Genomic DNA, 72,089 nt, shown 5'->3' on the forward strand with positions numbered 1-72,089 from the left:
CAAAGTAAAATTACATATAACAAAACAGGTATCAAGCGAAAATTATAGTTACAATATTTCTAACCAACACCATCAGGAGCTGCTTCAGTGCCCATCATCCTCTTGAAATAATTGGTGTTCCTAGGAGCAGATGTTTCTCACTGTCATGAAAAGTCCTAAGTTCTTAAAACATTCTGAAAGCCATATTCTACAGTCTTTGAAAGGTTTGAAGAATATCTACCCATCTGAAATACAACTCTGTACATCTAGAAAATCGAACTAACATGAATACATGCTTGACTATTAGAGATGACTATATATTAAACTATGTTTCCCAATTATACATTAAATTTTTAAATGAGCTCCACAAACAAAATACCTTAATAAAGAGCAGAAGTGTACATATAACAAAGTTAACCTTAAATTTGTATCTATAAAGCAAGATTCATACCAATACAAATCTCTATAGCGTATCTTTAAATGTGAACAAACATTTATAAACAATATTTGGGAATTTGGGTGTAATTCTTTCCAAACAACTCCCTGCTGTTTATTGGGTGAAGTAATACTTTGAGGGGTATTCAAGGTGATCTTTCTGGGAATCTCGGTCCATCAAACCATATTAGTCTGGAAGCAATCCACAGGCTCTTATTCTCTATGGAAACAAAAGAAGAACCTCTTTTTCAAAGCAACATATTTATAGACTCAAACTTTGAAGTCAAGAAACCTTTAAAATATATATGTTGGTTTAGTTTAGCAGTCCCCACCCAGAATTGAATGTCTCTCTGCAGTCAAAGAATTCAAAGAAAACATAATAGTATATACATAATCCAGACTCTCTGTGTATATTCCATCTTTATGTGGCTTATTATTTTTTACTCTATTACTTTTAATATTTATTTTATTATCTTTACTCCTTTAATCTATGACTGTCTATACTCTGTCTCTTTAAAGACTTTTTTATTTTTTTTAAATCATACACTTTTTTCTTTTTCTCCTAAGCCTACATACATTTATCCAACATTATGACCCATTTAGAGGTCTTTTCCATATGAATTTGTCTTTATTATGCATTTATAATTATTTTCTGACCAGGCATGCTTCTTAAAATGCTAACTACTTCTTTTTTTATTATTATTAAATTATAAAAGTTTCCATTTCAGCCCCTCCTCCCACCACCCTCCCACTCCCCCCACTCCCTCTCCCCCTCCCTCTCCATCCCCCAGAGCAGTCAGGGTTTCCTGCCCTGTGGGAAGCCCGAGTTCCTCCCCCCTCCCTCCAGGTCCAGGGAAGGTGAGAGTCCAAACAGACTGGAACGCCAAAATCCAGTACATGCAGAGGAAGCAAGTCCCAGTGTCATTGTCAACGGCTTTTCAAAAAGGCTCCGGGCCAGCCACATTCAGAGAATCTGGCTGGATCATGTCCTCGTTCAGTCCCAGTCCAACAGGCCTTGGTGAACTCCCATTATATCAGTCCCCTTGTATCAGTGGGTGCTCGCATCCCTCGCAGTCCTGAATCCTTTTTTTATTTTCTTCATCATTCTGTTCCTCATTTGGACTGTGGAATGCTCAGTTCGGTGTTCCAATATGGGTCTCCATCTGTATCGCCATCCAACGTCGGATGAAGGTTTCCTGTGCCCTTGCCTTCATTGCTCACGATCTCTTTCCTTCTGCCTCTCATATGGACCTAGGGAGCTAGGTCCAGTGTTCCAACGTGGTTCTCCGCCTCCATCTCCATCCATCGCCAGATGAGGGTTCTATGGTGACATGCAAAATATTCATCAGTATGGTTGTGGGCCAAGGCCGGTTCAGGCACCCTCTACTCTGTCCAGAGAACAATCTGGGGATCTCTCCTTGGACCTGGGATCCCATATATAATCAAGTTTCCTATAAACCCTAAGATGACTCCCTTAGTTGAAATATATTCTTCCCTGATCCCTTATTCATCCTTCCTCCCTTCCCCCCATCTCGGTCAACCGAGCTTTCTCCATTCCTCCCCTACTCCCTTCTCTCTAACCCTCTCCCCTTCCAACAACCCTCCCACCCACCCCCATGCACCCAAGGTTACCTGGGACTCTTGACTATTTCCTACCTCCTGGCGGATAGCTAAATAATCTTCATCAGGATCGTCTTCTTATTTAGCTTCTCTAGGATCACGAAAAATAGGCTCAAATACCTTTAAATTATGGTTAGAATCCACTTATGAGTGAATACATACCGTGTTCCTCTTTTTGGGTCTGGCTTACCTCACTCAGTAAAGCATTTTCTATGTCCATCCATTTGCATGCAAAATTCAAGATGTCATTATTTTTTACCGCTGAGTAAAACTCTAACGTGTATATGTTCCACACCATTTTTAACCATTCTTCTATTGAGGGGCACCTCGGCTGTTTCCAGGTTCTGGCTATTACAAATAGTGCTGCTATGAACATAGTTGAACAAATGCTTTTGTTGTATGCTAGGGAATCTCTAGGGTAAATTCCCAAGAGTGGAATTGCTGGGTCCTGAGGGAGGTTGACTCCCAGTTTCCTGAGAAACCGCCACACTGATTTCCACAGTGGCTGCACAAGTTTGCATTCCCACCAACAATGGATGAGTGTTCCCCTCACCCCACATCCTCTCCAGCATAGGCTATCATTGGTGTTTTTGACTTTAGCTATTCTGACAGGTGAAAGATGGTATCTCAAAGTGGTTTTGATTTGCATTTCCCTGATCACTAAGGAGGTTGAGCATGACCTTAAGTGTCTTCTGGCCATTCGAAGTTCATCTGTTGTGAATTCTCTGTTCAGTTCAGTACCCCATTTTTTAATTGGGTTATTTAGAGATTTAGTGCCTAGTTTCTTGAGTTCTTTGTATATTTTGGAGATCAGACCTTTGTCTGATGAGGGGTTGGTGAAGATCTTCTCCCAGTCAGAAGGCAGCCTTTTTGTCTTACTGACAGTGTCCTTTGCTTTACAGAAGCTTCTCAGTTTCAGTAGATCCCATTTATTCATTGTTTCTCTTATTGTCTGTGCTACTGGGGTCCTACTTAGGAAGAGGCCTCCTGTGCCTATATCTTGTAGACTACTTCCCACTTTCTCTTCTATCAGGTTCAAAGTGGACGAATTAATGTTGATGTCTTTAATCCATTTGGACCTGAGTTTTGTGCATGGTGATAGGTATGGATCTACTTTCATCCTTCTACAGGTTGACATCCAGTTATGCCAGCACCATTTGTTAAAGATGCTTTCCTTCTTCCATTGTATACCTTTAGCTCCCTTGTCAAAAATTAGGTGCTCATAGGTTTGTGGGTTAATATCCGGGTCTTCTATTCAATTCCATAGGTCGACTTCTCTGTTCTTATGCCAATACCAAGCTGTTTTCAATACTGTAGCTCTGTAATAGAGTTTGAAGTCAGGGATGGTAATGCCTCCTGAAGTTCCTTTATTGTATAAGATTGTTTTGGCTATCCTGGGTTTTTTGTTTTTCCAAATAAACTTGATTATTGTTTTCTCAAGGTCTGTGAAGAAGTTTGATGGGATTTTGATGGGGATTGCATTGAATCTATAGATTGCTTTTGGTAGAATTGCCATTTTTACTATGTTGATCCTCCCAATCCAAGAACAAGGGAGATCTTTCCATTTTCTGGTATCCTCCTCAATTTCTTTCTTCAAAGACTTAAAGTTCTTGTCAAATAGGTCTTTCACTTCCTTGGTTAGAGTAACCTCAAGATATTTTATGCTATTTGTGGCTATCGTGAAAGGTGATGTTTCTCTGATTTCCCTCTCAGCTTCTTTATCCTTCGTGTATAGGAGGGCCACTGATTTTTTGGAGTTGATCTTGTATCCTGCCACGTTACTAAAGGTGTTTATCAGCTGTAGGAGTTCTTTGGTAGAGTTTTTGGGGTCACTTATGTACACTATCATATCGTCAGCAAATAACGAAAGTTTAACTTCATCCTTTCCAATTCGAATCCCCTTGATCTCCTTATGTTGTCTTATTGCTATTGCTAGAACTTCAAGCACTATATTGAAGAGGTATGGAGAGAGTGGACAGCCTTGTCGTGTTCCTGATTTTAGTGGAAAGGCTTTGAGTTTCTCTCCATTCAATTTGATGTTAGCTGTCGGCTTGCTGTATATTGCTTTTATTATATTTAGGTATGATCCTTGTATCCCCAGTCTCTCCAACACCTTTATCATAAATGGGTGTTGAATTTTGTCAAATGCTTTTTCAGCATCCAATGAAATGATCATATGATTTTTTTCTTTCAGTTTATGCTAACTACTTCTTAAAACTTAAGCTGTGGCATTGCTATGTCAAATTCAGCACTGCCTGCTTGCCCCACCTGGTCCAGCATGGCAGAGCTGTTGGCTGCCTCTGAGAGCTGTGCTCACAGCCCCATTTTTAGGCACACAGTCAGTCTTTGCTGTCATTAAGCATGTTGTAGCATTTTGTTTACAAACTCCATTTAAGTGTTCCATAGCTGTACCTCCAGAAAGAATCAGAGTTTACACTGCCAGCACAGTCCAGAAAGCTGGCATTTCAAAACTGCAACTTTTTTTTCTGCTACTGCTGAATTAGGAAAACCTCTCTTAAAGGAGTCACAGCATGTTGCCAGCAAGCAAAGTCCATTTGGGAAAATAAATGTGACTAAACATTGTTTTTTAGTGTCTAAAATTCCTTTCCAAGCCCTCTCAGGTTTTATGTGGATTTAGATAGCACACGTTGGAGGGCCAATTTGTTGTAGTAAGGCCACTAGTTAGCTCTTAATTCTGATGCTGTTAGAATAAATTGAACCATAAGTTGAAATTAAATGAACAAATCTCTATAGGTTTTGCTCCTATGCCACAGTTGTCCTAGAAGTCAACTTTGAGATACCAGTCTTAAGAATCAGAAAGAGCAAATAAAGCCTAAGGAAAAACTGAAATTCATAACTAGGTTACATTTTCTAGGAACTTTTGATGGGTACTCAGATCTAGAAACATCTAGAAATTTTAAATTAAAAATTTGTAGAAGTGATGATGCCAAAGATATCTAGAGTAAGAAATGTTTCATCAAAACAGCTCAGTAAAATCATTCTAATGGAGAAGATATCTCTGAAAGATAGATCATTTTCAAGAGATATTGGGGGCATTAAATTCGTGCTTAAAATTTTAGAAATATATTTAAATACCTAATTAAAAGAAGTACATACAAGTATACTAGATATTTAATGCTAATGGTGACTACAACTGAATTTCCTGAATATTCCCTTTAAGTCAGGCACAGAGCTAAGTGGTTTCATCCTTTGTTTATTTAAAATGTCAAAGAAAATAGCATGTGCTGTAGAGAAGACATCTATCATTTGGATGGATGATAGAATTTCTCTTGACATCACACATCTTATCATAGCAGAAGTCTATGGGGTCCATTTCTACTCAAACCACCACATATACACTTTTTAAAAGGTTGGGCCTAGTAGTATTTTTGTTATCCCAGGGATGAAAAGTTAGAGACAGCATGATTCCTGGGAGCTCATAAGCTAGAGAGCCTTGTTCACTGGGTAAATTATGTCACTGATCCAGTCCATAACTTCAACAAATAGAAGCCCTAAGATTAAAAGTATCTCAACTACTTTCCCTTCTCTCTTCCCTAATAATATTTAGGATAACAAACATAAACACAATATTTAGAAATTAATTTTGTCTTAATTTATCATGGGTTTTTGTTTTCTTTAAATGAACAAAGAGATAGGGTGCTACCTGGTGAAAGGACTTTTGTGGACAACTCTTTAAAAACACCCTCATAAGGATGGGTAATATTTCAAACCACTGCCACAAAATCTTCATGAATTAGCTTACAAATGGTTTCATGAAGGCCAACACCTTGTCTGCTGCTTTCTGTCTACCCTATGTATCCATAGTAGAATTATATAAATGTAAAAAGTCAGCAAGAACAACAGGACAAAAATGTTTCATTAACCCTTGATACTCAGTAACAAAACATTTGTCCATCAAATATTATATTTGCTATTGGGGAAAATATATAAGGTGTATTTTAAGCTGTTCAGAGTAATTTATGAATTCTTTACCTTGGCTAGGCTATGATTGTATCTATTATATTTCATATTTTTGAATAAATGTCATTGTCTTTTTATTTTTTCTCATTTAAAGTGAAATTTATTGTATTCAGAGATATGAAGTTCTGAAACATTTGTAGGGATTAATACACAGTTAAAGCCCTATGTAGATGTCTCAATTAGTAAAGTATCTTTTATACAAGAGCGAGAACTTGAGTTTAGAAGTTTGGATCCTCACTACTGCACAAAAGCTAGCCAGTATCAGTGCACATCTATAATCTTATGATTGAGAACAGGATGGAATTAGGCAGATATCTACAGCATCTTGGCTAGCCAGCACAGCCAAATCAATGAGTTGTGGATTAAACAAGAGACATACAACATTAAAAATGGCATATACACACACATTCATGCACACACACATGTGCACACACACACACACTCACACACAAGGCTGAGCAAGTACCCTAGTGGTAGCATGGAGTGTCCATTAGGTAATTCCCAAAAGTAGTATATAGCTGGGTCTTGAGGTAAATCGAGTCTAAATTTTTTTTGAGTATTTATTTCCATGTGGCTGTACAAGTTTGTACTCCCACCAGCAATGAAGGAATGCTCTTTGCAAACTGACAACACAGTCCTATTGCTAATGACAACATTCACATAATTCATTGAATATGGAGAAGTTGAGCTGGTGTGTACGTGGAACCTCCATCCCTATGTTCTAGTCTCTTGTATGAAAAGGTACACTACAGGCTACCAAAAGACAAATGTGAACATCAACCTAGTCACAAAACTTTTGATCTTCAATATGTCTTGCTTGCAAAATAAGCTAGAGCAATGGTGGTACAGAACTTGTGGGAGCAGCCAACCCATATCTGATTTAACTTAAGGCCTACTACATAAGAAGAAACACAAATCTGACACTGCTTTTTTAATCAAGAACCAGAGACTAAATAGTCCAAAGACAAAGGTAAAAGTAAACATGACTATGATGTGGGACACTCCTCTGTGTGCTGTGATTACCATTAATGAATAAAGAAACTGCCTTGGCCTATTGATAGGGCAGAACTTAGGTAGGCAGGGAGGACTGGACTGAATGCTGAGAGAAAAAAGGGCAGAGTCAGAGAGATGCCCTGGAGCTGCCTGAGTCAGGCATGCTGAAACTTTGCTGGTAAGCCACTACCATGTGGCAATACACAGATTAATGGAGATGGGTTAAATTAATATGTGAGAGTTAGCCAATAAGAAGCTAGGGCTAATGGGCTAAGCAGTGATTTAAATAATACAGTTTCTGTGTGATTATTTTGGGTCTAAGCTAGCCAGGTGACTGGGAACCAAACAAAAGGCCTTCTTCCAACATGATTAGTCTGAAAAAAAATCAATAAAAAATTATTTCTAATGATATTCTGCTATACTCATAGATCAGTGCCTTATTCAGTCATTAGAGAGACTTCCTTTGGCAGCAAATGGAAATACATGTAGAAACCTACACCCAGGCTTTATGTTATGCAGAAAGAAAATCTAGCTTGTTAATGGTCTCCATCAAATCCCTCCTGTCAGAGCTCAGGAAATTCCCTGGAAGAGGAGAGGGAAAGACTGTAAGAGTCAGAGTGAATGGAGGACACCAAGAAAACCAGGTACTCTGAATCAACTATGAAAGATACATATGAGCTCACAAATAATGAAGTGCAAGCACAGGGCTTACACTGGTCTACACCAGGTCCTCTGCATGTATATTATAACTATTAACTTAGTATTTTTACTGACTGTGAAAACAAGTAAGTATCTGACTCTTTTGCTGCTCCTGGGACTCTTTTCCTCCTGTTGAGTTGTTGTGTACAGTTTTGATATGGAAATTTTTGCTTCATGTTATTATATTTTATTTTGTACATGTTTGTTTTTTATTTCTTAAAAGTCTGTTCATTTCTAATGAGAGACAGAAAAGGAGTGAATCCAGATAGGAGAAGAGGTAGGGAAGAACTGGGAGGAAAAGAAGGAGAAAAAATCATAATCAGAACAGATTGTGTGAGAAAATAATATATTTTCAATAAAATAAAAAACAGAAATATTACTACTATCTGTATATTGATCTTATAACCTATAGATTTTATTTTAACAAATTTTATGTTCTGGTGATTTTTACTGTGTACTTTAGTATTTTATGCAATTAAAATTATTTGAATATAGAGATTATTTAAATACTTTGCTAAATCTTATATTTCTTTATTAAATATTACATATTTCTTGATATATTGTTATTGTTAGAGATTTAAGTTGAATATCTCCTAGTGACAGGATTCAGATCCATAGGCTTCATTTTGTTTGCATTCAATATATATTTCTACAATGTGGCAGTATTTACTTTGATGTTGATGTTATCTGTTAAACCTTTGATAAACAAGCTATAACCCATATAACCACAGAGGTTATGTATAGAGTAAGAGTATAGGGGGAGGGATGGATATTCATAGGAAGGGGAAGTGGAATATATAATTATGGATAAAGTGGTTGGGTAATTGGAACAGGAGGATCGCACAGAAAGGAAGAAGGGGGAGGAAACAGGGAGCAAGCAAAAGAATGCAGGGTAGGAATCTAAAACTCAGGGCCATTTGAGGGATTGTACGGAAAACTAGAACAGTAGAAGTCTCCTAAAATATAAATATGAATGAAAACAATCTGAATGAAATTTCAAAATAAGAAGGGAGATGGAGAACTAACTGGAACTCTCTTGCCACAAAATGAAGCTTCCAAAGCTGAAAATGGGTTATATCTAACTGAGACATTGGCCGAAGGGGAACCATCAGAACCCCAAACAACCCAGGTTATTTCTAACCTGGTCATTCTTCACAAAATCAAGGTAATGTCTTATTACTGAAGATAACACCTTCACAACTTATTGAACATAGATGGACTAGTGTTCATGGTACTTGAAGGCATACTACCAAAGGAGAAAGGTAAGCACCAACCAGGCTACAGAGTCTTCTGTTTAAAATGATGACCTGCCTGCCAGATATGCTACTGAAATAGTGGCACAAAGCTTGTGGTAGTAACCAACCAATATCTTATTGGAGTTAGGGTCAAGTCCATGATATGTAACCTTTCTTTGATACTACTCAGGTATCCAAGAACCAGTGACTAAAAGGCTAGAGACCTAGTGGAAAACCCACATAATATAGTTCTGTTAAAAAAAAACATAGCCATAAAATGACTTCTAAAGACATTCTTTTACAGCCATATGTCATCAGAGAAGTTTCCTCTTGCAGTAGATAAGAACAAATACAAAGACCTAAAACTGGACAATGTGCAGAGTAAGAGACCTTGAAACAGTCGTAAAATTGGTTGTCTCCAGCAAATCCTTCACATCAGGTGTCAGGGCCCCCAGTGGTATAGGAGTAGGCAAGAAAATACAGCAGATGGAAACACATAGGAACTCACAGAGACTATGGCAGCATGCATAAGGTATGCCTGTGTAGTCCTGCATGACCCCACCAGACAGGACCCCAGTGCTGTAGACACAAGCCCCATCCTTAACCCAGAAGTATGTCTGGTTGATAATTACTAATAAATAAAAAATCATTTTTCTCTAATAGAGTCTCAGTAAGAATACAAACCACTCTTAAGGCCAGGTTCCGGCCCAGCAGTAGATGGTCAATACAAAATAAACTCAGTGGCATCTTTGAAGGTTTTGGTTTCATTAGGTTTTGACATACATATTGTTCATACCTTATAGGTCCTTGGCCTATATATCATGACTTCCAGTTTTATGTTTTCTGAAATCCCTGTGGTTATGAACATGTATATAACTTTGTCTACATGTATATCTCATTCTCTTTCTTCTGTTTGTTTTGTCCTATTCTTTATTTACTTTTATCTTATCTTGTTTTATTATTATTTTAAGGTCTATATTTGTATTTGAATGAAAGAGAAAAGATGTAGATTTCAATGGAAGGGGGGTCAGTGAGATTACTTTTGGAGGAGCTGGGGGAGGGGAAAATATGATCACAACATATTGCATGAAAAATTTATTTTCAATAAAAGAAAGAGTGTGCATATGTGTGTATGTTCGTGTGTGTGTGTGTGTGTGTGTGTGTGTGTGTGTGTGTCTTTATTTGAGTCAGGGCCTCAGATGGTACTGCTAAATTTAACTATATAAATTTGAAGAAATTTTAGTTTTTATAAAATTACAAATATGAGAAATGATATAGATAAACAGAAAAGTAGAGTTTAAACTCTAGCAAAAGAAACAACAGAGACCTTCCCAACCTCTAGGTCTGGAGACAGAGGGAAAAGGCACCAGAACTCAGCCAACATCAGAACTCTGACCTTACTCTTTAATTTTTTGAGAAGATCTTCTCACCACACACATGGAAGTCAGTAAAACAATTAAGAATGTACTTTTTTCCTGTGGGAACTAACATCTCTCTTGTCCACTTGAATCACCTCTGTAACTATGAACTCATTTCCACAGAATACTGGCACCCAGGTACTCACAAACTGCAGACTAGCTGCTGTTCGTGAGCATCTTCACACAGAATGGCTTTTTTTATTCAAGACATTTGAGAAAGAACAAGTGACAGAAACACAGTTCTGAGTGCTGAACCCATTAGGTATAAAAAGAGTAAACATTTCAGTCATTCTCAGGACTGACAGGAAACAAAGTGCCTACTGATCATTCAGTTCTTAGTATATCTGATTACAGCATCAGAACAGCAGGTTCTAAGTCAGGGAAACGTCTTCTGGGAGTCTCTAGGGTCATATAGCTAGCTCATTTTAACCAGTAGAAAAAACTTCAGGCTTGTGCTACAGACTCAAGTTAAAAATTCCAGGAAAACACTTAGATTGGTTCAACTTAGATCAATTGGTTATCCCTGGGCTGATTAAAAGTGGTTATCTGTGAAAATTATGACAACATTCATTCAAATGACATAGACAAAAATGGAGATTCCAGGAAAGAAAATGCTGTCTTGGACAGGTAAAAGAATTGATTTCTAACATGGCTTTGAAATAAACATAAGAGTAAACTCACACAGAAACATCAGCGTTTGATCAGAAGGTGAAAAGAATAAATATGAGATAAAAATTTAATTTGGGCAATTTGATGCTTACAGCATCATTGTAACAGACAGGAAAACTGATACCTGGAGAGCTGACACTGACCTGTTGACTTTTGGGGTAAATGGGATAGTGCCTTTAGTATCATTAGGCAATCTAGGCTAATATTTGGGTTATAATTATTTAATAGATAATTAGTCATTTCTTTCGGTAATACATAGATAAAATATTATGAGAAACTAGATTTTTTAAAGTATAAAGAAGAAGTTGATAGAGTTTGAAAGTTATTCAGACAAACCTTATATTAAGTAAAATCTGGAATGTTACCAATGTCCCCTTGAACTGCATAATTCAGATTCATGTTCTTCTAAGACCAGCAATTTCCAGTTTCTTTTTCCTTTAAGACTTGCTTGTGTATGGGTGTGTGCACATATATTCACATGTGTGTGCACCTGTACATGTAGATGTATGACTGTATGTGTGCATACATGCTTGCCCCAATGTATGTATATACATACATGTATGTGTCTGTGTTTGTGTACTTGCATGTGTTTGTCCATACATGTGTCTGAACTATCTGTAAGTTACCTTTTCCCCTTTATATTAAAAGTCAAGTTATTGCAAAATGCTTATAAAAATCCAAAGCAATAAAATTATTAATAGAATCCAGCCACATTCAATCAGATCAATGAAACAACTCTTAAAACTTAAGTTTTCAGGCAGCCATGGAAAAATAAAAGAATGGCAAAATAAATTGGAGACATTTTATTAAAACAAATAATGAATCATGATGGAAATAAAACATAATCAGTACTGACAATGGGGTGTCTCAGAGAGACCTGAAAATACAAAATTATTTCAACTAATAGGAATAGAAGACTAGATTATTCTTGTGAATGTTCAAGTTGAAGATATCATCTATTTTAATAAATAGAACAACAACTTATAAAGAACTGGCAGGCCAAAAATCTTATAAAAAGTGAAGAGAACTTAGCTTTGCAGATAGCACCTCATCTCTGTCATCAAAGAGTAACAGCTATGAGGCTGACTTAAACTTGAATAGTATCATGGGACTATAGGACAGTAGTCAGAGTTCTCAACCAGCCAAAGAGGATCCAAAAGGACTAGTCCAAGGAAATGCAAAATAAAAGGACAGTGTAACTGAACCAAGCTTCACATCAAGTGTGTGGACAGAAAAATTCATGTCTTGAATTAAAATAATGGAATCCTTGTTTATGGTGTCTAAAAAAAGATTCTATCTAGACAAAGACATATTATGTTTCCTTTTGCCTTTGGAATTGTTGTACACTTTTTTATTTATTATGTGTGCATGTATTTGTGAGCATCCATGTGCCTTGGTATAATATGGAAATCAAATGACACTTGTAGAAAGCTGCTCCCCTTTCTATCACGTAGGTTTTACGTATTAAGCTCAAGCAATCAAGCTTGGCAGCAAGTGCATTTGCCCTCTAAGCAAGCAGTCTTTCCAGTCTTTGAAAATATTTTACCAATAATTTCTTCACTTGTGTTTTCAGATAGGGACCTTGTATGACAAAAATATTGAAATAACTGCAATAGTAGAGTGGTGGCAGGTGAGACGAGAAAAGCATGGACTATTTTTAAAATATTCTTTCAACTTTTCAGAGTCTGTCATATTGAATACCAAATGCTTGTTTACTTCTCACTTTAAAAATATTGTTTTTTAAAAAATTATGCAATAATTTTAGTATAATTTCAACCACTTCAATTGCTGCAAGATTATCCACTACTACCCAGTCAACTTCATGCTCTTATTCTGTCTTTAAAAGAAAAAAGAGGTGCACACACAAACCGAAGTTCTCCCCCCCCCAAAAAAACAGTATTTTCGAGACATAATAGATGGACACACATGCACTGTGACACCATGGAAAAAAGCCTACACAAGTTCAAGACAAAAAAATTCCAAGTACAGAAGTGGACACAAAGTTCCACCTATAACCAAAAAGCTACCTGCAATTGCTACCTACTGAAGGAGGGAAAATCAGTTTTTTTTTTCAGTTAAGTGACACTGGATATAGTAAACAAATTCTAGGGTAGGTCTCATACTGAAGAATAATTGGCAACACAAAACAGACCCATTCTCACTTCTTTTTTTAACACTAAAAGTATTTTCATACACTATATTTTATCATACTATTTATTCCTCACCTTCCTTCCCATTCTTTCTTTTTCCTTATCTTTCTAAAAAAAAGTGGAAGAAAAGAAAATCAAGACAGACAAACTAAAAAGAAAAAAAATCAGTATGACAACTAGATAAATAAATGACAAAAAGGTAACAGAAGATGATGAGAAATGGGGAAGGCAAAAATTCAGACATGACTGGAAAGTTTAAAGGAGGCTACTGAGTGTGGGAGGGCTCAAAGAAAGAAAAGAGAGGATGTAGAAGTAGTGAAGAAACAATAAAAACAAACTTTGTTTCTAAAAATGTCATAATGAAACGTAATATTTGTAATCTGATAAAAAAGTAAATAATCAAATTGACAAGCAATAAAGACAGAGTACATTTTCCCTAACAGCTTAGTAGATTTATTTAACCAGCTTCCTTCACATAGAAATATGAGTGAATCACTAAGGTCATCTCTACTTCTCACTTCTCAGACCTTGCTCAAGTTGTACAAGTTGTAGAAACCCAACACAGTCTTTCCTGGTGAGCTCCTCAGAATCTCCCCTGCACACTCCTAGGTTGAATTTTAGGCACAAATTCCAGGCACCAGTTTTGCCTGATAATCTTAGCCCATGTTGTTCATGAGACTACTACAGAAATCCACAACTAATCAAAGAACAGAGAACAACTGATCTTGGGATGCTTATACCCCAATTGAATACATGCAACACTTACACCTAAGACTCAGAAAAAAATTATGAAAGTGGGGACAGAAAAAAATTTTAAATGCCAGAGGACAAGAAAGTCTGCTCAGAAAAGACAAAAATGGTTTTTATATGTGACAGTGAAATTACATTCATGAAATCTCAATATGATTGCTGTTTTAAACTTCCTCTGTAGACCAGGCTGGCCTCAGTCTCAGGGATCTGCCAGCCTCTGCCTCTGGAGAACTGGGATTAAAGGTGTGCCCAACCACATCTGGTTCTAAACTTTTCTTTTAGTTCCTTTTTCCAAATTGGAAACTTAGCTGGGTGGGACTTTTCCTTGAGGTTACAACTCCCGATATTCCATTTCTTTATTTATTTATCTCCTTGAACACATTACTTAATCCCATTCCACTTCCTGGTACTTTTTTCCCCTCAAAATTTACATTTTATAATTTACCTGACTCAACTTGCTCTTTTTCATTATAGATTTTTATAAACATGAACCACACAATATAGTAGTCTATATTAGGCTCTTTTGAGACTTTAGTCTTTTTATTTTATATTTGTTTTGGTTATTCTGGGCTTTTTGTTTTTCCATATGAAGCTGATGGCAATCCTACCAAAAGCAATCTGCAGGTTCAATGCAGTCCCCCCCAAAAAATCCCAGCACAATTCTACACAGTAAATTCTTTTGGTTGGAAAAAGTGACAAATGAAAATGTGACTGCCTGTGTGGTTCTCTTGTGAGTGTCTGACAAACAATTTCAAATCCTGTGTGGGGCACATAATAACAAAACTGATTGGCATGAAAGAGAAGATATTAATGTATTAAAATTAATGATAATAATTTTTTGGATTAAGACCTACTAGCATGAAAATAAAAGATTGTCAATGATGATTTTATAATCCCTATGCACATTTATATTTCTTTTTACTATTTTCTTTGAGAATTTCACCTAAAATTAGCATATTATATCATTTCTTCTCTATCTCTACCTACAAACACCTTACATAATGATTTGCATACTATATTTTAAATTTATGACCTCTTCTTTAATTATTATTAGTATATAGATATATAAGAATCAATACATAGGTATTTATAAATACAACCTGCTGAGTCCACTTAGTGTTCCTATATGTATACATGTTTAGGGCTAATCACTTGGGTTTGGATAACCTATTGGGGACATATCCATAGAGAAGACTGATTTTTCTCTTTCTCAACAGCCATTAATTATCTATAGCTTTTCATCTAGGAGTGGGGCCTTATAAGATTTTCCTGATCCATATTGAGATGTCAATTGTTGTCATTGTTCAGGGTTAACTTAGGCAATTATAGTAGTTGAAAGAAAATGGCCTCCAGAGGGAGTGGCACTAATAGAAGGTATGGTTTTGTTAGAATAGGTATGGCCTTGTTAGAGGCAGTGTGTTATTGTCAGGGTGGTCTCTGAGGTCTCCTATGCTGAAGCTACTCCCAATGTCAAAGTTCTTGTTGCCTTCTGATCAGGATGCAATCAACACTATGTCTGCATATATGTTGCCATGTCACACAATGGTGATGATGGACTGAAAAGGCAAGTCATCCCAAGCATATGTTTTTCCTTCATAAGAGTTGCTGTGATTATGTTGCCTCTTCAAAGCAATAGAAATCCTAACTAAGACAGAAGTTATTGGGGAAAAACTGTTGTGCAAGGCTGTTTAAACCCAAAATAACCACACAGAAAATATATTATTTGCAATTCTGTTGGCCAATAGCTTAAGCATATTGCTAACTAGCTCTTATATCTAGAATTAACCCATTTCCATTATTTTATATTTTACCATGAGGCCCATGGCCTACTGGCAATGTTCCAGCTAGCAGCTAGCATCTTTCCCAGAGAAGCTAGGTAACAAGGAGAACCCTAAGAGAGACATAAGTGAATCCCCCTGGGAAAGGGAAATAGACAAGACCTCTTGAGAAAATTGGAAGTGGGGGGAAGGGAGGGTAGAAGGGGAAGGGAAAGGAGAAGGAGAGGGAGGAGGAAAACATGAGGGAACAAGATGCTCAAAAAGGAGGAAGAACAGAGAGGGCAAGAAAAGAAAGATATCTTGATTGAGGGAGCCGTTAAAGGGATAGAGAGAAACATGGTAGTGGAATATTTCCAAGAATCCCCAAGGATGACCACAGATAAGACACTAAGCAGCAGTGGAGAGGACACCTAAACTAAATATAATTATCATCATAGAACCTTCATCCAGCAATTGAGGGAAGCAGATACAGAGATCTACAGTGAAGCACTGGGCCAAGCTACTGGTGACAAGTCCAAGATGGGAAAGCAATAATATGAGCAAAAGGGTCAAGCCCATGATGATAATATGCACAGAAACAGCTAACCTGAACTAGTGAGAGCTCACTGACTCTGGATTGGTAGTGGGGGAACCTGCATAGTGTGGGACCAAACTAGGCTCAATGAATATGGGAGACATTTGTGAGGCGTGGGTAATCTGTGGGGCCACTGGCAATGGGACCAGGATTTACCTATCACTAGTGCCTGAACTGGCACCTTGGAGCACATTCTCTTTGGTGGCATACTTTGTTCAGTCTAGATATAGGGAGGAAAACCTTGCCTTGATGTGAAGTGTCAGACCTGACTCCCCAAGGGAAGCCTAACCCTTTCTGAGGAATTGATGGAGGAAAAGGGGAAGTGGGAGAAGAGGAGGGAATATGAACAGGGATAACTATGTAAAATAAGAAAAGATTGTATTTACAAATTCATAATAAAAAAGAATCTGCAAAAAAAGAATTTTCTGAAAAAATCTTAATCTATTCAGAAAGTTTAATAACAAGTAAGAGAACATAATCTTTATCTGGTCCTTAAGAATGGGTTTTAAGTAGCCTTTAACAGTCCTTTTGATTTTATTTGGCATCTTTCTTCTTAGTCTAAGAGTCTCATTGGTTTAGTTTCAAAAATTAGCATTTTTGGTTGACTTTTTCTATGGCATATTAATTCTCTGTTGCTGCTCTAATCTTTAGTGTTCTACTCTTTCAGTTGATTTTATATTTCATCTATTTTTCTGCTAGTCAAATAGAAAATGAAATCATACTCAAAGAAGTCCTCAGTTTTACTTTTAATATTGACATTTGAATAGATCCCCTTTATTTCTTCATGCATATTAACTGCAGACTTTGCTTTCTCTTATTAGCAGTCAAACTTTGTTCTAATTTTATACCATTACTGCCAGAAATGTTGGCACATAACTGTAATCACAGCAGTTGGAGGTCAAGGAAAGAAAAATATACAATTGTGTTTGAGACAAGTCTAGGCTACACAATAAGTCCTGCCTAAAAATAATACTAGTAAATTCCAGTATAGACTTCCCAGATCAAGAAAATGTATTTCCTGACTCAACATACTCCAGACAGTACAATAACAAATGTCCTGGCATGCCCTGGCGAGCCAGCCATGCCAGAGACTGAGTGCACCCCTCCCGTCCATACCCTTCTTGGGGCTGAGAAGATATCTGTGGAACAGGTTACCATCCAGAATCATGGATAAATTCATATTCTATACTTCCACCTGAAGCTACATTAGTGTCAGTGGGCCATGCTGACCCAAAGGGCCTTATTGATCTGTGTGGCCTGAACTTCCACCTGAGGCCATGGTGATATCTGGGCCTGTGCTGTTGCCAATGGCCATGTCTGGCTTCATTGTTCTGCAGCAACTGCTATCTGTGTTGATAACTATGCCTGTTTTACTAGCAAAGTCCATATGGATGCTCATGGTCTGTGACTGCAGCCTAAAGCCACTTTCATGTTTGTAGGCTGTGCTGCCACCTGGGGCTATATTGATGTACATGGCCTGCTATGCCACCTGAGACAATGTTGATGTTTGTGGTCTGGTCAACTTATAAGGGTCCTATCTGGATCTGTGGTATTACTGCAGCAGAGGGCTATGTTTGTGGTCTGTGTTGTTGCCAGAAACTATTGAAGCAGCTACTGCTGCCTATGAAGAGCAAGGAGATACTTTTTACAGTTATATCAATGAATATAGACGCATAGTTGAGAGGGAGAGATATGGAAGACTTCTGTGAAAATTCCTAGCCCCCCTTCACTCCCAAAAGAATAAGTTTAGACAGGAAGTCACTGAAGAGAACTCTTAAAAAGTAAACCAGAGATGTTAAAGACAACCTATCCACAACTGATGGCTTCTGAGAGATTTGTGGGAAGGGAAGAACTCAGTTCCGTTAAAGTGGTAGGGAAAAAAAGTGGTAGGTAACTAAGAATTTGACCATGCTCTACTTTATATATACAAAGTAGACTTTCTTTTTATATTTATATGTTTATTATTTTACTTCTTTTGTGTGGAGGTCATAGCCTCCATAGGCTCATGTGTTTGAATGCTTGGCTCATAGGAGTGGCACTATTAGGAGATGTAGCTATGTTGGTATAGTATGGTCTTATTGGAGGAAGTGTTTTATTGTGGGGCCAGACTTTGAGGTTCCATATATGCTCAAGGTATATGCAGTCTTCACTTTTACTATCTGAAGATCAAAATATAGAACTCTCGGTTGCTTCTCTAGCAAGATTATTCTCTGTATGCTGTCATGCTTCCCACCATGATGATAATGGACTAAAGCTCTAAAACTGAAAGCAAGCCCCAATTAAATGTTATTATTTACAGTAGTTGCTGTGGTCATGGTATATCTTTGCAACAACAGAAACCCTAAGACAATTATTAAATCAAATATCCAAACAACCAAAGTGAGATGGGTTAATATTAATGGAATATTTAATGCATTTTTTTCTAATAAGGGGAATTGAATTGATATGGAAGAATAAGGGTTCTATTGTATCAGGTAGATTGTCAAGATTTTTCCTTGTCTTCTTTTTTACGAAAATAAATATGCTTACCAAGAACTACCTCTGTCAAGAATATGTCATGTGCAGTTGAGAAGATCTCAGAGGAAAATATCTGTATATACTAAATACTCTATCTATGCATTAAAATTTGGAAATTATAAATTCCCCAGTAATCCAATAAATCTAAGGTTTTCCACATTTGTGTAGTAGATGTTCTACGAATTCACACTGATTTTAGTACTTGGAAGAGTAGCAGCACTTCATAAATCTCAGCACTGTAGTCACTGTGGTGACCACGGTTATGATATGCCTGGAGAAACATCGCATGAACCCAAATAAGAAGAATATATACTTGAAACAAATATTAGAGGCATTGTAAGGAATGATTCAATTCAAGCAGATTTTATTATCCCAATATACTCTCTAAATTTCTGTTTCTTTAAACAGAAAGAAGATTCTTTGTGAAAATGTCATTAGATTTTGAAAATTATCTATACTGAGAATAGAAAATTATGCTTATCATCTGTGTCAAATCAAATTAAGCAAGAGTGGATGGCTGGATAGCCTTTAGAGAAGGCTTATTACAGTACTATGTCTTCTCCAAATGGAAAACAGTAAAGGCACTGAACTCTTAGAAAAAAATCAAGAGCCTTCATCTAAAGAGATAGAAGACATTGATTTATGTGCAAATAGATTTTTGGACTTGCACATGAAACACTGAAGAAATTTCTAATTGATCATTTTAATGTTCAAATGAATAAGCAATATCAAGAGAGATAAACATTTATGAAGGAGAATGAGAAGAATATGGAGAAGGAAAAGAGTGCAAAACAGTGTGAAAATAGCTATCAAAGCAAAATTATTTGCGGTGTTAGTCAGAGCTGAATGGCTCCATGGAATTCTCTATGACTTATTTAAATATAAGCCAGCTTGAATGGCCATGTTCTTTTCTTGCTGTAACCTTCAGCTTTCTGCATGTAAGCACTTGGAATGCAGTTATATGGTTGAGTCATTAAAGACTCCTGTTTTACATGGACCAAAAAAGGAGAAAAGTTGGAACTTCAAGAGAATAATAGTAATAAAAAGTATGATATCTGAGTTGGACAAGAAATAAGGTTTCTATAAGTGAGTTTACTAGGCAAGAAGAATGTGCTGAATATCTAAAATTTTTAATTAGTGTTAGGAAGTTTTACAGTAGGATAACTTAAGCTTTGGGTGATTTAACATGGAAATGATCAAATAGTTGGGACAAATGAAAGATTTAAAACCCATTGCAATTTCTGCTAAAAACAAGTTGTGTAGCATCAGGCCACTTGTTCGTTCCTGGCTGCTCAGCCCCGAAATAATCACACAGAAAATGTATTAATTAAATCACTGCTTGGCCCATTAGCTCTAGCTTTTTATTGGCTGTTACATTTTAATTTAACCCATTTCTATTAATCTGTATATTTCCATGTGGCAGTAGCTTATCAGCAAAGATTCGGCATGTCTTACTCTGGTAGCAGCTCTATGGAGGCTTCCTGACTTCACCCTTCTTTCTCCCAGCATTCCATTTAGTTTTTCCTGCCTTGCTCTGTTCCCCTACAGCTCTGCAAAGCAGTTCCTTTATTAACCAAAGAAAGCATCACATAGACAGAAGGACCTCCTACACTAAAGTTGCAGGAAAGATGTAGACATACAAGCTTGGCAACCAGTGAAGGGAAGGTATTTCTAAAGAAATGATGAACAGAAAACCAAGATTCTAGTATATTTGATGAGACAGGTGCTGGGATTTTGATGTCACTAAGAATGAAAGTTTGAGTTGAAAAGAAGAAAAAATTTCTTTATCTATTCTTCTGTGGAGATACATCTAGGTTGTTTCTGGTCTCTGGCTAGTTTGAATAAAGCTGTAATGAATAGTGTCCTTGTGGTAGGATGGAGCATGATTTGAGTATAAGTCTAAAACTGGTATAGTGGGTCTTGAGGTCAATTGATTCACAATTTTCTGAGGAGCTACTATATTGATTTCCATAATGTTCTATGAGTTTGCACTCCTACCATCAATGGAAAAGTGCTCTCCTCACTCTTTATTGTTGCCAGTATGACCTGTCTCTTGTGTTACTAGTTATAGTCATTCTGACAAATATAAGATGGAATCTCAAAGTAGTTTTGATTTACATTTCCTTGATTACTAAGGAAATTAAACATTTCTATAAACATTTCTCAGCCATTTGAGATTCCTCTGAGAATTTTATTTTGATCTATATCTCATTTTCAATTGCATTATTAGCTTTATTTATGTTAGTTTCTTGAGTTCTCTGTATATTTTAAATATTAGCCCTCTGTCAAAAGTGGGGTTGGTGAAAATCTTTTCCCATTCTGCATGCTGCCATATTTTTGTCTTATTGATGGTGACTTTACAGAAACCCCTTAATTTCATGAGGTTCTATTTTTTGGTTGTTGTTCTTAATGTCTTTGCTACTGGTGTTCTGTTAGGAAGCTGTGTCCTGTGACAATAAGTTCAAGGATAAATCAGTTTGTCTTCGTCTCATGCTGATATCTAGTTATCAGCACCATTTGTTGAATATGCTTTCCTTTCTCCATTATGTATTTTGTCTTCTTTATCAAAAAATCTGGTGTCTATATATGTGTGTTTACATCTGGGTATTTGATTCAGTTCCATTGATCAATATGTCTGCTGAAATCAAGGATGATGATACCTTTGGATGTCCTTTCATTGTACAGGATTGTTTTAGTTATCCTTGGTTTTGTGTGTCTCCATTAGAAGTTAAGTATTGTCTTTTCGATGTCTGTAAGAAATTGTGTTAGAAATTTGATGGGGATTGTGTTGAATCTGTAGAATCCTTTTGATAGAATGGATATTTTTACTGTGATAATCCCACCAATCCATGAGCATGGGAGATCTACCAATCTTTTGATATCTCTTTCAATTTCTTTCTTCAAAGTCTTGAAGTTATTGTCCTACAAAACTTTCACTTATTTTGTCAGAGTTACTCCCAAGATATATATTATTTGTGGCTATTGTGAAGGGTATTATTTCCCTAATTTCTTTCTTAGTCCATTTTTTATTTGTATATAAGAGGGATATGAAGTTTTTTGAATTAACATTATATCCAGTTACTTAACTAAAGATTTTTATAAGCTGTAGACATTCCCTAGTACAATTTTGGGGGTTACCTATGTATATTATCATATTATCATATCATCTGCAGATAATGATACTTGTGGTACATTTAAGCAATGGAATCTTACTCAGTTGTTAAAAACAATGATATCATGAAATTTGCAGACAATGAAGTTTGAAGATATAATCCTAACTGAAGTAATTAAGACACAGAATGATGAACATGGTATATACTCACTTATAACTGGACATTATTACTTATAAGTAGTCATATTGCTTAGCAGATTAAAGATTCATGTGCTCATAAAAAGGTAGACATATTCAGTAAAGACAGATTAAGATTTAAGAAAACTCTAAATGGTTTACAATGTATTTAAAAGTATACGTAGGCTTCGGGAGAAGAGAAAAAGGATTGAAAAAGTCCTTACAAAGAAATAGAATATTTGGTTATTGTGGCACACACCTTTAATCCTAGGACTTGGGAGACAGAGGGGTTAAACATCTTTGAGTTTGAGGCTTGCCTGGTCTACAGAATAAGTTCCAGGACAACCAAAGATACACAGAGGCATCTTGCCTTAAAAAATTTAAAAAATAAAAACAAAATAAATAGAGTAAAAAAAGACACATAAAGATGGAAAATACACAGAGAATATGAATGAAATTCCACCATCTGGGAGATAGAGGCAGGCAGATCTCTGCTGTTGGAAATCCTTCAACAAATAGCCTTTAAAATGCCAGCTTTCTTTGGTCATTGTCTGATGTACTATGAATGCAGATGCAAAGTGTGCACCGGTCTCTTGGCTGCTCTATTTGGTTCCACTTCCCTCCTTACACAGAGGACTGCTGATCACTGCTTTTTCTATGAGTCTACCCCCCCAAAAAAAACCCTTTATTATGCTCCATTTTTGGTTAGTGTGGGATTATTTTATTATAAATTGCAACAGATGGGCTCCAACGTGGGCTGACTAAAACCAGAGAGAGTTTGGGAAGGAATTCTAGACACAAAAGAAGAGAATTAAACATAGCTTCTTGGTAGCAGCATTTTCTCCAGTATGCTTTATTTGCTAGAAGCAAGTCGAGGCACAATTCCATGAAGAAAAGGCTTCCAGACTCAGCAATAGCGACAAAAACTATGCAGCTCCTTTAAGAAGGCTTCCTGGCTCATGCAAGTTGCAAGAATAGTTCTAGCTCTTTCAGGGAGTCCTGTACTTAAATAGTGACTATGAGCAGCATGTTATAAATTGCTTAATAACAACATAGATCTATTGCATCCCTGGAGCTATGGTGGTATGCATGGCTCACAGAGGCAGTGAACATACCTCCATGTTGGACTGGGTAGAATAAACAGACAGGACATCTGTGTTGGTCCTAGCCATGACCATTTAGCATTTTTTTAAAAAAACAAGCATCCTCTGTCCACAGAACTCTGTAAGTATGAGGCCAGCCAGGTACAGAGTGAGTTCCGGCACAGGCAACGATACATAGAGGGACCCTGTTTCAAGAAATCAAATAATAAATATAAAATAGAGAAAAAAGCCATGTAAACATGGAAAATACAAAAAAGAACATGGATACTGTATGCTATTATGTTGTCTTTGAATTGTTTGACTGCTGAGAAAGGAGCAACAACTGCTAAAAGACATGTGATTATAAATCTACTAGATTAATCCAACCTATTTATTTTGAAAATGCTTTGACTTCAAAATTTAAGTCAAAAGATATGTTAGGAGAAGAGTTTTGCTTTTGTTTCCACAGGAAATTAGAGGCTATGGATTCATTCTGAGTTAAGATAAATAAAGTTTAGTCAAAGAAGATCCACTGAAAAAATTTCCAATTGAACAAATTGTCCAAATCCAATGTTTCATAACACCTCTATTACAGTTTCCTCTGAGTTCTACATACAGAACAGCCTCAAGACTGTGAGCTGACATGATCCAGTCTCACAGAACACACTAGTCATGACTTGACCATAATCCTAAATTTTCTTTAGGTGCCTATAAGATTACCAGTGCCCCCAATTAGCAGAAAATGGCCTAGAAAATAATGCCCACATTTGGATTATGGATATTGGTCTTTGTTTAGTGTATTGGTTGCAACTTGTTATGGATAATGCTCAGAAAAAAAGGCTAAACAAAGGAGATTAGAAACAGGGTCTTGTTTTGAGAAAAAAAGGGGAAAATGTTGTGGGATAATGCTCTTGTAGACTCTAAAGATTTGTCACTCATATCGGTTTAATAAAATGCTGATTCACCAGTAGCCAGGTAGGAAGTATAGGTGGGCCAACTAGCTAGAAGAATTCTGGGGAGAGGAAAGGCAGAGGCATAGTCACCAGTCAGATGCAGAGACAACAAGATAATAATGCTGCACTGAGAAAGTATACCAAACCACATGGATAAACATAGACAAGAATTATGGATTAATTTAAATTGTAAAAGATAGTTAATAGTAAGATTGAGCTAATAGGCCAAACAGCATATAATTAATATAATCCTCTGTGTGTTTTTTTGGGACTAAATAACTTTAGGGATGAGCAGGACAGAAATTTTCTTCAACAATCAAGGGAGAACACATAGACCTCCTAGGGAAGGTAAAATAGAATGCATGTTTCAGGTGGACTTGGATCTGGTAGGAAAGATCAGGAGAAATTAGGTAGGGGTGAGAGAGATGGAGGGAGAGAATACTGGGAGAAACTGGAATTGGGAGGTGATATAGAAACACAGTGCACTGAAAACTCCCTGGAATCTATGAGAGTAACCTTAGTAAAGTCTCCTATTAATGTGGGATACAGGGTCCAAACTGGCCATTCTTTATAACTAGACAATGCTTCTAGCATTAGGACTGGGACATCAACCCACCTGTGTTGTGGGGTGATCTTTTTGTATATTATTAAGATGTGTATTTGCCTAAAGTGCCTTATGATTTGTTTAACAAAGAGATGAATGACCAATAGTTAGCAAGAAGGATAAGTGACATTTCTGGGAAAAAAAGAGGAACTCAGGAAGAAATTAGGCACTTGAGAGATGCCGGAGTAATGCAGACTGGATCGAGTCAGACATACAGAATGGAGGCTAGGTGAAAAATGCCATGTGGCAGAATGCAGATTAAAAAATATGGCTTAATTAAGTGTTTTTTCGCTTTTTTTGATTTTTTTGAGACAAGATTTCTCTGAGTAATAGTCTTAGCTGTCCTGGAACTTTCTTTGTAGAACAAGCTGACCTCAGACTCACAGAGATCTACCTGCCTCTGCTTCCCAAGTGCTCGAATTAAAGGTGTCTGCCACTACCACTCAGCAGTTAATTAAGTTATAAAAGCTAGCTGGGGACAAGCCTAAGTTAAAAAGCCCAAAGTTTCATAATTAATAAGAAGTCTTCATTTCATTATTTGTGAACTGACAGTTCTAAAGGAAAATCAAGTTACATGGTTTACAAAAACCTTCAGCCTTCAATTTGTCCTGCATTCAAGATATGCTATGGTAATGGGGGCACAGAATTTGTAGAAGTGTACAACTCAAGGCTGGTCCAACTTGTGACCCATGTCTTGAGAGGGTGCTCATGCCTGCTACTGCCAGGAACTTAAGGAAGGGCAACCCAGAGACCTAGGAAAGAACCAAACTTGACAGGTAAAAAGTAGGTGAAATGACTCATAGTGTTATTCTGCTATACTCATAGATTGGTGTCTATTCCAGTTGTAATTGGAGGGACATAATCCAGCAACTCATGAAGGCAGATACAGAGACCTATAGTCAAACACTAGGTAGAGCCAGAGGAACACCATAGAAGATGAGGAGGAAGGATTGTAGGATTCAGAGAGTTCAAGGACACCATAATAACCTGGGAGTACAGAATCAACTAAACAGAGCTCATAGGGGCTCACAGAAACTGAAATAAAAAACAAGGTCTCAATTAGGTCCTCTGTATATATCTTATGGTTACACAACTTGGTATTCTTGTGGGACTCTCAGCAATGAAAGTGGGGTTCTTTCTGAATTTTTTTCCTGTGTTTGGAACCCTTATCCTTATGCTAGATCACCACATCCAGCCATGATATGAGAATTTGTGCTCAGTCTAACTAAATCCTTTTAAGCCATATTCAGTAAGAGACTTGATTTTTTTAAAAAAGGAAAACAAAGGAAGGGTTGATCTTGGTGAGAGGGAAGGTTGAGGGGAGGGACTTGGCAGAGTTGAGTGACGGAAACTGCAGTCAGATTGTATGTGTATGAGAAAAGAATAAAAAAAAAGAAGCAAAGCCAAAGAAACGGAAAGAATAGAAAAGAAGGCAAAATTGTGAGAAAGAAACTCTTAGTGAATGATGGAGAGGAGCCAGGAAACCAGTAGACTCCAGCAGCAAGAGGAGGCAATGACTATCCTGAACTATATCCATGAGTCGATCAATCAACTCTGTACCTGGTCTATGTCCACAAAGTCTTCAAATGAAGGTTTTAAGAGTCCCCCCTCCCCTTTAGCAATTCACAACCAAAGTGGAGCTTCTGAGTAGACTAGAAAGAAACAGTCCTTCGTACTTATTTCCTAAATTGCTTCCCTCTATGAAGACAACTGTAGTTTGAGTCTGTTAGTTCATTTCCAAACTGCCCTGACCAAAAATAATCACACAGAAACCTTATTATTTGCAATACTGTTTAGCCAATCACTTAACTATATTACTAGCTAACTTTTAAATCTTAAATTAGCCCATTTCTCTTATTTTACATTTTACCATAAGGCTTTTGGCATACCAGCAAGATTCCAGCTGGCAGCTATTGTCTTTTTCCTCTGCACCTACATGGCTTCTCACTGACTCCGCCTACTCTTTCCTCCTCTATCTGCTTGGAATACCCATCTTGCTTTATTCTGCTAAGCCACTGGCTGAAGAAGCTTTATTCATTAATCAATAAAAGCAATACATAGAGAGATGGACTTCCCACACCAGACAACTGATTGCTGAAGGCAACCTACCCCACTAGGAGACTCTTGTTCTCAAATTTTCTAGTAACTCTTTATTTTCTCCAAAGGGAAAAATTTAGACTCCTATACTATTTCTTAAGGTCTCTCTGTATTCTACTTACATCTTTATGCAAATAAAAATATTTTTAAAGTACTGCCTCAAATTTTTTGTACTTTGAGTATGTCATAATTTTGCTTACTGACTGAAAACCTGATAAAAATTAGACGCCATTAGAATCCTCAAAAACTTAATAACTGAGAAGTAGTGATGAGAAATAAGAACTTATCCTGCCATCTGGCTCTGAAGCCTGTGGTGCACAGAAGGGAAACAATGCTTTCAATGAAAGGATTTCATGGGGTAAATTTTCAGCGAAAAGTTATAAATATACTAGTCAAAAAGAATTGGGAATAAAGAGAAGATAGCAAGAAATAAATAATGTCCAAAATTTCTTAAATTTTGTAGAACAGTAAGAAAACAATAGTAGTTGCTAATATACTATTCTTCAAGACATCAAAATGATTACCAAGAAGTTTTTACTTAGGAAAGAATAGTCCTACTTCTCAGTTTCAAAGGATGCCAACTCCAAAGTTTCACCTCAGTTTCAAATCTCAGCTACACAGAGTGTGGCCATCAGAAATCTTGGAGGAATAAGAATTACAGAAGCATTGTAGCTACTTCATTGAGTTTTGCAGTGAGAACCATGTCCCATCGAACTCAGAAACAATAATATCAATCTGAGAAGAACTGTTCTCTAGTTTTGATATGCAAACATATCTGGCTTACTAGGCTTAGAACTTGTGTAATACTAGTAGCTACTACTTCATTGAATATATATTATCTAGATTAAAATAGCTTTAAGTCTGCAAAAATGGATTTTGCTTCAAGATAAATTATGCCCTAAGGGCTTCTTTTGTCTCATTTTAATATTTAAATGAGATGGCAGACTTATAATTTAGGGGGTAATGTTAAGTGCAGCAAAATAAAACTTCTAAAACTGTTGAGGGTGATGTGTGAGCCTTCTAGCAACAATGATTTGAATTCCAGATGCCTCAGAGGAAATATTATATATTGAATGCTTGTGTATCTCTAATATTCAAATGTCAAACCAATAACCATTAATGAGGATGTTATTTGTAGGGCCTATAGAAGATTAGATTTAGATGAAATAATGAGGGTATAACTTCAATGATGAGATTTGTGCCCCTAAGCAAAGAGCAAGATTGTCTTTTCATCATATGAAGATAGACTGATAAGAAAGCTGCCAAAATCCATCAATATTGACATCACTGGAAACTGACTCTTTAAGTACCTTGTGTTTGAATTTTCCATATTCCAGAACTGTGGGAAATAAATAACAGTAGTTTAAGCATCTAATATCTTGGATATTTTTTGATAGCAGCTCAAGCTGAATAATACATAAAGGTATTAGACAATCACAGAGCAAGGATTCTAGAAGGTATAGCTGCAAGGTTTGTAATAAAGAATAGATTAGACTATATAGAGGAGAATGTAGAAAGGATTTCAGGTCACACTGTATGTTTATAAAGTTTAGGGATTCTGAGGAGAAATATCATACTTCTAGAGGTAGATGGAATTTGGGTTATATAGCATGACAATATGGTCCCAAATACCACCCAGTCTGTAATTAAGAATTCAACATTTGAATTTTAGGGGTATAAAAGCATTCCATCAATTGCATTTTTCCTGACTCACCCCAAATTTATGTTAATATTGCTACTCACTGCTTGTATCACCAACAATTTTTCAGAAACAGCAGAGTAGCATTACTTCTATAGATTTTATTCAGTGATCTAGCCAAAAGACAGCCATGTATAAATATTATCTAGCAACTGAATGAAAGTTCAGTAAGACAGAAGAAGTTGGGTTCATTTAAAAGCTGATAGAAAATAATTCAACATCTTGAAATTTGCAGGCAAATGGATGGAGCTAGAAAACATATCAAGTGAGGTAACCCAGACTGAGAAAGACAATTATCACATGTACTCAATCACATATGTTTTTAAACATAAAGTAAAGAAAACCAACCTACAGATCACAATCTCAGAGAACCTAGACAACAATGAGGACCCTAAAGAGATATACATGGATCTAAGCTACATGGGAAGTAGAAAAAGACATGATCTCCTGAGTAAATTGGGAGCATGGGGACCATGAGAGAGGGTTGAAGAGGAGGGGAAAAAGGAGGGGAGCAGAGAAAATGGACATCTCAATAAAATCAATAAAAATTAGTTGAGTACAAGACAAAAGATGAAAAACTTTGAATGGAGATCAACAAGAATGAGAGGCCATAGATGTAGCTGGACAAAATGTGACCCTGAACATAAGTGATGAGACTGGCCTCACTCATCCTGATACAGGGTGATGTAGTGATAGGAGTGGAGGGCTGCATCCCACCACCCAGCTAGCTTTACCCAAAATAATTACACAGAAACTGTACTCTTTTAAACGCTGCCTGGCCTGTTAGCTCTAGCCTCTTACTGGCTAACTTTCACATCTTGATTAACCCATTTCTATTAATTTGTGTAGCACCACAAGGTGGTGACTTACTGGGCACATCCATCTTGGGCCAAAGCTTCATGGAGTCTTCCTGCCTCTGCTTTCTTTCTCCCACAATTCTGGTCTGTCTTCCCCACCTACCTATGTTCTGACCTATCAGGCCAAGCAGTTTTCTTTATTAATTAACCAATGAAAGCAACAGATGTCCTACATCAGGGTGACATTTTGCTAAGATGACATAGGGTTCTGCTGATGACAACTGAATCTACAGCCATGTTGATAATGGCATATGATTTATTTCACTTACTAGCTACTTACAATAAGTTATTACTGAGATGACAATCTCTGTGATGGGTGGGCCTTTATCCTCTTTAGCATTTTTCTTAGTCACCACTTGATGTTCCCCTAGTGTGTCTTCTTTGGTTTGCTTTGAATGTGACTGGTGGTTCTTAACTTTCAGGAGAACTGTACAAAATAATATTTCCCAGGAATCTGAACACTCAAATTAGAAAATAAATACAGGTGTGATTAAAGTCTTTTGCCTTTCAAGGCAAGAAGTCTCTGTTCTGCAGATGAGGGAGAGGCTCTGACGATCCTACCTCTACTGAAGGAACTAAGGAAAGGTAATAGTTGTTGAAGAAAGGAGAATCATTCCCCTTTGGGGACACAGCCACTGGCAGGTAGTTTGTGCCCCAACAGATGGCCACATACCCCATGTGTATATGGAAAACACTAATTTGATTCAGAGAAATAAAAAGATAACATAAAGGAAAATGAGATGGGAGAACTATTAAAACTTTCAGAGAGATAGTTTTAGATATATATAAATGATATATATTGTATAAGCACTCAAACATTTCCAGGAATAATTTTTAAAAAAATGAAAGTGTTTATGCTGTGATGTTAGACATCTCAAACTCCCATGAACATAGGAGTATGCAAATGAGTTCCTTCAAATATTGTGGTGTATTTCTTGTAGACTATATTTAACATCCCCTGCAATATCAAATAATGATGCTACTAGTTATACTTGCCCCTAGGAAAGTAATATCCACAGAACACCAGGAAAATGATTGAACATCCAAAACCGAGTAATCATAATGATGACAAAGTAAAACTCAAGAAGTAGTGGTATTCACCTAAAAGGTCTAAAGTAAGGGGACACAGTTCAAAATAAAACTAGACAGACTGCCTGATTAAATTGAAGCTCCAAGAGATAACAGGGTTCAAAACACAAGGAATATAGCCAAAATAACTCTCTAACATCCAAGACAAGTAAAAATGAATGTAAATATAAAAAGCATAAAAGATAAAAAGGTATAAAACATAAACAAAGAAAGTACAAAATAATGAACATGGTATGTAAAGAAAACCTACGAAGATGTTCAAACATTGGGGTTTGTGTTAATTGTCAACTGCACATAATCTAGAATCTTTTGAGAAAAATATTCCCAATAAGGGATTGCCTTGATCAGGTTGGGTGTTGGCACACCTTTGAGATGTTATCTTAATAAGAATGATTGTTGTAAATATTTCTATCCTATTTGTATCATCATATGATGACTGTGTCCTGGACTATACAATAATAGAGAAAGCAAGCTGAGTACTAGGAAGCATTTGTGCATTCATTTCTCTCTGCTCTTGACTATGACTGTGACTAGCTGTGACCTTGATTTGAAGTGTCATATATATGCATACATCCCATCTAAGAGAAGAAGTAAAGTTTACCTGAAGAAAAGACAGTATTACCTAGGTCACGAGGAATCAGAAATGCTGAAACATCATAACTGATCTTATGGTTATGGAGGCAGACTTAATCCTGAATAGTCTAACAGTCCTAGTCCTAAACACTACTACACACCAGTAGGATGCAACCTCACATGGCTTAAAGTTTCCACAGTAAGATTAATCAGGTTTAGCATCAAAATGCCAAATGGGCACAAAACCCATTCTATTTTTAATTTTTAATTGTACAAAACAATAGGTTTACATATGGTATGTTTATATATATGTATGAGCTAATGATTTAATCAGAATCACCCTACTACGCTTATCACTTTCTCTTTCTTCTTCCTTCTGGTTACCATTTGCTTCCCAAATAGTACATTCAGGATACATAGGTAGTTAGTTAATTAGTTAGGTAGGTAGGTAGGTAGATAGCCATACATGCATACATACATACACACATACTTACAAACACACTACCCAGATGATAGACAGATCCACACAGTAGAAAACATTGCACATTTACTCTTACTTCCATTATCTTCTCTTGTCCTTTAGTTCCCTTTCCTCTCCACATAGTCCAGTATATTTGTATACACAAATATACATACTCTTACAGCACAATTGAAAAACAGGAATGTTTATCTTTGTTAGTCTGGACAAAGCCTATTCTTAAACAATTAGGATATTTCTCACATCCCACTGAATGTTTGCAGAATCTAGACATTTTTCCATATTCCAAAAGTCATTTTCAACAAACTTCCACTTCCCTAAAAAAGAAACCTTGGGTATCAGCCTTAATGGGCATCATTGCTTCCTATTATTCTGTTTTTTTCCAAATTGCTCTCCAAATCTCAATAAAATAGGGCCATCACCAGCTAAAGACTTGAGTCCACTATGTCCTTCAAAATTGGTCTGCTGTAGAGCTCTCAATCTGGTTCACCAATTACAACACATTTATCTGCATAAAAGCAGTTCTCTTAATTGGCCCATAGAAATATTGTACCAGAGCCTGAAAGTCCTTCTTCAATTATAAAAACTTATTTGGTAATATCTGTAAAGTTGGTTCTTTTTCTTTTCAACCACTAAAACATCAGTCCCCTTTCTATAAAAGAAAATATGTTTGCCCAAGAGAAGACTATGAACTTCTGAAACACAACGAAAAAGAATTCACCTCTAAAAAAATGCAAAGCAACAAAACAAAAACAACTGATTCCCCCCCCTCCCCAAAATCATAAAGGCTTTTAGCCCTTTTCCAGTATGGGTAGAGGGTGGGCAGAAGGAGTAAGTTTACTCCTATCCCTTCTTGATTAGGAAACCAGTTCTGTTGCACATCCAACAGGGAAAGAAATTCTTTATGGCTGAGAGAGTTCAAAATAAATGAAGCTGTACATAGTACAATGTTCTTCACCATCACTACTTGCTTAAATCCAGAGAAACTGTACTGACAGAAAGCAGAGGTAATTTCATATCAACAATGTGTTTACTCCTTGAGACTGTGGGCTGGTTAGCACACCTGAGATTAGCTTGAGTACCTGTGTGTCTTGTATATAGGTGTCATAAGTGTTGGAGACTCTAATACAGATAGAAGTGTCTCCTAGAGGTACTGAAAAGAAAGTAGTCATCAGATTTCCTGGCAGGTAGGAAGTGTGGTGATGGGATGGGGTAAAATGTGGGGTCCAGTGACCCACACCCAATTATCAGGGTAGGAGACAACCCCAGCAAATGATCAGCCTGTGCTTCAACAGTGACACCCTGTGGCAGCAACAGTGACAAGAATAATAGAGTATGACATTCATTTCTGGTTGCTTATTGTAAGACTGTTGGCACTTCAGCAGGGTCAGAAATCCTCACACCTCATATTGCTTGTGTGTGAACTTGTACATGTATTTATTTTCAAATGCATGCATATGATTTTCATGTACTTGTATGTGTGTGTGTACACTGAAGGTCAAATTTGCCAAGAATATGATGCAAGAGAAATACAAGGAAGAAAAACTTTCAAAAATTGTAAAAAAGAAGAAGGGGCCAGAAGGTTGGTACAGAATGTAGAAACACCTTCCAGGGGGCTTGCCAACTTGGGTTTGATCCCCAGAATATCCTCTGTGTGCCATGACATGTACACACACACACACACACACACACACACACACACACACACACACACCAAAATAAATAAATAAAAACTGTAGAAGAGTTTAGTTAGTTTACTTTGAATAGTAACAGAAATACTACTGTATTTTGGAGTCTTAGTGATAGGTTAACTTTCAACACTCAGGATGCCCAGTTGCCAGAAGTTATAACAAGGAATACTCCACACAGGAAGCAGTGAAACTGACTTTGGCTTTAGGCATGCTTGTTTCATTAAGGACTTTGACCTTTAACAGTTTTAGTTTCCATTCCTTGATTACAACAATGATGAGATACAGGACTGATATAATTAAAGTCATTATATGTCACTGTGCTGAGAAATTTTAATTTACTTTATCCTTTAAATATGGTGAGTTGATACTTAAGTAGCATGGGGAATTGATGCTTATGCTATCAGAATAAGAGTTTCCAGCTTAGATCAGAATTGACTACACATCTGTACAGTGACAAATTTAGATGTAAAGATGTAAAATAAAAAAAATTTAGATGTAAAAATGTAAAGATGAAAAAGAGTTTGGGTTATGTACATTGTTGTATTGTCTTTAAAATTTTTGACTGCTAAGCAATTTTGGATTATGAAAACTGCTAGACTAAATCAACCAATATACTTCAAAATTATCTTGATTTGAAAATTTAAGTCAAAAGATAATATTTTGAGGGAGGAGTTATGCTTTTGTTTCCACAGGAAAGGAGAGGCTGTGGATTCATTTCAGGTTAAGAAAAATCAGGTTTGATCAAGGAAGATCCCCTGAAAAAAATCTGTGGTGGGAACAAATGGCCCAGGTGACCCCACATCTCAACATGCCTCTGCAGCAGTTTCCTTGGAGTTCTTTAACCAGAACATCTTTAAAGTTGCAGGTTAAGATGATCTAGCCTCACAAAACACTCCAGTCAGGACAGGACCATAATCCTAATTTTTTTTCAGGGTCCACAAAAGATTACTAGCACCCCAATCAACAGGAAGTATTCTAGAGAACTTTATCTACATTCTGTAAAAAATGGATTATGGATGCTTGACTTTGTTTAAAAGGTTTGGTTGCAAATTATTTGTCATAGACAAAAATAAGATAAATAAAATAGTTAAATTCAAAGATTTCTTTCTAAAGGAAAAAAGGAAGAACAGGATATAGAAATGATAGAATAAAAGGATAGATTATTGAATCTACTTTAATCTAATAAAACTATTATTCTCAGGATATTTTATATTGGTATGAATTTTAGTTTACTAATACAAAATTAAAGTGATTTCTATTATACTGTATGCTGATTTTTATAAATTGTTTGGGGTATTATGTTTATACACCTCATTTAAAATGTAATATGTAGTTAGAAATGCAAATTACTTGTTATCTATGGGTCTTCAAGGTCATATAGAGATGTATTTCAGATAGATAGGAAATCTTCAAAAAACTTCGAAAACCTACAGAAAATGGTATTTAAAAGGTTTTAAGAACTTAGACTGTTCTCAACAGTGAAACACATTTGCTCCTGACATCTTTAAAGAGGATGGTGGACATTGAAGAAGTTCCATGTGGACTTTGTTTTCTTTATGGCAAAAACTAGCCATGTTGGCAAAGAAACTGCCCTAGTTTCAATTTCTGACAGTTACTTTCAAAACTGGACCAGCAGGATACAAGAAAGGTGATGGCAGAACTTTGCCAAGACAAGGTAAAACAGTCCTTCAAATTTTCCTGTTCAGGGCAAAGTCTGTCAGATAAGCTAGGCCTATAGGCCAGAGTTGGATTTCCCTACGTTACAGAGGAACTTTGGGTGACTATCAGACAGTAAGATGTCCCTGTCATTAGGTAACATTTTTATCCTTCTGGGGTCTTTGATGAAGTTGAAGACTAAGTTGGTATAATTATAGTTTACCTTAGTTATAATCGAAAGTACAAATTCAAAATTTTAGATTCACCAAAAATAATTCAATATTTTCTCTAATCTTGTCAAATGTTAATGGATTGGATAATGTTACTGTAATTCTTACTTAACTGTTTTTTTATATATAATATAACTGTGTTAAAGTTAAAACCCATTTTAATTAGCCAAAAGGGGAAAATGCTGTGAAATAATCCTTTCTACATTGTAAAGATTTGTTACTTGAATTGGTTTAATAAATCACTGATAGGCCAGAAGCCAGGTAGTAAGTAAAGGTGGGGCAACCAAACTAAGGATAAGGAGGAGAATGGTGGAGGAAAGAGTCATCACAAAGATGCAGAGGAAGCAGGAGATAAATGTACCATGCCAATAAAGGTAGCTCCACTCGGCAAAGTGTAAATAAAGTACATGGATTAACTTAAAATGTAAGAGCTACCTAGTAACTAGCCTGAGCTATTGGCTGAGTATTTATAATATTAAGTCTCAGTGTACTTATTTGAGAGTTGCTGGTAGTACAGAAACTTCCTCTTACAAAGCACTATAGGTTTTGCCTATCTAATCAAGTGTTTTAGAACAGAGCTATGGCTTATTTTGATTGGAAAGATAAGAGTGGCTATTTGCATCTGGGAGGCAAGAAAAGTAATGTATCCCATACTCAGGCTCAAACTCTTGAATCCTCAGCCTTAGATATAAGTTTCTTAAGAATTTCAGGAGTTCCTGTCTCCTTCACAACCAGTTCAGAACATTTGTGAGGCCATGGTTGCAGTCTCTGGTTCCACCAAATATCCTCATCTACTCTGTCATTGAGCATATGTCAGAATCCATTGTATATCTGAACAGCTCCTTTAAACTGTCAGTTTGTTCCCATTAGACCCATTCAACTTTGGTTAGCCCTCCAGAGACATGTGTATGTTATTATTTATTTACTGACATATATTTTATCAGTAGACTAAAGTTCTCAAGGGCTGGAATTATGCCATAAAGTTATATCTTGCCAACATTTAGCATCATGTGTAACACTATAGAATATATGAATGTTTTAATACTTAGAACTAAAGCAAAGTTGTCCAAATAACCTCACTGTGGTGTGGAATGCCCTTCTGTACAGTGATGTGGGACATTGTCTATATTCTGTCAATTATATTTTAAATAAATGCTGATTGGTCAGTAGCCAGGTAGGAAGTATAGGTGGGACAACAACACAGGAAGTAGAGGCGGGACAAAGAGAACAGGAGAATATGGGAAGAAGGAAGCTCTTTCTGAAGTTCTGTCTCAATCACCGAAGAAGGAATATATGACCTGCCCCACGGAAAATGGTACCGAGCCATGTGGCTAACATAGATAAAAATAATGGGCTGAGATATGTTATAAGAGCTAATATGAAGCCTGAGCTAATGGAACAATCAGTTTATAACTTATGGAGACCTTTGTGTGATTTTCTTTGGGGCTAAATGACTGTGATAATTGGGCAGGAAAGAAACCCCACCAAGCTAGCCCTCATGTTACAGTACATGTGTTGCTTTTATTAGTTATTAGTTAATGAATAAAGCTACTTTGGCCTATGGCAGGGCATAATATATCCAGACTGGAAGAGGTACGTAGAGAGAGTAGGTGATGTCAAAGAGATGCCATGTAGCTGCCAAAGGAGACAGAAACCAGAACCTACCAGTAGGCCACAACCTCCTGGTGATACATAGATTAATAAAAATGGGTTAAGTTAAAATATAAGAGTTAGTTAATAAAATACCTCAGCTATTGAACAAGGAGTGTTGTAATAAATATAGTTTCTATGTTATTATGTGAGTCTCGATGTCTGGGAAACTAAAGCACTGTCTCCACTTACAAAATGGCGCACCAACCTGGGTCAACTATGTACACATAAAACCTGAATGTCTAACAATTTCTTCTGTAAAACAGGAACCCTGAAGGACCATCCAGTCTTTTGGAAAATTAAGCAGTCACTTTTCTGTAGGTCCTGCATATCCAGCTCAAACAGCATACTGTAAAACAGTCCAGGCAAGAGCAGTTTCTTGCCCAAATGGCCAGCCTTGCCACATTGAAGGCTAGACATTCTAAATGACACAGAAGAAAATAACTGATGAAATTTGCCAGTACAAGGCAGAACAGATCTTCAAATTTCCTGCTTCATAGAAAAATCTGCTGGATACTATGGGCCTGTAGGCTGAAGATGGATGCCCCAACATTACAAAAGAACTTTAGGTAGCAGTCTAGGCAATGAGATGTTGCTGTCATTTTTAAAACTTTGGAAGTTGCTTACAATGCACTTTCTGTTTATTTAAATAATATTATATCCTTCTGGAGTCTTTGAAGAGTTGAGAACAGATAGAGTTTTTGTTTCTGCAATTGTATTATCTAGTCTAGAGATACCTGTTATCTGTCAGTCTTTGTCCAGAATAAAAGTTTATGAAACACTAAAGGACTCAAGTATTCCCTAAGTAAAAGCTTGAACATAGATAGCATCTACAGTCTATCTATATAGTTCTTCAATAGAAACTCATGTGTTCTAGTTATGTGACTCTTCCTTGATTTTTTTATCATCAAAACTCTATTAAAACTAACATTATTATTGTTATCAATTAGACAGTATATCTTTAGAAAGAAATCATCTTCATAATAATCCACAGGAAAAGATGCCCAGTAGAAGAAGAAGTTTTCATGAGATAAACATATTATATTAAAAGTAGTGGAAATCTCTTCACACCCATTTGCACCATGCCAGATACCAGAGAAAGATGGTAGCAACAAACATGTGAAGCCATATCAGAAGCAAAATGTTTCCTGGAATCTGTGGTCTCAGGTCCTTGTCTGAGAATCACCAATCAAAGATTCACTTCCTGGTAGGCTGACACCCTGAAATCAACTGCCATTCACTGCTCCTCTGACATGGCTACCAGCAAGAATACTTTACTAGAGCAACAGAAAAGAAACTTGTATACAGTAAGATAATAATAATGTGGCTATTTATGGCAGTATTTTGTTGTGGGATGTTCATCTGTCTGTGTGTTGCTTTTCTTAGTTAATGAATAAGAAAACTGCCTTGGCCTGTTGATAGGACACAACTTAGGTAGGTGAGAAGATGGAACTAAATGCTGGGAGAAAGAAAGGTGGAGTCAAGGTGAGGCTATGGATAGGCTGCTGGAGATAGACTGCTTTACCAATAAGCCAATGCTACATGGCAATACACAGATTAATAGAAACGGGTTAAAATAATATATAAGACTTAGCCAATAAGAATCTACAGCTAATGGGCCAAGCAGTGCTTTAATTAATATAGTTTCTGTGTGGTTATTTTTGGGCTAAGCTAGCCAGGTAGCTTGGATGTACAAGCCGGTCCTCCTCCTACAAAATGGTGCTCCAATGTGTGCTAGCTAAAGCCACATAAAACCTGAGAGGGCTTGACAAGGAATTCTAGACAAGAAAAAAGTAAAGAGTTTAACACAGCTTCTTTCTGTTTGCTGGTGGCTTGCTGCAGAGAGGTTTTCCTAATTCAGCCATAGCAGGACAAAAGCCATAGCCATTTTAAAATGCAGACTTTCTGGACTATGCTGCCAGTGTAACCTCTGGCTTTTTCAGGAGACAGAACACTTGGATGGGATTTGTGAGCAGACCACTGCAGCTTGCTTAAAGGTGGCATGGACTGGCTGTGTGCCTAGAGATGGGGCTCTGTACATGTCTCTCATAGGTGGTGAGCAGATCTGTCATGCTGGAGTTTGCTAAGTGAGCAGAAAGTACCATATACACCTTACTAATGGCACAACTTAAGCTTTTAAGAAGTGGTTAGCATTTTAGGAAGTGTTCCTGGGCAGTAAAGAATTATAGATTCACAATAGGACAGATTCAGACATAAAAGACTTCTAAATGGGTCCCAGTGTTAGATAAATGTACATAGGCTTGGAAGAGAGAAGAAAAGGAATATAGAGAGTTGAAAAACAAGTTTAAAAAAGTCTTTAAAGAGACAGAGCACAGTCATAGATTTAAAAGGAAAAAAGAAAAATAAGTCACATAAAAATGGAAAATTCACAGAGTCTGAATTATGTATATTATTGTGTTATCTTTGAAGTTTTTGACTGTGAAGGAGTTAAGTACAGAGAAACATTTCATTGTATGGGCTGCTAAGCTAAACCAGTATGTATATTATAAAGGTATCATGACTTCCAAATTTGGGACTAAGAACATGGTGCTTTGGAAAAGAGGCTCCTCTTTTTAATCCAAAAAGGATGACAACCTGTAGGTTCATTCCAAGCTAATATGGTTTGATGGACTGAAACCCCCTGAAAGGTTGCTGTAAACATACTCACAAAGAAAATATTTTGTCCAATAAACAGCAGGAAGCAGTTTGGAGAGAAATAACTATGCCCATATTCCCAAATATTGTGTATAAATGCTTCTTTACATTTAAAGTGAGATATGCCATAGAGGTTTGCATGAGTATGGATCTTAGTTTATTAATACAAATTTAAGGTCCATTTTGTTATATGTATATGCATTTCTGATCTTGATTAAGGTATTGTGTTTGTGTAGCTCATTTAAAAATATATAATATAGAATCTAAAATATAAGTTAATAGATAGTCCTCTATAATAGTCAAGTTTGTAGTGATGTTTGTTAGGTTTTCTAGATGTGTATATATATATATATATATATATATATATATATACACAATTCAATTATATAGATAGTCTTCAAATCTTTCAGAAATCTTCAGAATATGACACTTAAATGTTTTAAAAATTTAGGACTTTTCATGACAGTGAGATACATCTGTTACTGGCAGCACCAATCTACTTCAAGAGGAAGATTGGCATTGAAGAGGCCCCTTATGTTTGTTAGATGAACTGGACAAACAGAAACCTCAGAGAAATTACTGCTGAACTTGTCTAAAGGCAAGATGATCCTTCAGGGTTCCTGCTTCATGAATGAGTCGATGAGACATTCTGCAGGATACAGAAGAAAGTGACTGAAAAACTGCCAATATAGGCAGAACTGTCTTTGAAATTTCCTGCTTCATGGAAAAGTCTTCTGGATACCATGGGCCTGTAGGCTGAAGATCGATGCTCCAATGGTGCAGAAGAACTTTGGGTGACTGTATAGGCAGCAAGATGTCTCTGTCAATTCTAGAGTTTTGGAAGTTGCTTACAATGTACTTCCTGTTTACTTAGGTAATATCATATCCTTCTGGAGTCTTTTGGATTTTAATGCAAGTATGTAGTTGATACCACGAAACAACAAATACATAACAAAATATCTTGGAATTGATGTTTACAGCATTAAGCACAACATGAATAAGTAATCCCTCTTAAAACTATGATGCTCCAGCTTACTCTAAAGAGTTCTTTACACAGGGATCTCCCAATCCTCTCTATGGATGGGCATCTCATTTCTTGTTTTCACGACAGAGGTAAATAAATATTTAAATCTTAGTATACAAATCTCTAACAGTCCTGATTAACATACTACTTGTCTTTGGTGTATTTCTGAGGCAGCCCTCCCTCAGCTAAATTCTACTTTGCATGACTTACTATCTCCTAAGCATTGGTCAATCCTTTATATCACCAATTCTACTCTTCTATATTGTGACTTAGTAGTGGAGTACTACACAGTACATGAGATGCCATTTACAACTTCCACAAATTAACTTCAAATGGACTTTACACCTAAATGTCAAATGCTAAGTGCATAACTTCTAGAAGACACTTGAGATCAGGTCTCTCTTAATTTGGCAACATGCCTAGACTTTGGGAGGTTTCTCTAAGGTCCTGATGTATAGAGCAGTAACAGAGCTCTGTCTCTAATCTCGGGAATATGCTTGGGAGACTTGGTAAAGTCAAGGGCCTTTGCAAAAGGGTTGTTTCAGATCCTCAGAACCCAGGACTTTTCACAGAAGGATGAAAACCATGGTTATCCGTCCCAACACAACTGTGGACTTTGTTTATAATGTTCTTGGTTTACCCAATGTTCCTCTTGTGCAACATTGTCTGATAACCTCTTTCTGAATTTGAATACTTCCTTTTAAAACCAAACCCATTGATTTACATTAGCAAGAGACTTGCCGTTGAATTATAATTAGCAGCCAGTGCTGGGAACACTGTGCTGTTTCCCTTCTGCTCCCCTCTTTTGACACTCAGACCTCACTAGCCAATCAGAGCCTCCAGCAGACCGACCAGTCAAATGGGAGGGTTCTTCTGGGAGCCAGGCTTCCGGTTTAGCTAGTTTAGCTCTTCCGGAAGAAATCATAGTTTCTCCCTTATGGAAAGAGAGCATGTCAGCTCGGCAGCTGCACCATGGTAAGTGAGGGATTGCTCTCTACAGATGGGAGGAGTGGTGGGCCAAGTTGAGTACGCGGCCACTGTCCTCAGGCGGGGAGGAGTGGCTGGCCTTGGAGGTACTGCTGTCCCCAAGGCGGAGGAGTGGCTGGGCTTGGTGGGTGAGTGGCCACTGTCCCCAAACTAGGTGGAGCAGCATGCTGAGGCTAGCTGCTGGTGTGGTGTGTCTCCCCTGATTGCGTGGGAGCCAGTGGACAGACACAGAGTTTAGTGAATTCCTGCCTCATCCTGCCTCATCCTAAGTATTCCTAAGTGATCCTTGCAATTTCCTACTGGGAACCTCTGCATAACTTCACTGCCTGGACTGTGTCTGCACAGAGCATAGCGTTGAGAGCCACAAATGGTGGTGCCTCTAGTGCTTATATTGTCGCATGTGGGGAGATATTACCAAATTTGCCAAACTTGGAGACTACTGGTCTTTCCAGTATCTTCAGAGGTTCTGCACTTTTAACATTTAGGTTTAAGATCTGTCTGTAGTTAATTTTGTGGGGCTTGTGAAAGGCTTCTCCTGTGTAGAGTAGCACTCTGCTGCTAAACTGTGATGTAGAAGAAAAGAATTGATAATAGAATTAATAGTATAAGGATTTACCAGTTCTTAAGAGACATTAAGTCACCCAAAGTAGAATTTAAGTGGGGGAGGACCGCATCCCAAATACCCCAAAGATAAGTAGAATACAAACCATGCTGGTTAGACATTAGTATCATGAGATGAAAATGTTTGTTCACCATTAAGCCATTAAGGTACATTCCTATAACAAATGAGACAACCATGATTTACAACCAGCCAAAAGACCCACTTCCCGATCAAAGGCCTCTAACATACTTCTCAATGGGCCATTACAGGGTCACAACCTGTGTTCCATGAAAGTATAATAATTCTAGCATAGCTGCATTTTTCAGGTTTTAGAAAAGCAGTTTACAGTCAATGTCCCCTATACTGATCTTATCTGTAGCCCCATAGGGCATTACCCTTGCCATCCTCTTGGCTAACCAATATAAATTTTTGGATTACAAGTATGCTTCACCACAGAGTTCTAAAATTACCAGTTTGAGTCATATCATGGGGCGTTCATTGCAATAACAATAAAAGGATTTGCGTGGAGCATGGCTTCTCCCTTCAGACCATAAGAGTAGGAACAGTATACTGTGTACACTGGAAAGGGGAAATATACTGAACAATAGCTAGATCACAGATCTACTTCTGTCTCCCAAGTGTTTTGATTAAAGGTGTGTACTACCACACCCAACTACTTTCTTTCTTACCTTTTTTTCAAGGCTGCATATATTTTTTAACACACTGTCAAACATTTAGAGTTTTCTTTTCTTTGAATCTCTCTTTTTCTGACTACATGAGTCTTTAAGGAGAGGGTCAAAGCTTTAGCTTAAATGACTATAGCCAGCCCATTCCTTAGCTTTTCAGCCTCATGGCAGAGGTACCAGCTGTAGCAATTTTTATTGCCACAACTCTGTGACGTTTCAAGGTCCCTGCCTGCAAGAAAGCTGCAGCATTCTGCTCATAGACCACGCTCAGTCGGATTGCCTGCCTGAAAGAGTCAGAGTTTGCCCTAGCAGGACGGCCCAGAAAGCTGACATTTTAAAAGGGTGCAACTTTTTTCCTGCTACAGCTGAAAACAGAAAAGCATGCATTCAGCTTTTCATCAACACTGTTTAAGTGTTTTGTGGCAGGACCTCTTAAAAGAGCTGCAGGGTTTTGCAGCTAAAGCTGAGTTAGGAAACCTCTCTTAGAAGAGAGTACTTGCTTGCCTCTAGCAAGCAGAACAGACCCAAGAAATTGCTGCTACTGAGAAACCATGCTTTATTCTCTCCCAAGCTTTTTCAGGCTTTCCATGGATGCAATTATCCACGTGGGCACCTTCAGTAACATGCAGGGGCCTGCTTGTTGGGGTTATATTCTGCCCAGTTCCCCACAGCTGGCAAGCCCCAAAGAAAATTGACCTTTGTGACTTCAGGGTGTGGTAGCACATACCTTTAATCCAAATGTCTGGGAGGCAGGGACAGACAGATCTTTGTGAGTTCAAGGTGTGGCATTATTAATGGCATTCTCCCTACCAGGGAAGTACCTACTCTGTTTCAAAGTCAGTATAACTAAGTGTTCAATTATTTTTTTATCATTTTTAGAAGCCAATTATTGTTTATCAGTTTTTAGACTTCATTTTCTTCAAAGACATCACTGCCATAATCTCTTTGTTTTTATTTTCCAATGTTTCCCAGTTTTTGAATTATCAGTTTAGAGCAGTGGTTCTCAACCTGGTTGGTCATGACTTCTTTTGGGGGATCAAATGAACCTATCACAGGACTGGCTGAAGATCATCAGAAAGTACAAATATTTATTTTATAATTCATAACAGTAGCAAAAATATAGTTATGAAGTAGCAGTAAAAATAATTTTATAGGTGAGGGGTCACAACATCACGTGTATTAAAGGGTCACAGAACTAAGAAGATTGAGAACAACTGATTTAGATTAATGTCTCCTCAGCTCAGGCTTGCATCATACTATGTAACTGAGAATTGCTTTGAACACCTAATCCTGCCTCTGCTACCCAGTGCTGAAAAGACAGTTCAGCAACTCTTATCAGGCTGGACCTTGACTGGTCTGTGTGAAGGAGAAATAGATTAGTGAATGAATATCTCCAATATCTATAGTTTTATTGTGAATTTGCAAGTGAAGTAAAACCTGTGTAAGAATTGAGTTCACTTACCAACTGTAAAGTCAGTGTAGTCACATAAGAACATGGATGGGCAAGAAGGAGGGTGAAAACTTTCCTGCTGTGACAGTAGTTGACATTAGCAGTGAGTGGTGAGGTAATCATTTTAGATGTTCCATAAATGTCCCATCTGGCCATTTTGTTGGTCCACAGACCACACATCCAAAAATCTATATAAAGAACTGAACTTAATACTAAACCTAATTATTGTAGTAATTAGAACTGGATAAAATAGTGTGGCCCTGCCTACCATGATTTATTTTCCAGGTTAAAGATGTATACTTCAAGAGAAATGATATGAGTAGTACTTGGTGTGCTCTAATACAAATCCCTAGTCTCTGAATCACATGACCATATAAAACAATTATAAACTGAGTTGCTTTAGGTATAAACTGATTCTTTAAAAGTCTGTCATCTTGTATTTTGTTTTAAAATGTTTTTATTTTCTCACTTTGAAGCAGAAATGTTGGCAATCATAAATCATTGTGAATCATTCAAGAATAAGAATATAAAAGTGTAGGTTCCAGAAACAGAAATGTAGAAATAAAGAAATATAAAGTTGTAAGCCTAGGAGAATGACAGCAGACTTTCTCTGTAGCTTAAGGTGATAATGAGATTCCCTTCTGTGTGCTGTGAATACCATTGGTTAATAACATATCTGTTTCAGCTAGTGACTTTGCAGAGTTAGAGCCAGGTTGGAAATCTAAAGTGAATGCTTCCAGAAAGAAGGCAGAGTCATCAATGTCTCTGTTTTTATGCCAATACTAAGCTGTTTTCATTACTGTAGCTCTGTAATGAAGCTTGATAGAATGTGATGACTCTGGAAGTTCCTTGCCTGTACAGGATTGTTTGGGCTATCCTTGTTTTTTGTTTTTCCATATTCAGTTGATTATTCTTTAAACATTCATGAAGAATTGTGTTGGTATTTTGATATGGATTGCATTGAATCTATAGATTGTTTTTGATAGGAATGCCACTTTTATTATGTTGATCCTATCTATCCAAGAACATGGGAGATCTTTCTGTTTCCTGTTGTATTCTTCAATTTCTTTCTACAAAAACTTAAAGTTCATTTCATAGATTCTTTAACATCTTTGGTTAATGTTACCCCAAGATATTTTATGTAATTTGTGGCTATTTTGAAAGATTATGTTTCTCTGATTTTTTTTATCAGCTCCATTATAATATCTATAAAGGAGGGCTACTGATTTTTTTTTGAGTTGATTTTGTATCTTTCCACTTCACTGAAGGTTTTTTATCAGCTTTAGGAGTTCCCCTGTATAGTCTTTGGGTCACTTATATATACTATCATATTTTCTGCAAATAACAAAAGTTTGACTTCTTCCTTTTCAATTTAAATCCCCTTGATTACCTTTTGTTTTCTTATTACTCTAGGTAGAATTTCAAGAACTATGTAGAATAGATATGGAGAGAGTAGACAGTCTCATCTTCTTTCTGCTTTTAGTGGAATCACTCTTTCTCCCCATTGTATTTGATGCTGGCTGTGAGGTTGCTGTATATTGCTGTTACTATGTTTAGAAAAGTTTCTTGTATCCCTGATCTCTCCAAGACCTTTATCATGAAGGGGTATTGGATTTTGTCAAATGCTTTTTCAGCATCTAATGAGTTGGTCATATGTTTTTTCTTTCAATTTATTTATATGATGGATAACATTGATAAATTTTTGTATGTTGTACCATCCCTGCATCTTTGGGATGAAGCTCACTTGATCATGATGGATTTTTTTGTTGTGTTCTTGGATTCAGTTTGCTAGCCTTTTGTTGAGTATATTTGCATCTATGTTCATAAGTGAAATTAGTTTGTAATTTTCTTTCTTGTTTGAGTCTTTGTGTGGTCTTGGGATCAGGCTAACTGTGGTCTTATAAAAAAGAGTTTGGTAATGCTCCTTCTGGTTCTATTATGTGGAACACTTTGAGGAGTATAGGAAGTTCTGATAGAATTCTGCATTAAAACCATTTGGCCCTGGGATATTCTTGTTTGTGAGTATTTGATGATAGCTTCTATTTCCTTAGAGTTTATAGGTCTATTTAAATTGTTTACCTGGTCTTGATTTAATTTTGTATATGGTACCTAACCAGAAAAATGTCCATTTCTTTTATGTTTTCTAATTTTGTGGAGTACAGGTTTTTGTGGTATGATCTAAGGATTCTCTGCATTTCCTTAGTGTCTATTGTCATATATCCCTTTTCATTTCTGATTGTGTTAATTTGGATATTCTCTCTCTTCCTTTTTTATTAGTTTGGATAAGGGTTTGTCTAGTGACCTTTCTCCACTTTCTTTATGTGCTAGTAACTTTCTTCTTAGCACTGCTTTCATAGTGTCCCATAGGTTTGGGTACTTTGTGGCTTCATTTTTGTTCAATTTTAGGAAGTCTTTAATTTCTTTCTTTATTTCTTCTTTGACCCAGGGGTGGTTCAATAGTTTACTGTGCAATTTCCATGAATTTGTATGATTTCTGACAGTATTGTTGTTGTTAAGTTCTAACTTTAAACCATGGTGATCCAATAAGATACAGACAGAGAAGGTTCTGAGGTGCTGAGAAGAAGGTATATTCTTTTCTGTTTGGGTGGAATGTTCTATAGATGTCTGTTAAGTCCATTTAATTCATGACATCTGTTAGTTTCCTTATGTCTTTGTTAAGTTTTTGTCTGGTGGACCTGTTCATTGTGGATAGTGGAATGTAGACATCTCCTACTATTAGTGTGTGGATTTTGATGCATGTTTTAAGCTTTAGTAATTTTTTTTTACATATGTGAGTGCTCTTGTATTAGGGTCATAGATGTTAAGGATTGAGACTTCCGCTTGATAGATTGATCTTGTTATGAGTATAAAGTGTCTTTCTCCATCTCTTCTGATTTATTTTAGTTTGAAAAATAATGTTAGATTTTAGGATAACTATACCTGCTTGTTTCTTAGGTGCATTTGATAGGAAAACTTTTCACAACCCTTTATTCTGAGGTAATGTCTGTCTTTGAGGATTAGGTGTGTTTCTTCTATACAACAGAAGGCTGGATCTTGTTTTCCTGCCCATTCTCATAGCCTGTATCTTTTTATAGGTGAGTTGAGACCATTACTATTAAGTGCTATTAATGACCAGTGGTTGTTAATTCCTGTTGTTTTTCAGTGGGAGTGGTTGTGTGTTTCCCTTCCATGGGTTTTGCTGATGTGAGGTTATCTGTTGCTTGAGTTTTTGTGGGTGAAGTTCGCTTTCTTGGGTTGTGGTTTTCCTTCTAGTACTTTCTATAAGGCTGGGTGTTGCTTAAATGTGGTTTTGTCATGGAATATCTTGTTTCCTCCATTGATGGTGATTGAAAGGTTTGCTGGGTATAGATATCTGTGCTTGCATCTGTTGTCTCCTAGTGTCTACAGCACATCTGCCCAGGACCTTTTGGCTTTCATGGTTTCCATTAAGAAGTCAGGTGTAATTCTGATAGGTCTACCTTTATATATTACTTGACCTTTTCCCTTTGCAGCTCATAATATTCTTTCTTTAGTCTATATGTTTTTTTTATTAAAATATAAAAGTTTCCATTTTCTCCCCTCCTCCCAACACCCTCCCACTCCCCCCACTCCCTCTCCTCTTCCCTCTCCATCCCTAAGAGCAGTCAGGGTTTCCTGCCCTGTGGGTAGTTCAAGTTCCTCCCCGCTCCCTCCAGGTCCAGGAAGGTGAGTATCCAATCAGACTGGATCTCCAAAAATCCAGAATATGCAGAGGAAACAAGTCCCACAGTCATTGTCAATGGCTTTTTAGAAAGACTTCGGGCCAGCCACATTCAGGGAATCCAGCCTCCTCCAGAGAATCTGGTTGGATCAAGCGCTCCTTCAGTCCCAGTCAACTGGCATTGGTGAACTCTCATTAGATCAGTCCCCTTGTATCAGTGGGTGATCGTTCCCCTTGCGGTTCTGATTTTCTTTTTCATGTTCTTCCTCCTTCTGCTCCTCCTTTGGACCTTGGGGGGCTCAGTCCGGTGCTCCAATGTGGGTCTCCGTCTGCATCGCCATCCATCGCCGGAGAAAGGTTCCCTCTGATCTTGCCCTCCCTGCTCACGTTCTTCTTCCTTCTGCTTCTCGCTTAGAGCTAGGGAGTTAAGTCCAGTGTTCCAACGTGGGTCCCCTTCCCTATCTCCATCCATTGCCAGATGAAGGATATGGAACTCTTGTCTATTTCCAGTCTCCAGGAGGAAAACTACCTGAATTTTCTTCAGGTTCACCTTCTTATTTAGTTTCTCTAGGATCACGAATAATAGGCTCAAAGACCTTTAATTATGGCTAGAATTCACTTATGAGTGAATACATACCTTATTCCTCTTTTTGGGTCTGGCTTACCTGACTCAGTAAAGCGTTTTCTTTTTCTATTTATTTATTTATTTATTTATTTATTTATGTATTTATTTTTATTTAATTTTTACTGGGAACCCCTCCAGAATCAAGTCTCTTGCAAACCCTAGAATGGCTCTCTTAGTTGCGATATAAACTTCCCTGCTCCCATAACCATCCTTCCTCCCTCCCCCTCTCCCATTCCCCCAAGCCATCCCCAATTCTCGCCCTCTCCCCTCTCCCTAACCATCTTCCCTTATGTCCACCCACCCACCCCCCATGCACCCGAGTTTGCTTGGCAATCTTGCCTAGTTCTATTATCCAGGAGGATAACTATATAAATTTCCTTCAGGTTCACCTTCTTATCTAGCTTCTCTAGGATCACAAATTATAGACTCAAAGACCTTTAACTATGGCTAGAATTCACTTATGAGTGAGTACATACCATATTCCTCTTTTTGGGACTGGGTTACCTCACTCAGTAAAGCGTTTTCTATTTCCATCCATTTGCATGCAAAATTAAAGATGTCATTGTTTTTACCGCTGAGTAAAATTCTAATGTATATATGTTCCACACCTTCTTTAACCATTCTTCTATTGAGGGGCACCTCGGCTGTTTCCAGGTTCTGGCTATTACAAATAGTGCAGCTATGAACATAGTTGAACAAATACTTTTGTAGTATGATAGGGCATCTCTTGGGTATATTCCCAAGAGTGGAATTGCTGGGTCCTGAGGGAGGTTGACTCCCAGTTTCCTGAGAAACCGCCACACTGATTTTCACAGTGGCTGCACAAGTTTGCATTCCCACCAACAATGGATGAGTGTTCCCCTCATTCCACATCCTCTCCAGCATAGGCTATCATTGGTGTTTTTGAGTTTAGCTATTCTGACAGGTGTAAGATGGTATCTCAAAGTGGTTTTGATTTGCATTTCGCTGATCGCTAAGGAGGTTGAGCATGACCTTAAGTGCCTTTTGGCCATTCGAAGTTCATCTGTTGTGAATTCTCTGTTCAGATCAGTACCCCATTTTTTAATTGGGTTAATTAGAGTTTTAGTGTCTAGTTTCTTGAGTTCTTTGTATATTTTGCAGATCAGACCTTTGTCTGATGAGGGGTTGGTGAAGATCTTCTCCCAGTCAGAAGGCAGCCTTTTTGTCTTACTGACAGTGTCCTTTGCTTTACAGAAGCTTCTCAGTTTCAGCAGGTCCCATTTATTCATTGTTTCTCTTATTGTCTGTGCTACTGGGGTCCTATTTAGGAAGTGACCTCCTGTGCCTATATCTTGTAGACTACTTCCCACTTTCTCTTCTGTCAGGTTCAAAGTGGACAGATTGATGTTGATGTCTTTAATCCATTTGGACTTGAGTTTTGTGCATGGTGATAGATATGAATCTACTTTCATTCTTCTACAGGTTGACATCCAGTTATGCCAGCACCATTTGTTAAAGATGCTTTCCTTCTTCCATTGTATACCTTTAGCTCCCTTGTCGAAAATTAGGTGTTCATAGGTTTGTGGGTTACTATCCGGGTCTTCTATTTGATTCCATAAGTCAACTTCTCTGTTGTTATGCCAATACCAAGCCGTTTTCAACACTGTAGCTCTGTAATAGAGTTTGAAGTCAGGGATGGTAATGCCTCCAGAAGTTCCTTTATTGCATAAGATTGTTTTGGCTATCCTGGGTTTTTTGTTTTGCCATATAAACTTGATTATTGTTCTCTCAAGGTCTGTGAAGAAGTTTGATGGGATTTCGATGGGGATTACATTGAATCTATAGATTGCTTTTGGTAGAATTGCCATTTTTACTATGTTGATTCTCCCAATCCAAGAGCAGGGGAGGTCTTTCCATTTTCTGGTATCCTCCTCAATTTCTTTCTTCAAAAGCTTAAAGTTCTTGTCAAATAGGTCTTTCACTTCCTTGGTTAGGGTAACCCCAAGATATTTTATGCTATTTGTGGCTATTGTGAAAGGTGATGTTTCTCTGATTTCCCTCTCCACTTCTTTATCCTTTGTGTATAGGAGGGCCACTGATTTTTTGGAGTTGATCTTGTATCCTGCCACGTTACTACAGGTGTTTATCAGCTGTAGGAGTTCTTTGATAGAGTTTTTGGGGTCTCTTATGTACACTATCATATCGTCAGCAAATAACGAAAGTTTAACTTCATCCTTTCCAATTCGAATCCCCTTGATCTCTTTATGTTGTCTTATTGCTATTGCTAGAACTTCAAGCACTATATTGAAGAGGTATGGAGAGAGTGGACAGCCTTGTCGTGTTCCTGATTTTAGTGGAAAGGCTTTGAGTTTCTCTCCATTCAATTTGATGTTAGCTGTCGGCTTGCTGTATATTGCTTTTATTATATTTAGGTATGATCCTTGTATCCCCAGTCTCTCCAACACCTTTATCATAAATGGGTGTTGAATTTTGTCAAATGCTTTTTCAGCATCCAATGAAATGATCATATGGTTTTTTCTTTCAGTTTATTTATATGATGGATTACATTGATAGATTTGCGTATGTTGAACCAACCCTGCATCTCTGGGATGAAGCCTACTTGATCATAATGGATGATTTTTCTAATGTGTTCTTGGATTCGGTTTGCCAGTATTTTATTGAGAATTTTCGCATCGATGTTCATGAGTGAGATTGGCCTGTAATTCTATTTCTTGGTTGTGTCTTTGTGTGGTTTTGGTATTAGGGTGACTGTAGCTTCATAAAAGGAGTTTGGCAGTGACTCTTCCGTTTCTATATTGTGGAATACATTAAGGAGTATAGGTATTAGCTCTTCCTGGAAGTTCTGGTAGAATTCTGCATTGAAACCATCTGGTCCTGGATGCTTTTTGGTAGGGAGATTTTTGATAACAGCTTCTAATTCTTCACAACTAACAGGTCTATTTAGATTGTTCACCTGTTCTTGGTTCAACTTTGGTATATGGTACTTATCTAAAAAAGTGTCCATTTCTTTTACATTTTCCAACTTTGTGGCATATAAACTTTCGTAGTAAGATCTAATGATTCTCTGAATTTCCTCTGTGTCTGTGGTTATGTCCCCCTTTTCATTTCTGATCCTATTAATTTGCAAGTTCTCTCTCTGCCGTTTGATTAGTTTGGATTTGGGTTTGTCAATCTTGTTGATTTTCTCCAAGAACCAGCTTTTTGTTTCATTGATTCTTTGGATTGTTTTCTGTGTTTCTATTTTGTTGATTTCAGCCCTCAGTTTGATTATTTCCAGTCTTCTACTCCTCCTGGGTAAATCAGCTTCTTTTTTTTCTAGAGCTTTCAAGTGTGCTGTTAAGTCTCCAATGTGTGGTTTCTCCGTTTTCTTTAATTGGGCACTTAGTGCTATGAACTTTGCTCTTAGTACTGCTTTCATAGTTTCCCATAGGTTTGAATACGTTGTGTCTTTGTTTTCATTAAATTCAAAGAAGAGTTTAATTTCTTTCTTTATTTCTTTCTTGACCCAGAGGTGATTTAGTAGTTGACTGTTCAACTTCCATGAGTTTGTTGGCTTCGTGGGGGTACCATTGTTGTTGAATTCTAATTTTAATCCATGGTGATCTGACAAGACACAGGTGGTTACTAATATTTTTTTGTATCTGTGGAAGTTTGCTTTGTTACCGAGTATGTGGTCAATTTTCGAGAAGGTTCCATGAGCTGCAGAGAAGAAGGTATATTCTTTCCTATTTGGGTGGAGTGTTCTATAGATGTCTGTTAAATCCATTTGATTCAGTACCTCCAATAAATCTTTTATTTCTTTGTTAGGTTTCTGTCTGATTGACCTGTCCATTGGTGAGAGAGGAGTGTTGAAGTCTCCTACTATTAGTGTGTGTGGTTTGATGACTGCCTTGAGTTCTAGAAGAGTTTCTTTTACATATGTGGGTGCCTTTATATTAGGGGCATAGATTTTCAAGATTTAGACTTCTTCCTGATGAATTGTTCCTGTTATGAGTATGAAATGTCCATCTCCATCTCTTCTGATTGATTTTAGTTTGAAGCCGATTTTGTTAGATATTAGAATGGCCACACCTGCTTGCTTCTTAGGTCCATTTGCTTGGAAAACCTTTTCCCAACCCTTTACTCTGAGTAGGTGTCTGTCTTTGTGGTTGAGGTGTGTTTCTTGTAAACAGCAGAATGTTGGATCTTGTTTTTGTATCCAATCTCTAAGTCTGTGCCTCTTTATAGGTGAGTTGAGTCCATTGATATTAAGTGATATTAATGACCAGTGATTGATGACTCTGGTCATTTTTTTGGGTAGTAGAGTGTATGTGTTTTCCTTCTTTGAGTTGTGCTTGTGAAGGGTCACTAGATGTCTGAGTTAGTGTAGGCAGTGTTGGGAATGTTGGATTCCTTGGGTTGTGATTTTCCTTCTAATATTCTCTGTAAGGCTGGATTTGTAGCTACGTATTGTTTAAATTTGTTTTTATCCTGGAATATTTTGTTTTCTCCATTGATAGTGAACAATATCTTGGCTGGGTATAGTAGTCTGGGCTTGCATCCATGGTCTCTTAGTTTCTGCAGTACCTCTATCCAGGACCTTCTGGCTTTCATGGTTTCCATAGAGAAGTCTGGTGTAAGTCTGATAGGTTTACCTTTATAAGTTACTTGACCTTTTTCCTTTGCAGCTCTCAATATCCTTTCTTTAGTCTGAATGCTTTGTGTTTCGATTATTATATGGCGAGGGGATGTTTTTTTCTGATCCAGTCTATTCGGTGTTCTGTATGCTTCTTGAACCTTCATAGGAATATTGTTCTTTAGGATGGGAAAGTTTTCTTCTATAATTTTGTTGAGTATATTTTCTGGACCTTTGATCTGCAATTCTTCTCCTTCTTCTACTCCTATTATTCTTAGATTTGGTTTTTATATTGTGTCCCACAGTTCCTGAATGTTTTGTGATGAGAATTTGTTGGATTTGCTGTTTTCTTTGGTCAGAGTGTTTAATTTCTCTATGATGTCCTCAGAGTCTGAGATTCTTTCTTCTATCTCTTGTATTCTGTTGGTTATGCTTGTTTCTGAAGTCTCTGTTCGTTTACCTAGATTTTCCATAGCCAGCCGGCCCTCGGTTTGTGATTTCTTCATTGATTCCATTTCAGTTTTCAAATCTTGAACTGTTTCTATTACCTGTTTGATTGTTTTTTCTTGGTTTCCCAGAATTTCATTTACGGATTTACTCATTTCTTCAAACTTTTTGGTATATTTCTCTTCCATTTCTTTATTCATTTCCTCAATCTTTTTGTTATACTTATCTTCCATTTCTTTACGGCAGATTTTCACCTCCTATTTAAGTTCCTCTATTATTTTCATAAAGATCCGCTTAGAGTCGATTTCTTCTATTTCTTCTGGAGTAGGGTGTTCAATTTTTCTAGTTTCGAGCTCCCTGGATTCTGGAGATGTCATGTTGCCTTTCAGGTTATTGGAGGAATTCTTGCATTGGCGCCTGCCCATCTCGTCCACTCTGGATGAAGCTCCTCAGCACTTTCTGGATAGAACTCCTCAACACTCTCTGGGTAGGAATTCTCAGCACTCTCTGGATAGAGCTCCTCAGCACTCTCTGGGTAGGACTCCTCAGCAGTGCAACAGGGCTAGCTGGTCTTCCCAGGACCCAGGAGACAAAGGGCCCGCAGCAGTGGGGGGAGGGAGGGGTCCCATGGAACACCGATGACCCTGCCGCAGAAGCTGATGGGGGAGGGACTGTGCTCTCTTCCTGGACAGGCAGGCTGCCCAGGCGAGCACCCACTCACCTCTCTGGGAAGAGCTCCTCAGCAGTGCCTAGTCTATATGTTTTGTATTTTAATTATTATATGGTGAAGGGACCTTTTTAAAATCCAGTGTATCTTGTGTTCTGTCAGCTTCTTCTATCTTTGTAGGGATATCCTTCTTTAAATTTGAAAAGTTTTCTTATATGAATTTGTTGAATATATTTTCTGTGTCTTTGAGCTGGAGTTCTTTTCCTTCTATCCCTATTATTCTTAGGTTTGGTCTTTTGATGTTTTCCCAGATTTCCTGGATGTTTTGTGTTAAGAATTTGTTAGATTTAATGTTTTCTTTGGCTGATGAATCCATTTTATCTAGCTATCTTCAACGCCTGAGACTCAGTCTTCCATCTTTTCTATTCCGTTTGTCCAATTCTTACAGTGGCTGTCTGAGTCTTTGGGAACTGTTTTTGGTCTGCTATTTGTCTCACGGAGACACTGAGGTTTCCTTTAGTCTGCTCTCTTGCTCTGTTCTCCTGGTTTGCTTTCACAGCTTGTGCTTTAGAGTTCCTCTCTTGGTCCTCTCAGCAGAAACTTCTCCTGCTGGCTATCTAGATAACCTGATTCAGGTTGGTGAGGACCCCTGCTGGGTTGCTGGTCACTCACCTTTTGGTCCTCATAGTATTATAGTAAACTGTATTTCTGAGTACCACTGAAATTGCATGATAGGTGAATTTGAGTTCAGGATGGTGTTTGTTGCTTGTGGGGGTCCAGTGGATGGGAGTTGGTATTGGTTCAGCCCACCTGCAGGAAACTCTCCTGTTGACTGGCTAGAAAAACTGAGGCAGTTGGGGTAGAGGTCCATGGTTTTGCCTCACTTTGGAGGGTCTAGAAAGTGTGGTGTCATATCAGGTGGCTGGTCACTCACCTCTTGGTTCTCTCTGTATTGGAGCAAGCTACTTTCAGAGGTTAAAGTTAGGGGCCCAAAACTCCATAAAATGAGTGTAAAGTACAAAAGTAATCAGGAGGGAAACTGACAATAAAATACCTTAAAAGATAGTTGACCATTTAACCAAAGTCAAAATAATGAGTTTGTCTCCAATGTAGTTAATAGGCATCTATTGTAACCCATAAGCTCACATTTCTGATGAACCCCAGGTTGAGGTTTAACTTCCTGTGAAGGAGAGAAAAGGAACTTGCAGGCATGAAGTCTGACTTATCTGAATGGAATCATATTGTGCTTCCCTGGTGCCTACAAAATCTCTAGTTATGAGTTTTGAATGGTGGTGACAAGATGACATCCAGGTTGTGGGAGATTCTGAAACTTGAACTGAAGTCACTGCAAGGCTAAGTTAATCAGATACTTACATGGAGCTATGGTTGAAAGAATTGTTAGGGACGGAGCTTTGCAAAACCCCAAGGATCAAATGCCAAAGAGCAGTGCATTGGGTGCATTTAAGTAAGTTGCCACCATCTTTATTCTGTATCCACTTTAGTATGATGGTTAAGCCTCCTCCATGTCTTCCACTATTTACTTTTTTGGCAATTCATGTAACTGACAAACTATAAATCAGGTATAGTCCCAGCACAGAGAGGTATGGGCAAGAAGAAGCATGAAAGCTTTCTCCCTTATACCATAGTTCACATAAGAAATAGGTAGTGAGTCAATCAATTTTAAATGATTGCTAAATGTTCTGACTGGCTATTTCTTGCATCCACAGAGTAAGGAATCAAGAAGTGGGATAAAGAGCCAACCTTATGAAAAAAAATTACAGTAGTTGCACTAGTCTGACCAAAATAGAACTGGATAAAATGGTGTTCCCCTGGCTAAAAGCTTAGTCTAGAGAGTTACACAGGCAAACTGTATCCTTTCTATGGGTGAGCATCTCATTTGCTCTTTTCACTACAGACATGTATACACAAAAGGTAAATAAACATTTATATCTTAGCATCCAAATCTCTAATAGCCCTGATTAACATACTGCTTGTCTTTGAGAGGTATTTCAGAGGCAGCCCACCCTCAGCTAAATTCTATTTTGTGTGGATTACTTTATATCACCAATTCTACTCTTCTACATTACACAGTACATGAGACCCCATTTACAACTTCCACAAATTAACTCCAAATGGACTTTACACCTAAATGACAAATGAGAAGTGCAGAACTTCTAGAAGACACTTGAGATCAGGCCTCTCTTAGTTTGGCAACCTGCCTAGGCTTGGGAGGTTTCTCTAAGGTCTTAATGTATAGGGCAACAACATAGTTCTGTCTCTAATATCAGGAATACGCTTGGGAGAGCTGGTAAAGATTTGGGGTTTCAAAAGGGTTGTTTAAGATCCTCAGAATGCAAGACTTTTCACAGAAGGGTGAAAACTGTGGTTATCACTTTCAACACCACTGTGGACTTTGTTTATAATGTTCTTGATTTACCCAATGTTCCTCTTGTATAACATTGTCTGATAACCTCTTTCTGAATTTTTATACTTTCTTTTAAAACCGAACCCATTGATTTACATTAGCAAGAGACTTGCTATTGAATTTGACTTAGATCTCCAGTCAATCTTGGATATGTCTATCTTTAGATTAGCAGCCAGTACTGCGAAGGCTGTGCTGTATCCCTTCTGCTCACCTGGTTCTGATACTCAGACCTCACTAACCAGTCAGGGCCTCCATCAGTCAAATGGGAGGGTTCTTCCGGGAGCAAAACTTCTGGTTTAGTGCTTCCTGAAGAAAGCACAGTCTCTCTCATGCACTGCGCCTTGGGTTCCTTTGTGGGGAAAGAATTTGTCAGCTCAGCAGCTGCACCATGGTGAATGAGTTGTTGCTCTCCACAGCTTGGAGGAGCATTGGGCCAAGGTGAGTAAGGGGCCAATGTCCCCAGGCAGGGAGGAGTGTCCAGTCTCGGTGAGCAGGACTGCTCTCGCCACGTGTGGAGGAGTGGCTGGTCTTGGCGAGTGAGGGGTCGCTGTCCCCAAACAAGGAGAAGAGGCCTGCTGAGACTTGCGGCTGGTGTGGTGGGTCCTTCCCTGGCTGGGTGGGAGCCAGTGGACAAACACAGAGTTTAATGTGCTCCTGTCTCATCTTAAGTAGTCCTAAGTGATTCTTGCAACACCCTGCTGGCAGTCTCTGAATAACTTCACTGCCTGGGCTGTGTCTGCACAGAGCAGAGTGTTGGGAGCCACAAATGGTGGTGCCTGTAGTGCTTATATTGTGTCATGTTTAGAGATATCACCAAATTTGCCAAACTCAGAGACTACTGGTCTCTCCAGTATCTTCAGAAGTTTTACTCTTTTAACATTCAGGTTTACTATCCATTTGTTGTTAATTTTGTGGAGCTCATAAACAGTTTCTCCTGTGTAGAGTAGCACTCCACTGCTAAACTGAAGTAGAGCATAATTGATAATAGAATTAATGGTATAAGAATTTACCAGTTCTTAGGAGACCTTAAGTCACACAAAGTAGAATATAAGTAAGGGAGGTCTGCATCCCAAAATTCCGCCAAGATCAATATGCTAACCATACCTGTTAGAGATTAGCATCATGAGATGCAAATGCTTGTTCACCAGGATTAATAAGCCATTAATGCACATTCCTATAACAAATAAGACAACCATGATTTACAACCAGCCAAAAGACCCACTTCCCAGTCAAAGGCCTCTAACCTGCTGTTCAAGGGGTCATTACAGGGTCACAACCTGTGTGCCATGAAAGTATAATAATTCTAGATCAGCTGCATTTTTCGGTTTTTAGAGAAGCAGTTTATAGTCAGTGTCCCCTATACTGATTGAGGTGGACTTGAATCCTGTCTGTAGCCCCACAAGGCATTACCCTTGCTATCCTCTTGGCTAACCACCATTATTTTTTGCATTACAAGTATGCTGCACCACAGAGTTCTAAAATTACCAGTTTGAGTCATATCTTGGGGCATCCATTGCAATAACAATAAAAGGATTTGTGCAGAACATGGCTTCTCCCTTCAGACCAGAAGAGTAGGAACAGTATACTGTGTACAATGTAAGTGGGGAAAAGACTGGACAATAACTAGATCACGGAATGAAGTTTAAGGGACTAAGCTACTGGGGTATTCATTACAAAGAAGGACCTGGTTGGGTACAGTGTGTGTCTTTCTGGGTAATTTCCCATCATACATTAATTCCTTGCCTGTCAATGAAGACAGACACCAGTGGGTGTACAGTTTAGGAAGCATAGCTGGAACTACTACATATTTAGTTTCTAATTAGTGAACTCTCCCATGCAGATATGTTCAATCCTGGTTTACACAGTTAAGTCAGCTCAGATGTTTGAGACACAGGGCATTGACTGTAATTCAATGTTTCAGCATACAGCACTTAGCAACTAACATTTTACATGGGACAAAGTCATGTGTTCTCTTATTAATGGCATTCTCCCTACCAGGGAAGTGCCTACTCTGTTTCAAAGTCAGTAATACTAAGTTTTATTTTATCATTTTAAGAAGTCAATTATTGGTCATCATATTTTAGATTTCATTTTCTTCAAAGACATTACTGCTATAATCTTTGTTCCTATTTTCCAATATTTCCCAGGTTTTGAATTTCATTCCATTTTTAAGTGCTGTTTATTTATTCATCTTTTTATTTATATCACTTTATAGCAGTGATTCTCAAGCTGGTGGGTCATGACTCATTTTGGGTGATCAAATGAACCTATCACAGGACTGGTCTAAGACCATCAAAAAGTACAGATATTTATAAATCATAACTAGCACTAAAATAATTATGAAGTAGTAGTGAACATAGTTTTATAGGTGGGGAGATCACTATATCATGAAAGAATCACAGCACCAGGAAGATTGAGAACAACTGGTTTAGATTAAGCTCAGGCTTGCGTCATACTAGGTAACTGAGAATTGCTTTGAATAACTAACTTGCCTCTGCTACCTAGTGCTGGACCTTGACTGGTCTTTGTGAATGAGAAATAGATAAGTGAATGAATATCCTCCAACTTCTTTAGATTTTATTGTGAATTTGCAAGTGAAGTGGGACCTATTTAAGAATTGAGTTCGCTGACCAATTGTAGAGCCAGTGTAGTCACAACAGACAAAGGATGGGCAAGAAGGAGTGTAAAAGCTTTCCTGCTGTGACAGTAGTTGACATTAGCAGTGAGTAGTGAGGTAATCTATTTTAGATGTTCCATAAATGTGCTGACTGGCCATTTCATGGGTCCACAGACTATGCATACAAGAATCTATATAAAGAACTTATCATTAAACCAAATTGCTGTAGTTACAGTAGTTCAAGTAAAATAGAAGAACTCAATAAAATGGTGTGGTCCTGTTCATCATGATTTATTTTCCAGATTTAAGATGTATACTCTGAGAGAAATAATGTGAGTAATACTTTGTGTGCTCTAATACAAATCCCTGGTCTCTTGAGCACATGACCATAAAATCTGTTTCAACTTTTTAACAGAATTTTTCAGGATTATAAGTACATTATTTCCACTGTCTCTTTCCTGCCTCTAAGCCCTGCCATAGACCCTTCATTGTTTTCTAGTTCATGGCTTTTTGTTTAACAATTATTGTTTGAATGTGACCTGTGTTTGGTTGCAGGAACTCCCAGCTATGAAGTAAAGGGTTGGCTACACTGGACCTTGAGTGTGTAATGGAATATGTACACATAGGACCTGGTTTTTTGAAGGGGGAACAGAAAGTTCTCTGGGAGAATAGAAGATTTTACTAAACTACAAATTTCCCAGATTATGATCTTTTCTGACCATAATGTGGAAGGACAAACCTAAAGGATTTTTACTTTATGAGACATTTGATCTCTGCTCACCCAGTAGGGTAACTGCTATTGTCTTGAAGCCCAGCTGAGTAGTCCTAGCTATTGAGGGACTGTAGTTGGCAATTAGGAATATCAATAGGATGTAGCTTACAGGTTCTTTCCAGGATTCTCTTGTTTTGCTCTAAGGAGCTTCAAGGAATACCACAAGCCATGCTATGGTGAGTGTAGGAGCCACCCTCCTCAGACCAGGAAGAGCAGGTTGGCTGAGCTCTCAGAGCTGCTTGGACAGGGATGATCCATGAGCCAGTTAGGTTCTGTTGTTCTTTTGGTGACCTGAGTAGTGGCCCTTGGCCACTGTTCAGTGTGGGTGAGGCTCTTCCATCCTGGCATGGGAGACTATGAGCTTGCAATATTGTTGCCTCATGTTATGTATTTGAGAATTTCTTTAAACACCTAATCCTGCCTCTGCTGCCCAGTGCTGGGTAGATTTCAGGACTGGACTTTGACTGGTCAGTGAGAAGAAAAAATAAACCAGCTAATGAGTAACCTCCATTCTCTCTGACTTTTAGTGTGTTATTATAGATGAAGAGGGATCTGTGCAAGAATTGAGTGCATAGACAAAACTTGAAGCTGTAGATTCACAGTGCAGAAAGGGAGAAACAGGACAGTGATTGAGAACTTTCCTACTTCAACAGTAGCTGAGATTAGCAATGTTGAACTAGGTAATCAATTTTAGATGCTTCATAAATGTCCTGATTGTCATTTCTTGGTGTCCACAGACCAGGCAATCAAGAATCTGGACTGACCTTGTTATGAGACCAAATTGCTATAGTTATAATAGTTCAACCAAAATAGATCTGAATGAAATGTTTTGTCCCTGCCTAACAGGACTCTTATTTTACTTGTTTTAGGTATACATCCTGAGATAAAAGGTTTGAGAAATCTTTGATGTGCTCTAACCCAAATCCCTAGTTTCTAGAGCAAATGGCCATAAAACTTGTTTCACTTTTTGTTTTGAGATTATAACTATATCATATCCACATTCTGTTTTCTGTCCCCAAGCCCCGCCATGACCCATCAGTGTCTTCTAATTTATGGCCTGCTTTAATTTAACAACATTTGTGAATGTGACCTGTGTTTGGCTGCAGGATTTTCCAGGTATGAGGCAATGGGTTGGCTGCACTGTCCATTGAGTGTGTAATGGAATGATGTGCACACAAAGGACTCTGGGCTTTGGATGAGGAACAGGATATGCTCTTAGAAAGTGGAGGAATTTCTACTAAAATAGACTACTAGACTAGGGCCCTGTCTACTGTGCTGGAAGGACAGAGTATAATGTTCTATAATATCTGACTAATTTGTTGTCTGGTCACCTAGTAGGGGAGCTGATAATATTCTGAGGCCCAGCAGGGTGGTGTCAGCCAGTGAGGTACTCTGGGAAGGCTTAGCAAGCAGGAATAATAGTGTGGGCTAGCTTACAGGTGGTTCTTTCCATGATTATTCTCTGCTTCTTTTTTAATGAGTTGTAAGGAAGACCACAAGCTATGCCATGGTGAGTGTAGGGTGTTCAGAGAAGGTCTGTTGAGCTGTCATTTCTGCTGGGACCATTACATGGTCACAACCTGTGTGCCTTGAAAGTATAATAATTCTAGAACAGCTGCATCTTTCAGTTTTTAGAAAAGCAATTTAGAGTCAATGTCTCCTATATTGATTGAGGTTGACTTGTATCCTGTCTGTATCCCCACAGGGCATTACCCTTGTTACACCTCAGAGTTCTAAAATTACCAGTTTGAGTCATATCTTGGGGCATCCATTGCAATAACAATAAAAGGATTTGTGTGTGGAGCATGGGCTCTCCTTTCATACCAGAAGAGTCAGAACAGTGTACTGTGTACACTGCGGGAGTAAACACACTGAACAATAGCTAGATCTTAGACTGAAGTTTAAGGCCATGGGCTGCAGGGGTTTCCATAACAAGGAAGTACCTGATTGGGCACAGTGTGTGACTTTCTGTGTAATTTCGCATCATACATTATTTCCTTCAATGTGAATGAAGACAGACACCTGTGGGTGTACAGTTTAGGGAGGAGAACTTGAACTACTAAGTATCCATTTTCCAATTAGTGAACTCTCCCATACAGATATGCTCAATTTTGGTTGACACAGTTAAGTCAGCTCAAATGTTTGAGACACAGGTCATTGACTGTAACTCCATGTGTCAGTTTGGAGCACTCAGCAGCTAACATTTTACATGGGACAAAGTCTTGCATTCTCTTAATGACATTCTCCCTACCAGGGAAGTACTTACTGCGTTTCAAAGTCAGTATAACTAAGTGTTCAATTATTTTTATTGTTTTTAGAAGTCAACGATTGTTTATCAGTTTTTAGATTTCATTTTCTTCAAAGGAATTACTGCTATAATCACCTTGTTTCTCTTTTCCAATATTTCCCAGTTTTTGAATTATCAGTTTAGAGCAATGGTTCTCAACCTGGTGGGTCATGACTCCTTTAAAAGTGATCAAATGAACCTAGCACAGGACTTGCCTACGAACATCAGAAAGTACAGATATTAATATTATAATTCATAACAGTAGCAAAAATATAGCTATGAAGTAGCAATAAAAATAATTTTATAGGTGGGGGTCACTACATCATGAGTAACTGTATAAAAGGGTCATAGCACTAGGAAGACTGAGAACAACTCGTTTAGATTAATGTCTTCTGTAGCTCAGGCTTACCTCATACCATGTAACTGAGAATTGCTCTGAATACCTAATCCTGCCTCTGCCACCCAGTGCTGGAAAGACAGTTCTTCAACTCCTACCAGGCTGGACCTTGACTGGTCTATGTGAAGGAGAAATAGATTAGTGAATGAGTATCTCCAATTTCCATAGATTTTATTGTGAATTTACAAGTGAAGTAAAACCTGTGTAAGAATTGAGTTCACTGACCAACTGTAAAACCAGTGTTGTCAAATCAGAAAAAGGGATGGGCAAGAAGGAGGGTAAAAGCTTTCCTGCTATGACAACACTTGACATTAGCAGTGAGTAATGAGGTGATCAATTTTTGGTGTTCTGTAAATGTTTGTCTGGCCATTTATTTGGTCTACAGACCATGTATTCATGAATCTATATAAAGAACTGAACTCATCATTAAATCAAATTACTGTAATTACAGTAGTTAAGTAAATAGAAGACCTGGATAAAATGGTTTGGCCCTGCCTACCATGATTTATTTTCCAGGTTTAAAATGTATACTCTGAGAGAAATGATGTGAGTTGTACTTGGTGTGCTCTAATACAAATCCCTAGTCTCTGGACCACATGACCATAAAGACTGTTTCAACTTTTTAACAGAAATTTTTAGGTTTATAAATACATTATTTCCACTATCCCTTTCCTGCCTCTAAGCCCTCCAATAGACCCTTTGTTGTGTTTTAATTCTCATGGTTTCTTTTTGTTTAACAACAATTACTGCTTGAATGTTACCTGTGTTTGGTTGCAGGACCTTCCAGCTATGAAATAAAGGGTTGGCTACAATGGGCATTGAGTGTGTAATGGAATGTATATACATAGGATCCTGTGCATTGGAGGATGAACAGGAAGTTCTTTGGGAGAATGGATGATTTTACAAAACTACAAATTTCCCAGATTATGATCTTGTTTGATTTAGGCCCATATTTCTTTCTGGTGTGGCAGCCAGGCTCTGCCAATCCAAAATGATCAAGTAGCCCTGCAAACAGGCTGTCTTTGCCTAACAAAAGGTCAGGATGTTTGTTGCTATGTTCTTTGTAATTTGGAGGATGCCTTATAGAGATGCTGGTTCATGCCTACATGACCGCTAGTATACTCAGCAGACAGGTAGATGTGGATGTAACAAATGCCATTCACCTGGTTGCCTAGGAGACAGAATGCTGGTGTATTTTCCTGCTCAGTTTCTGTGTTGGTATAAAAGATGTTTGGAGAATAAACGGGGTGATCTTGAGGAGGAGGACCCTGAGATGCCCTTCCGCAATGATGGTGTAATCTGTGTCTGGTTATTTCTTGCGGCTCTGTACCAGTCCAGTTAGGGAAAATAGTTATCTATGCACCACTGAACCCTGAGATTAAACACAACGTGAGGCTGACTACTGAACCTCCAAGACGAAAGACAGCATGGTACTGACCGCCGAAATCCGTGAGAAGCCAGAAAGACGACCAGATTAGAGAGACTGTGAATGCTCATCGCTGAACCCCCAAGGGAAACCAGACAAAGGATGGAGGTGAACATGAGGCTGATCCGCGCACCCCAAAAAGCAAGGAAGAAGTGACCAGTCATGAGGAACCCGCGAGAAAAAAAATCGGTGAATGTGTGAGTAATGAGCACTTAGATAACCAAACGGGACCGTAAAATCGGGAGTAAAAACTTTTAAACATAGAAATATGGAATAAGGAAAAAGTATTCAGTTATATTTTTTGGTAACCTAAGGGAATGAGAATAGAGCAGAAACAATGGCAGAGTTGTTGAGAATCTGTAAGTGTGATAGATGCAGAATTGCAACTTTTATTGCCTGCTAAATGAATAGGAAAGGTGAAGGAAAAATGACTTCTGGCTCAAGAATCACCAAGTTGCCTCTGAGATTGAGTAGCCATGTTCTCACAGTAGCCAGTTAACCTAACCCACCTGCGGGTAAAAGGCAAGCAGGAGCAAGAGTAAGTTCAGAGAGCAAATTTAACCTCACATAGTCTATAGAACAGAGGAGAATATTCAGAAATTCTCCCAATTTTATGATTTGCAAGTTAAAATAGAAAATATAGGTAAAAATCCTCCCACTAGAGCTCGGGAAGACAATCTAACAAACAAAGTGAGCCTGTGTCTTACCCCCTGCTCTGCAGCTCAGCTTCAACTGAAAGAAAAAAAGACAGGTTTAAATTAAGGTAGCCTCTGAGATAAGCAGGTTAAAATGCTTCTTTTCCATTTCACAAATTTGCTTCTTTGTCAAAAATCTGCTGTTTGTAGGCAGGTGAATTCATATCTAAGATGGATTGATTTCAGTACTGTGGCTCTGTAATGAAGTTTAAAGTCAGATTGTGATGCATTCAGAAGTTCCTTGATTGTACAGGATTTTAAGATTGCTTAAGCTATCCTGAGTTTTGTCTTTTCTCATAAAGTTGAGAATTGTTTTTTCGAAGTCTGAAGAATTTTGTTATAAGTTTAATGGGCATTTGCATTAAATCTGTAGATTGCTTTCAGTAAGATTGTCAATTTTGCTATATTGGTGATGTCTTTACAAGAGAATAGGAGATCTTACCATTGTCTGGCTTAAATTTCTTCAAAGAAATAAAGTTCTTGTTATACAGGTTTTTCAATTTGTGTGATTAGAGTTACTCAAAGATATTTTATGGTATTTGTGGTTATCTCATTTATCATGTGTATAGAAGAGATACATTTGGGTTGTTTTCAGATTTTGTGCATGATAAAGTAATTGTGCTCTGAACATGGTTGAGTACGTGTCCCTGTGGTATGGTTGAGCATCTTTTGTATATAGGCCCAAAAGAGGTATAGCTGAGTTTTAAAGCAGTTTGTTACCTAATTTTCTGAGAATTTGTCATACTAGGATCCAAAGCAGCTGTGCCAGTTAGCATTTCCACCAGCAGTAGAGGAGTTTCTCTTAACCATAGGTTGTGAGCAGTGCTTTTAATCTTGGTCATTTTTGGAGGAATAAGATGGAGTCTCAGAGTTGTTTTGATTTACATTTCTCTAATGGTTAAGGATGTTCTATTTGAACAATTTTTAGTGTCTTTCAGTCATTTTAAGTTCATCTATTGAGAGTCTTCAGTTTAGGTCTGTAACGTATATTCTTATTGGATTAATTGTTCTTTTGATGACTAAATTCTGTAGTTCTTATGTTTTTTAAGTGGATTAGTGATTAGTAAAGGTATTTTCCAATTCTATAGGATATTATGTCATTGACTCTGTCCTTTGTTATACAGAAGCTTCTCAGATCAAGAGATCTTATTGATTGTTTCTCTCAATGTGTATGCCACTGAGGCTGTATTAGAGTTGTGCCAGTGCATTCAAGTGTTAATTCTAAATTTTTCTTCAATGGGTCAGATTAATAATCTTTTCCCAGCTAACCAGTTACTACAGTTTACTAAACAACATTCATTTATTTTCCTAAAGTAGTTAAAAAGAATCCCCTTAAGGATGCTTTGTAGATTTTCACTGATGGCTCATCTAGTGGAAAAGCTGCTTATGTAGTCAATGGTGAAGTACACGTGGTACAGACTGACCCAGCTTCAGCTCAAATAGTGGAGCTACGGGTTGTAGCTCTGATATTTAAGAATTTTGCTAATAAGGCTTTTAATCTATATACTGATATCCGATATATATATGAGGCATTGCAAATCTTGGAAACTGTGCCCTACATAGGAACTAGCAATGAATAAGTTAAGATATTGTTTCAGCAGATACAGGAAGCCATACAATGTAGAAAGTTACCATGTTTTGTGACACATATCAGAGCACATTCAAGTTTTCCTGGTCCATTAGCTGAAGGTAATGCTGTACCTGACAAACTTACAAAAATAATTGCTATATCTCAGGTTGAACTTGCACAGCAGTCACATGCTTTACACCATCAAAACAGCTTAAGTTTAAGAAAACTTGCAGAATCATAGGAGTTACTAAATTTAATAAGAAAGAGTGGATTGTAGGCCCATATTTCTTTATGGTGTAACAGCCAGGCTCTAAAGCCATTGGGCCGATCCAAAGTGATCTCACATAGCCCTGCAGACAAGCTGTCTCTGACTGACAAAGGTCAGGATGTCAGGATGTTTGCTGCTCCTTTTCTTTGTAATTTGGAGGATGCCTTATAGAGATGCTAAAACAAGCCTATGTGACAGCTAGCATACTCAGCAGACAGGTATGCTGTGGGAGCTCCTTCTGCTCCTTCAGCCAATCGCCACTGAGTTACCAGCCCATTGGGGCATGGTCTCTCTCTCTTTACAAAAAGCAGCTGCTGTCCTCCACTCTCTCTCTCTGGCTTCTGGCTCCACTTCCAGCTCCTAGACTCCTTTCCTGTTCGCGCAGAGGGGCTGTTGTCTGGGACGGTAATCTGTAAGTTTTTTCCCCTTTGAATAAATAACTATTCTATTAATCATAATTCCAAACTGGTGTGGGATTGTCTGTGACTTATGCCTTCATCTGGCGCCCCACATTTGGTTGTAGAACCCCCTCCCCCCCACTCAACTGCTTGCTGCCAGCTCGGCTAGTCACGAGCCCTCCCTCAGCTGTGGCCTGTGTCCTGTGTGTGGAGCCAGCAGTTCAATTAAACCCCACGCCTCCCAAGCTCCACAGGCTCAGGACAGTCTCTGCCTGACTGGTTTGCTCGTTTCTGAGTTGTTTTTAAATTTCCCTTGTAAGTGCGGCGCTTTAGTGGCATGAATCAGAAAGATTTGGTCACGTGGAGGCATACGCGGCTTCTGGGTTGCTCTTTTCTACCCCTGGATTCTGGGTTTCTGGTTCCGTGTATGGAATTGATTTAATTACATTTTCTTTGTTGAGCGACTTATATTTCCTATTTTTTAACAAATACTAAGGCAGACACTGAAACAGGACCCCGTTTCCATCACCTTTGCAGTGGTTATAGTCACGACTTGGCAACAGTGCCGCCCACTAGACAAGAGGCAATATGGCAGTTTTTGTTTCCAACTCCAATTTTACTGTTTTCTTTATTAATACAATAGATTATGTCGTGCAAGGTTTATATGACTATGGGGATGCATTAATTTACTTGTTACTAGGTTTCAGTTTTCTTTTCAGTATTTTATCATTAATAAAGATACGAGTTTTACAGACTAATAATGAACAACTAGTTGAAAGGATTAAAATTATTGAAAATCAGGGCTTATCTGAACAAGTGGATACTATGATAGACAAAATTGACTCCTTATCCAAGGGTCCTAGGAAGTTACCTGAAAGGGTTCAGGCTGTTGAATTTGACATTCAGACGTTACCACAAAGTTTTGATAAGGTAACAGATAGAATGTACCTCCAGAATGGGAACCAAAAAATTGATACCTTAGTGATATTCCTAGAAACATGGGTAGGTCAGGAGATTTGAGATTTAAGGGAGACAATGATAAAAAGATTAGAAATGATTGAAGAAATTATTGGAGCTGGTGAACAGAGTAAGAAGGCACAAGGACAGGATACAATGCCACCACCAGCTGTTAGAACTGGCTTACCCAGGGTTCTAACAACATATCCTGTAATTTATTCTGAAAAAGGGTCAACTTCTAAAGGCTCAAAGGGAGTTAAAGAAGCTAGATGGACACCAATAGCAATGAATGATTTAAAAGAAATTAAGCAAGCTGTCATTAATTATGGCTTGCACTCTGCATTTGTTAAGGAAATGATAAGGACTTGGGCTTCTAATGTCAGAGCTACCACCCATGATTTCTCTCAGCTAGTGTCTGCAGTTTTATATGATGGACCTTCCTTGAGGTTTGGAATTTATTTCAGGGAAGAATCCAAACATATGGAACACCAAGGAAGAGCAAAAAGTGTGGAGGTTTCCCAAGATCAAATTCTTGGTGTAGGAGCATATGCTGATTCACAGGTCCAAGCCCTTTATGACAAAGAAGTGCTGTCCTTATGTCACAAAGCAGCCTTGAATGCTTTGAATAGAATACAAGATCCAGCAAAAAGGGTCGAATCATATACCAGGTTAGGCAGGGACAGAGAGAACCCTTTACTGACTTTGTGCAAAGATTAATTAAGGCTCTGGACATAGGGATAACAGACCCAGAAGCTAGACGAATACTTCTTGAATCTCTAGCTTTTGAAAATGCAAATACCGAATGTAAAAAGATAATTGGCCCTTTAAGATATAGATCAGCACCTGTGGAAGAATGGATACAGCATAAAATGAATGTTGAGACGTTTAGCTATAATGATGAATCCTGGGTAGGAGAAGCGATTTCCAAAGCTATGAGGAGACATCAAACTACCAGGTGTTTTAATTGTGGTAAATTAGAACATCTGAAAAGGGATTGCAGGCAAAGAAATTCTAGGCATAATATCTTCTCTGGGAATGACAAAAGTAGGAGACCTTAGCCTTCAGGTATATGTAGGAGATGTGGTAAAGGCCGACATTGGTCCAATGAATGCAGGTCAACAACAGACAGACAAGGCAACCCAATACCATCGGGAAACTCCTTGAGGGGCCTCTCGCAGGCCCCCAAGCCAAAAGTGACCCAGTCATTCCCAGTTACAGTGGAAAATGTGTCCCACCAAGAAAATTGAAAACTCCAGTGTCTGCTGTAAAAAGTAATACTGTTCTAAATGATGAATTACATGTGGAGAATGAGTCAAAAAATTCAGTAGGACAGAGTAAATGTATATTTTGGCAAACTTCTATTAACGATCAAAGACCAAAGCTAAGAGTCTGTATAAATGGCATTTATATTGAAGGCTTATTAGACACAGGTGCGGATGTAAGCATAATTACTCCAGAATCTTGGCATCTGAATTGGCCTCTTCAAGAGGTAGATGTTCAGTTCCTGGAAATTGGAACTCTATCTCATGTAAAACAAAGCACAAGATGGGTGGAATGCATAGGGCCTGAAGGGCAAATAGGAAGACTAAGGCCATATATAGCCAATATTGCAATAAATTTATTGGGCCGTGACCTGCTACAGCAATGGAATACCCAGATTGACATTCCTGTAGTTCCAGGAACTCACAATTCTGGGAAGGTTATAATGAGGTATTATGGGAAAAGGTCAACAGCCATTCAGGCTGTACAAGAACATACAGCCAATAGCAAACCTTTAGAGGTACCAACAGCCCTACCTTTAAAATGGCTAACTGAGAAGCCAATGTGGATCAAGCAGTGGCATCTAGCTGAAGATAAATTACAGGCTTTGGAACAGCTGGTACAAGAGCAACTAGATGCTAACCATATTGAAGAATCAACCAGCCCTTGGAATTCTCCTGTGTTTGTTGTGAAAAAGAAATCTGGTAAATGGAGAATGGTGACAGATCTAAGAGCTGTCAACAAGGTAATTCAACCTATGGGTCCGCTACAATCTGGAATTCCTTTGCCTTCTCTATTACCAAGAGGATGGCCTCTTATAGTTATTGATTTGAAAGATTGTTTTTTCACTATATCTTTGCAAGAAAAGGATAGAGAAAAATTTGCCTTCACATTGCCTACTTATAATAATTCTCAGCCTACTAGGAGATATCAATGGACTGTCCTACCACAAGGGATGCTCAATAATCCCACATTGTGTCAACATTTTGTTAATAAGCCATTGGAAATAATTCGTAAGCAATTTCCCAAGTCCATAATTTATCATTACATGGATGACATTTTATTATCTGATTCAAATAAATGTGGTTTTGTCATGGAATATCTTGTTTCCTCCATTGATGGTGATTGAAAGGTTTGCTGGGTATAAATATCTGTGCTTCCATCTGTGGTCTCCTATTGTCTACAGCACATCTGCCCAGGACCTTCTGGATTTCTTGGTTTCTATTAACAAGTCGGGTGTAATTCTGATAGGTCTACCTTTATATATTACTTGACCTTTTTCCTTTGCAGCTCATAATATTCTTTCTTTAGTCTATATGTTTTGTGTTTTAATTATTATATGGTGAGGGGACTTTTTTATCCAGTCTATCTTGTGTTCTGTAAGATTCTTCTATCTCTGTGGGGATATCCTTCTTTAAATTTGAAAAGTTTTCTTCTATGAATTTGTTGAATGTATTTTCTGTGTCTTTAATCTTGAATTCTTTTCCTTCTATCCCTATTATTCTCTTTGGCTGATGAATTTATTTTATCTAGCTGTCTTCAACCTCTGAGATTCAGTCTTTCATCTTTTCTATTCTGTTGATCCAATTCTTAGAGTGGCTGCCTGAGTCTTTGGGAACTTTTCTTTGTCTGCTCTGTGTCTCAGGGAGCCACTGAGGTCTCCTTCAGTCTGCTCTCTTGCTCTGTTCTCCTGAGTGGCTCTCACTGCTTGTGCTTTAGAGTTCCTCTCTTGGTCCTCTCAGCAGGAACCTCTCCTGCTGGCTGTCTAGATAACCTGATTCAGGTTGGTGAGGACCCCTGTTGGGTTGCTGGTCACTCACCTTTGGTCCTCTCAGTATTTTAGTAAGCTATATTTCTGAGTATCACTGAAGTTGCAGGATAGGTATATTTGGGTTCAGGATGGTGTTTGTTGCTTGTTGGGGTACAGTGGATGGGAGTTGGTATTGGTCCAGCCTACCTGCAGGAAACTCTCCTGTTTACTGGCTAGAGAAATTGAGGCAGTCATGGTAGAGGTCCAGGGTTTGCCTCACTATGGATGACCTAGAAAGTGTGGTGTCATGCCAGGTGGCTGGTCACTCACCTCTTGGTTCTCTATGTATCCGAGCAAGCTACTTTCAGAGGTTAGGGTTAGGGTTAGGTGCCCAAAAACTCCAAAAATGAGGGGAAAGTACAAAAATAATCAGGACGGAAACTGACATTAAAAGACTTTAAAAGATGGTTGACCATTTAACCAAAGTCAAAATAATGAGTTTGTCTCCAATGTGGTTAATAGGCATCTATTGGAACCCATAAGCTCACATTTCTGATGAACCCCAGGTTGAGGTTTAACTTTCTGTGAAGGAGAGAAAAGTAATAAAAGTCATGAAGTCTGACTTATTTGAATGGAATCATATTGTTCTTCCCTGATGCCTACAAAATCTCTAGTTATGAGTTTTGAATAGTGGTGACAAGATGACATCCAGGTTGTGGGAGATTCTGAAACTTGAACTGAAGTCACTGTAAGGCTAAGTTAATTAAATACTTATATGGAGCTATGGTTGAAAGAATTGTTAGGGAGGGACCTTTGTGAAAACCCAAGGATCAAATGCCAAAGAGCAGTACATAGGGTGCACTTAAGTAAGTTGGCACCATCTGTACTCTGTATCCACTTTAGTATGATGGTTCAGCCTCTTCCTGGTCTTCCACTATTTACTTTTGGCAACCCATGTAACTATCCGTGACAGTATCCTACAGCCCCCATTTTGCAGTCTCCATGGGAATGTAAAGCTCTTTAGTCTCCACCCCATCAATTCCCAATATTTGTCTGCCTGGCAAGAATAAGGATATTCTAAG

This window comes from Myodes glareolus, chromosome 12, assembly GCF_982192425.1.
Source record: "Myodes glareolus chromosome 12, mMyoGla1.1, whole genome shotgun sequence".
NCBI classification, from domain to species: Eukaryota; Metazoa; Chordata; class Mammalia; order Rodentia; family Cricetidae; genus Myodes; species Myodes glareolus.